Here is a 60,948-nt window from a genome sequence, read left to right as displayed (position 1 = left end):
AGAGAAAGTGGCTCGGTGCAGCAATACAGATCAATCCTGCGAGCATGGGGGTCAGCCCTAGGTCCAAAGTAAGTAGCTGAGAGGGAAAGGCGATGGGGGAAAGGGGCAAAGTGGAGACTGGGAATCTGAGGAGAGCATGGGAGACTGGTTGGTAGCCACTGGGGATCCAGTGAAGAATGAAGTTGGAATAGTAAGTGTATACTTTCGGGACGTGTTCTGGAGGGGGGATGGTGTGCCGAACAAATCTAAATAGGGCAGAACAAGTAACAGGAAGATTGCAATTTGATGGATGGGTGGGTGGAGGGCAGCCTTGGGTCCTAGCAAGAATGGAGAAGGGGAGGAAATGACAGCATTAGAGGAGGCCGAAGCGGCAACGAGGCTGCCTAAGAGATCACGTGAGACTGGTTGGCCACATCGCACAGCAGAGGGTAGAGCTTGGCTGCTCAGAGTACGGGCAAAGGGAAGTGGGAGGAGGAGCATGAAGACATGTCACATGTCACACAAGCCCACAGATCCAAAATTATCAGAGCTTAGATTATGTTTCACAAGCAGCTGTAAGGAAAAAGCCACAGTGAGAGTGCAGCTACAGATCATTATTTTCTGTATTATTAAGTGTTTTTGCCTTTTTTGGGGTGGCACCTCATGAAGGATGACTGCATGAAAGAGACACTGCAGTGCACAGATGCTCTACAGTTACATTTATATGTATGTATGTATGTATGCATTTATTTGTTTATTTTCAAAGATATGACAGTCATGACTAATTATACTGCATGTATTAAAACAATACCAAGTCATTAAAAGTTTAGTCCTCTATAACCCTAGGCAAGAACATCTGTTTGTTAGTTTCAAGTGGCTGATACAGAACACTTTAGAGCCCTCTTCATTCAAATAGCCTTGCAGACCACATTTATTTAAAGGAATGGGGAGAAAGAGGAACAATAACTTCCTGTTACTTAATCTTTAATGAGATTTGGGGGAAACTCCACTGCTTCCTCGACACAGAATTACTGAATATACACTTTGACAACCGCACCAGTGAGAGGCAAACAGAACTGTGGGGTCTACAAGCAGACTGAAGCAAAGGCCTTAGAGTGGAAAACATCAGGGGTCTCCTACTAACGGCACTGTGAGATAAACATATTAGAGATGAGAAACAACATGCTAACACCTCAGAGGATGAGGCTCATCTGTCTGCCTGTGCTACTCTTCATATTAAAAACAGGTACTGTGACTTCCAGCTTTCTTTTCTAGAAGTGTAACATTATCAAGGGCGTCGTACTTGCAGTTTTAATTTTATTTAGCACGTTCATTATATTTTATAATAAACAGTCCAGTATGTAAATTGACTTCTAATTCTGTATTGTAATACGTTGTGGTGTACGCAATATCATCTCTATGTGGTTTCAGTTTTCCCCATTCAGCCCATGGGTATTTGGTGTTACGTTGTATGGGTACTTGCTGTTCTTCCCCAGGAAATATTAACTTTTTGTTTAACTAACTGACAGCATAAGAACTGAAATAAATTCAATTGGGCATGTTGCTGGAAATAGCCAGCAACACATGAATGCAATGAAGCTAGACAGGTGATTCTTTTATGTGTCTCTAAATTCCATGTTGTCAGATAGGATGAATCAGACAAAACCAGGAAAAATTGCACCATTTTGCGATTCTGAAAATGAAAGAGACTCAAGCATGTCTTTTTCACTCATCTCTACCCTAATTTACAGCACCATGGCCACCGAGCAACTGCCAGACAGTTGTGGTTAACTGGTTAACTGTTTTGTTGGTGCTTTTGTTCTTCTTTGTGCTTTGGTGCTTCTTTCAGATAATTGCATATTTGTTAAGAAGTTGAACTGCTATCTCTCAGTGTACACGCATGATGTACTTGATGAACAGATGTAACTCAATTACAAAATGTCGATGACATTTTTCTTGCCGTAGCATTATTATGTTGCCTTGCTTCCCTCGGGACTTTGTGATGTCAGACGTTCCACACAAGTGAATAAGCTTCACACAAGACATCTGTGTCTGCTTTGTTTTGGCAATTTGAAGAAAAAAAATAATCTACAATTGTTTTCTTGGTTTGATTTAAAGAAAGTGGAAGGGGAGGTGGGGGAATTTTGTTTTACTTCAGTAGGGGGGGACATATTATTTGCACATAGACCCAGAAAAACCGAGACATAGGCCTTGAACCAAATCAAGATGTTGTGTACACTTTGAAGTAATCACCAGAAAAAATCCCCTCTGAATTGATCGTCAGAAGTCAGTTTCCAATACATAACGTCATAAGAGCCAGGTGGTAATTTACGATTCGCACGTTTTGACCAGGGGCAGGATTAAATTAAAAATATTGGAGCTGCGAGTCGCTCGCAGAAGCATTAGCGCATGGAAATGTGTGTTCAGTGGAAATTACAGCTTATTGCTACAGTAACTGCAATACGGTGTACAGTGCGGGTCACAAATTACATGTTGCGCCCAACATCCATACAAACGATATGTTGCTTATTGTTCGTGCACAGAAAGAAAATATGTTGTTATTGAATGTCATTTTATTTTGTGTTTTGTTCAGCAATGTGTCAGTGTTCGTTTCGATTATGTTTTTTACGTATTTCTTCATGACTTATTTGTTTAATTCACTAGTTAATTTATTCTGCTGTTGATTTGTTTGTTGTTCTGATAACTATTTGATGTCTTACACATGGTTTCCTTCTTACATCTTTCGTGGGAGTAGTGCCTATCGAGTAAACATTAAACCTCACTCGTACTCAACAAAGTTATGTATATTCAGCCTATATCCTATATAAGGGGGATGTTTCCATGCATGACACATTTGGCATTAGTTTAAAGTTTTACACGTAATAGAAAGGTGGGCTGTGTTCTTTTCCATTTTAAAATGAGAAAATGCATTCACATTGACCACCATGTCAATTCACTGCAACACCTGCCGTTGACCCCAGCAATGGACTGGCGTCCCATCCTGGGTGTATTCCTGCCTTGCACCCTATGCCTGCCGGGATCGGCTCCGGCTTCCCCGCCAGGATAAGTGGTTTTGAAAATGGAAAATGGTTAGGTACAGCATATACAATACAATATAGACTGGAATGGCAGGATGGACTAGCTTACACTAGACTAGACAAGTGTAGACTAGAATGAGCTGTAGTCTAATGAAACATCATTGTATCTGTGATGCTGCATTATCCTGGAGGTCAAAGCTATAACACTCTCTAATTGTATAGTACAGGTTTTTGTTTTGTGTGTGTAGTAGCCTGTTATCACACGCATATGAGACACACTTAACCTTAGATTCATTCCGCAAAACTATGTTGTCCCAGAGATGATGTCACTGAAATCTTGAGATTAGTTTTGGGGGCAGAAGTCATTCATTTATGAGCATACTCATTTGTGCACAGGCTTTTTTAAATTGTGTGCACGATCATTATAGTTTCTAAATTATGGTTTCCACAGGGCACGGTTGATCTAATATCTTTGTGAAATGCTTGTGGGGGGTGTTTGTACTACGCTTGGTCTTTCTCAGTAGGTTTGGTGCAATTGTGTTTTATTCTTACCAGGCACTGTGTCTAAACGTGAATGTTCTGCACAGGAAGTGCACACAGCTAGCCCACACATGGCCGCGCTGTCTCCTGTACACGTTACCACCAGTCCTCCTTCTCCCGGTGGTCTTGGAGAAGGTCAGGAGAGAACGAGCAACAGTTCTGCTTATAGCGCCTTGGTGGCCTTGCAGATTCTGGTTCGCAGACCTGATCCCCCTCCTCCACAGAGAGCCTTGCCAGCTCCCAGTGAGAGCGGACTTGTTATCCCAGGTGCAGGGCATGCTTTGGCACCCCAATCTGGGCCTCCTCCAGCTCTGGGCCTGGCCCCTGAGCGGGAGCGACTGATTGCCTGTGGTCTGTCAGACACAGTAGTAGCCACTATTCAGTTGGCGAGAGCTCCCTCTACGAGGTCACAGTATTCCTACAGCTGGCAGATGTTTAGTACCTGGTGCCAAGACGGCAGTCAAGACCCAATTAATTGCCCCATTGGGGTCATATTACAATTTCTACAGGAGCTGTTGGACCAGAGCAAGTCCCCGTCCATGCTCAAAGTGTATCTGGCAGCCATCTCACATGTCATGTCCGGATTGATGGCGAGCCTCCTGGGTCTCATTTCCTGGCTGTGCAGTTTTTAAAGGGAGCTCGATGGCTGCGGCCTCCTCGAACCCTTTCACTGCCCGCATGGCACCTGGATGTAGTGCTGGAAACACTTTCCCAAGCCCCATTTGAGTCACTGAAGCTACTGTCACTTAAGACTACAGGTTGGACGTGACGGGACCGGTCCCTTCCATTGGGAACCCGGTGTTGGCTACAATCGAGCCCCAGTAGCCTACTGGCTCTGGCTCCTGCCTCTCCTCTCCCAGTCTGCCCCTGTTAAGCGCATCCTGATGGAGCTATTGAACCGTGTCTTCCCTTCCGCCAGACTACTGTATGCCTTTCAGTTGAGCACCAATGTGAGCCTTGATTTGCTGACAGCCCTGTCGATATGTTCCCAGGGTCTGTCATGCTGCCTCCAGGTACGTTGCCTAATGAGGCCACCCTGTATATAGTTCATTCATTATGCATTGTGTTGCGGAGGTGCATGCGTCTGGCCTGTACTCCGCTCTGTATATACATAATGTGTTAAACAGCAGAACTGTGGCTCCGTTCTGAAAATGTGTAGAAAGGAGTTCACTGCCGCTGTTCCCAGCTGATGGCGCTCGAGTTTCACTGCCTCACTAGGTATATAGTTCCTTGGTCAGCAGGTCTGTGGCCCGCTCTGGCTGTGTGCCATAGACCAAGAGTCCGCTGCTGCTGTCCTCAGTGGTAAGTACGTGAGCAGGCTCTCGTGTTCTGCTGTGTATATAGTTAATTTGTCAGCACAGTAGAGCTAATGTTACCCTGCATTAGCTTGTCTAACGAGCAGGTGTCAACTGCTCCTGTGTTCCATGGGTGGTGCATGAGTTATTTCCTGTGCCCCGTGGTGTATATAGTTTGATTGTACGAAATCTAAGTTGTCAGCACAGTGGAGCTCTTCCACTCTGTATTATTCAGTTGAGTTGGATGCTCCTCTGCTGCACGCCAACAGCATGAAGGTCTTGCTGTCACGCGATATGTATATATTGTATATTGTTATTCAGCTTGGCTACTCTGTTGACTAGCCGGCTATGTATTATGTTGTCTTTTTCACAATGCATGATAATGCACAAAGGCCGTACAAGTTGCTTGATTCCCAGATATTGTGCAACAAGTTATAGCCTCGCTCCTAGTTGCACTAGTAGAGCAGCCGGCCTTGCTACTGTGAGCGGAGGGCATAAGAGTTGACCTCTGTAGCCCTGCTTTGTATATGTTGATTCTAGACAGTTCCCGGTAAGAGTGCGACTACGGTCCTCGCTCCTGGGCGGTTTGGTGCGGCCCTATGGGGCCCCTGAGATTACTGTCTGGAGTTGTGTTGCCAAGGCCCCTAGCGGTGCACCTCGGGGCAGGCTCCCTTATCAGCTTGCTGCCTCCTTCCTTGTGATGGTTTTGTTAAACAGTAACCCCTCCCCTTTGGGCAGTGCTTCCGACTAGAAAGATAACGATAGGTTGCATATACAACCCTGGTTATCTGAAAAAGGAAGCACTGCCCAAGGGTTGCAAGGTCGCGTGGGAGTCCTGGCTCCTGGCAAAAGAGGACGAACCTGCACTGATGTCACGTTTTATAGAACAGGCAGTGGGAAGGGGTCTCTTTTGAGTGCAGGGGCCAATGGCAGCTTTGATAGAGTGACTTTTTTTAGGGGTTCCTAAGGAAGTGTGCAGGAACCTTCCTCTTTTGCAGTGCTTCCTTTTTCAGATAATTGGGGTTGCATAATGTTTACAGTATGCGAACCAGCTGTACAAATATACATGGTGATCTACAAGGTATGCAGCTATTTGTAAAAATTGCAGACTTAATGTGTACAACTCCCCAAAGGTGATGTATACGTTTGTGAACCTGAAGTTTACGCCTTACATTATTCTGTAAACTGAGTGTAAACCAGCTGTGCAAAAATACATGGTGAGATACTAGGTAAGCAGATCTCTGGAAACTGAGTAAACCTAATGTAACCCCCTGGTCAAGCCAGGCTCAGGGGTTTATGTAATTCTTTAATACAGGGAGACAATGGGGTTTTGTTCATTCTTTATTTTCTACTGGCCATGGAAATTAAGGGGTTATAATCGCCAGGTATTCATCATCTAAACCCATGTAAAGAGCTACCTAAAAGTAAAGGTATTTGTGTTATTAGTCCAGAACCTGCCAGTTTGTTTTTGTTGTTGGAGGGGACAGAAAAGAGTGAGCAAAACGACATTGTGGGGAGCACATTGGGGGGGGGGGTGGACTGAGCTTTTCCGAGGGTGAAAGGGAGTGACTGGGGAGTCGAGAGAGAGGACGAGCTGGAGGAAAATCAGCGGCCTGGAAAAGACCACGAAAGCACAACAAAGTCTCCAGAAGCGGAGACGGAGAAGGAAAAGGGGGAGGTCGTGAGTACAAGTCATTCACCTGGAAACCAAAGTTACACAAGTTCCCTTCATTTTGAAGAAAGATTAAGATTTCATTTTGGTACTTGAACTGTGTAAATAGATCGGGACTGTAAATATAGTTTTCACTGAAGTGAAGAAACATTTTCCTCCTCACGGTTCACATGTAAAATCGAGGGGCTGCATTTCTGATTAAAAGACGTTTGATTTCAAAACAAACTTTTTTTTGTAATCTAGAAAAAAAAGGGAACATTATTTTCTGGACTTGGACGGTTATTTTTTCAAAAGACACATTTTCTTTATTTTTGAAAAACGCAACCAGGACTTGTACCTTATTATTATTATAATTATTTTGAGTTAGGATCCCTAGTTTAACATCGAGCTCTTAAAAGGTGGTACCACATATATCCGAAAAAAGATTTGTGTTTGTGAAAGAATGTATTTTATTATTTTCTATATCGTGTGCATGTAAAATTGAAAAAAGGGTCAATTGAAAGAAAAGTCTGGTTTGGCAAATTGTCTGCAAAATACGCAATTCTAACCATTTCCTTCTCAAATTCAGCTTTAGTAAATACATGTAATATTTGTTTTGCCATAATTATTGTTGTTTATTTTAAGTGAAAATTAGAGGTTGGGGGGTTATAATAATTTACACTGCTTACCTGTTTCTGATCCACATTTTTCTAGTATGGTAATTAACTGTGCCCATGTCGTTAACCCATGCTAGTGGAGGCACCACACTATGTTTTTTTCACACCCTAATAATCCCTTTTTCTCTATGCAATTGTGTTGATTCCTTTAATGCCACTATCTCAACGGCTTTCACCAGCCAACACATCTAAAAGGACCCAGGTCCCATATCTCTCCCCTAGTACGGTGTGGCACCTATTAAAAGTACCGTGTGGAGAAGTGGGGTTACAAGAATATTTACAGAGAGTTTGCAATATTTGTAAACCTTTAATTTCATGCAGTGCTGATCATGTATTTCTAGCCTTACATTTCAGTATTATCTTGTATAAGTTCATCATGTTCAAAATATGGCATAGGGATGGTTGCTAATTCTGAACTAAGCACTGGTCACCAGTATCCTTTTGCCTAAACCAGGAAATTTGTTTCACATGTGCCCCTTTTTCTCTTTTTTTATGGCAGTGCTCTCAGATGAAACAGTTACATTTTACAGACAGAAAGGATCCTTCATAGACCTGGAGTTGCTTGGCAGCTCAGAAGTCCACAGTAATGGCAGTGACATCGAATGGAAATTCTACAATGGTAACACATTTTCTCTAAAGTTTCTCCACAATCAAACTCCAGGAAAACTTCAGAGAAAAGGTCTATCACTGATGCTTGAAAACCTGGATTACACAGACACAGGCTTCTATTACAGGACAGAAATAAATAAAGATGGGCAGCTAAAACATGTCTCCTTCCATCTGATAATTGAAGGTAAGATAATCCTTGCGCAGGATCATCCCTGCCTAGCCACTGATGGCATTCCCAATTGCATCTTGGTTTTGATTTCTGATCCAGGGAGATGTTGTCTATTTGTTTGGTAACACTTTACTACAATGGGCACCAATTGTTAATGAATAAATGTATGCCACCATGATTCACATATGAATCCCTCATGCACTTCCAACCAAGCTCTGCGGTTGATCACATGTTTAAGCCCTAACCACTAAACCTAGACTGTCCCTATATCCCTAACCCTGACCTTCATCTGGTTCTCCATGTGATTAACAGCAGAGCCCAGATGACATGTCTAAGGTATCATGTGCTATTCCTGTTGGGTTCACACATCAGCTCATTATGAATTGTTGCCCATTATTAAAAAGTGTGGTCTTATAAAATGTTAAGAGTTTTAAACTGGACAGGTAGAAGACAACTCCCATTTGTTCATCTGTCTTCCCCCTACATACAACTAATCAGGTGCTCCCTCATGTAAATACATATGTATCAGTGTGACTAAATGCTTATTTGTTTATTTAAAAAAATTAACCTCCTATCTTAGTTTTAATGCTTGTGGCTGCCCTTGGCCACCCTGACAGCAGGACAACCAAACACAAATAACCCATAATCATGTTCTTTTCACACGGCACAGCAGACACCGAAACATCAGAGCTGAGGTGTTAGAAGGACGACTGATTATACTCTCGCTCACAGACGTGTGGCCTGTCTTAGGTGTGGCCTGTGTAAATGGGGTGCCGCCCCATTTGGGAAATCAGTGTCACAATTCACAAAAGCAGGGACCTCATTACTGTGGGCCCACTCTGGGCTACAGACAGAAGAAAACTAAAGAAATGGTCCTAGAGTTTCATAGGAGGTCTTCATCCCTTGATTTATGATTTAATTTGTAAGAAGGGTAACAAAAGACTTATTTTTAAGGAAATTAAGAAGTTTTAGTGCAGACAAGAGTGTCATGAAATTGTTTTATTCTTCCTTTATTGAGTCTATTATGACCTTTTCAATGATTTGCTGGTTTGGCAACTTAAGTGTCAAGAACATAAATAAACTTGAGAATATTGTGAAGCTGGGTCACAAGATTACTGGTCTCTTTCTGAAGTCTTACATATTTGTATCAAGCAAGGGTCACTCAGAAGGCACAGACTATTTTATCAGACCACCGGCACCCTCTCCATGAAGAGTTTCTGCTGCTCCCATCAGGACACAGGTTTAGCTTTCCTAAGTGTGGAAAAAATAGGTTTAGGAAATCATTTGTCCCTTCATCTATTGAGTTTATTAATAAACATACCTGGATTACACGTATTGGGTGTCTTTGGTTACATGTATCAATTTGATTGTGGATTACGGTATTATTTATATCATTATCTGATTGTATTTATATTAATGATTATGATGGACATGCTGCTTGTGATGTTATTTGTTATTTATTGATTTGATTGTTGTATTGTTCAGTGATGTTTTTATGTGTCTGAATATGCATGGTGTTTTAAAGTTTTTAATGCTTTTTTTTGCTAACTGTTTGCTTTTCCTGCTTGATGGATTCAGGAGCCCTAGGCCTGATTTCTCTACCCGTCATCCTCTATTTATTTTCTCATGATAACCTGGACTAACAATGCTTACCTTTGTGTAAATGTAGACTCGTACAAAATGATAGAAATGGAAATGACTGGGGAATAGGAAGACATTGTTTACATCTTGTTCATCTGTGATTGAAATCAGTTATTGTGTTTTTCTACTGTACTTTTTCTGTAGTTCCATAAGTAAAGCAAAGACCTCAGTTAAGCAGTCCAAAGATGGTGACACAATAGAACTCTCTGACTGAGAACTTTGCCAGTCAAGTATTTGAGAAAGTATATGGGTCCGAGAACACTTCTCTCCTGAGTTGGTACTGCATTTAGCCTCAAGTTGGTCCCTTTATATAAGCTATTGACACTGTCTTTTTTTCCATTCCTGACAGAACAAGTCTCCCAGCTGAAAATAGATCATTCCAGCTTTGTAAGGAACGGGAACTGCTATTTTACTTTACACTGCTCTGTACTAAATGAAACAAATGTCTCAATCCACTGGACACAGTCTTCAATGGGTATCATACACAATGGAAGCACATTGCATGGATCCATCCACCCAGAAAATGCGGAGACAGATGTGTACATGTGTTTAGCGTACAATCATGTCAGCAACAGCTCAGCAACTTTTTCGAAAGAGAAGCTGCAATGTTCTCAGGATTCCACAGGTAAGCCGAACACTAGACTCCAAGCAAGGCGGGAGCTTTTCCTTTTAAGAAACCTGCCACCAAAATCTAATTCAGGACCCTTCAAAAGGAAAACAAACAGAAGTAGAGCAAAGGGACAATATAAAATCCCAAACCACCCTGCTAAAACCATTGTTTCCTTTGGGTCAGTGCTGGGGGAAATGCAGGTGTCTAACATAGACAGGGAAAGTTATGACTTCATGATATTCTCAGAAGTACATTTTTTCTTCTACCACACCATTCATTTGGTTTTACAAAAATGATTCAATTATATTTGGCATTTACTCATTTTAAGGCAGTAAAGGCAAGTTTCAATCGTCATACAAGCCACTGGGGGAGTTTATGAAAAGTCTCATGGTTGTTACTGTATACCTCTTGGTTGTGTTTCCTTTTCAGATCTCGGATATCTTGCCATACTTTGTATACTACTTTTGGTAATCATTGGATGTATCATTTTTGTAAAAATTGAGAAAACAAGGTATGTTGCTATTTATTTAAATATTATTATTTTTATTATAATTCTTCTTCTTCTTAATAATAATAATAATAAAACTACTCTCACTGTGGGTTTGTCTAAGATATACTCCCCCTCAAAGCAGTAATACCAGATAATCAATGTTAACAAACGTTAACTAAGAGGGCCAATGCTATGTTAATGATATATCGGTAACAACGTGTGGGGGAGTGTAGTACAGTATTTCTTTGAGCCTCTGTTCATGGTTCTTTAAGCTACAAGACCCATTACCATGATGGTCTGTAGGTTGGTGTGGAAGCAGCACAGCTGTGTTACTGTACCATGCAAAGTGCCATCCATTGGCAGAGGAAGGAAATTAGTAAGATTGGGGTTTATGTGCTTGATTTTCATCAGTACTCATGGGAGAAAGATGTTAGCTTTGGGACCCGTTTACTAATTTCAAAAGTGACTTGTTTACTCAATCAGACTCTTTCTCATACCTAAGTGATAGCTGAATGAGTTTAACATATTTGAATACAACCTGTTCTTATCTTGCTATTCACACCCCAGTCATCTGCAGACAATGTGGTCACAGTTCTTCAGAAAACTCAGGTCTCATAGTTTTGAAAAACAGTAAAGAAAAACATTCATATCAAAGAAGTTATACATTTGAACTGCTGATACAAACTGTTTGTTTCGGAGGTTTCTAGAGGTGTTACATTGTTAAGCTTTTCACATTCCCTGAAAAAAGCAAGTCAACAAAACAGAACGGTCTTAAGCAGAAATTGACTAAATTATTAACTAATAGACCAAAACATCCAGAGAATTGTAATCCATCCATACTTCCCTACAATAAGTCATAACTAAATCTCATCTGTCATTGTTTTCAGCCAGCTGTGTTAACACAGCACACTGTCTGATCTGATTTCTATGTTTTGGAATATAAATAATCTCACATAAAGGCAGATGATGAATTAATATGTAAATACATCAACACAAAGGTGCACAACGACAAACAGAAAATGACTTAACGAGCACAAGCCAAGGCTGATCTCGAAGCAGAAATCTCACTTAAGAACATGCTAGATCAAATCATCCTGCACTTGCTCTTGCTTCCTGTTTCAACAGATGTATTTTTTGCTTTTCATCACTCCTAGCTCAATCAAGTTATGATTTTACAAGTAACCATTCAAGATCTATGGAGTTTCAACATGTCGTCAATGGGAATGCTACAAACAATGGAAGGACTGCCTCAGACATCAACGGTGGACTTCTATCAGCGGTGACATCAGAAAGGAGTTAGTGTGCCTGGAGTTTATAATCATCATCTCAGGCTCAGTCAGACAATGTTTAGCTCAACCTTAGTCAGATCTAGGCATGTGCCCTCAGCTCTAAACTGTAGCTCAAATACATTTGGCAGCAATTTTGCTAAGTCCTATGAGTGATATTTACAAATTCTGTGAAATGGAGGCCACTAACCAAGTCTGGACTGACAAACAGATAAAGAGACAATCAGACAAGGTGTAGAGATGAAGGGGCCAGGGGGGAGAAAGATATATGGAACTACCAGAGGAAGTCAGATGATTCTGGGACAGGCAAGAGCTTCACTTGAGCTTGCCCCAGCGTTGACACCCAGAGGCAGGTTTCAGACTGGGTTACAAGTTACCCGGAGATGAACTAATATGAAGGCTCTGATTTGCACTAGACTTTCTTTGCTTGCAAAGAAGCTGCTATGATTAGGTGAAGTCAACTGACAAGTTGCTGTAACCAATGAGAGTAGGTTGCTGGTCAGAAACCAGTGGAAGCCATGTTGTTTTATGGAATAAATTGTGTTTAATCTGCACAAGTAGACTTTGCTGCATTTAATATTCATGTTCAGACACTGTATAGAGTTACCAAAGAACATTCCAAAGGTGTCCAAAAGAAAAGCTCTCAGTGGAATGAGAGAGAGATTAAAATCTGTCTATGTGTTATTTTGTACATAAATAAAATATGATGTTTCTGACCTAATCCCCTGTGTCAGAATTTTGTTCATCCCTGTCCCTGTCCTGTTTGTCACTCATACAAAAAAATAGTTGCCTTTAAGACTTTGTAGGAGTACAGCAATGGAGGCGAAGTGAAGAAGATGTTGTAGGAGTGATTACACCAATGGGATAACATTGTATCTGAAACCTTAAATCCTTTGTTAAATCCAGACTTACTGTAGGTCAAATCCAAACTTTGCTCCACCCAAGCATCATAAATTACAATAACGAAACTTGTATCCTGTTGAATTTTATATATATATATATATATATATATATATATATATATATATATATATATATATATATGCACACACCAATTTAGTCATAACATTATGACCACCTAATGTCTCCCTTTTGCCGCCAAAACAGCCCTGACCCGTCGAGGCATGGACTCCACTAGACCTCTGAAGTTGTGCTGTGGTATCTGTCACTAAGACGATAGCAGCAGATCCTTTAAGTCCTGTAGGTTGTGAGGTGGGGCCTCCATGGTTCGGACTTGTTTGTCCAGCACGTCCCACAGTTGCAAGGTCGCGCGGGAGTCCTGATCCCGGCAAAAGAGGACTAACCTGCACTGACGTCACGTTTTATGGAACAGGAAGTGGGAAGGGACCTGTTCTGAGTGATGAGCACAGGGGCCAATGGCAGCTTTGATAGAGTGACGTTTCGATTGGGTTCCTACAGAAGTGCGCAGAAACCCCCCCCCCTTGGGAAGTGCTTCCTTTTTCCGATAACCGGGGTTGCATACGCAACCTATAATTTTCAATGGCTTTATATGAAAACCATCACTTTTTTGTGATTTAGTGAGACAAATCAGGCTTTAAACATTACTTTGTGACCAACTTATTTCATCAGTTTTGAAAATTATGCTGTATAGGTTCAGAATACAAATGAATAATTTCACTTTTCTTATGGGTAACTAAGATGTAATTACTGAGTGCCTACTATGTAACTGGGGAGACCTATTGTAAAGTGTTACCATATAAGTATATTGTCATGGTCCCATAGCGCTCCCCCTCTATCCCCACTAGGGGCCGCCATTTCCCTGCCTTCTCCCTGCTCTCATCACTCTGTCTATTAACATTGCGGTCACCCATGTGCACTCCTGTTCTATCCCTCTGTTCCTATTCACCCTGCACCTCCCAAGCCTGGTTCATGCTCCCCTTTTAATCCCCTGATCCGCCGGTACCCGACCCACGCCTGTCCGACCATCCTGCGATCCAGCACTGCACTTGGGTCCCCTGTTCCCAAGCTCGCCGAAGCAAACCTGACATATATATATATATATATATATATATATATATATATATATATATATTGTAGTGATCTTGAGCCACCCTAAGAGGTCTGGGCCTTTTAGTGAAGCGGTAAGCTCATGGCATTGTGGCGGGGGTGGGGGGGATCGGGTCACTCATCGTGGCCGGAACCCCCAGTTCATTACTGGTCCAGTAATAACTGCACAACAACTGCAGAAAAGTCCCTGCTGTAGTTCTCTCCACGGTGACCCAGAATAATATAAAGACCGCAGTGAGGTCTCAGAGTTCAATTCTAGTTCTAGAGCAGAATTTTTACAATGGGTGGAGACACTCTACTGCGTAACAGTTTAGGATGGTGTCTTCTGAGCAAAATGAGTCGATGAAGTAAAGAGAAACTAATACCGCTTTTATCATCTTCATCTTCTTTCTTTTAATTTTATCTTCCTCAATTTGTCACCACACTTTTTCTTAACATGTTTCTCAAGTACAGGCATTCTGAGCGCCAGGAGATTCTGCAGTGAACAAGTTTAAGATGAGTCTGCATCATGTAAAGGTCACGCATTGTCACTAAACTCTCACGCATTTGGCCAAAAATTTTCTGTGCACACCCCCTGCCCTGCAAAATCTCAGGCATTGATGTGAAAATTAGAGAGCTGTGTGTGTGTGTGTGTGTGTGTGTCAGTAACAGTAATATGTATTGTTACAGTTCTGTTTACAAAACTGTCCTTTGAGGAGACATCATAAGAAAAGAGGAAAAGTTTGTTTAGTAATACAATTTTAATTTGTAAACAGATAACTGTTTTCTTTAAACGTTTTTGCCATTTTAGGGGCGGCACCTAATGAAGGACTTGAAGACACAGAAGGCACAGATGCTCTCAACTTACATTTACATGTATTTATTTATTTATTTACTTATAAAGATATGATAATCATGACTAACTGTACTGCATATAAACAATATCAAGTCAATCAAAGTTTAGTCCTCTATAACCCTAGGGAACAGCATCAGTTTATCAGTTTCAACTAACTCTCTTCATTCAAATAGCCTCATTTGTAAGAAAGCGGTGGAGAGAAACAGGAAGAATAATTTGTCACTTCACAAGTTTAATGAGATTTGGGGGAAACTCCACTGCTTCCTCGACACAGAATTACTGAATATACACTTTGACAACCGCACCAGTGAGAGGCAAACAGAACTGTGGGGTCTACAAGCAGACTGAAGCAAAGGCCTTTGAGTGGAAAACATCAGGGGTCTCCTACTAACGGCACTGTGAGATAAACATATTAGAGATGAGAAACAACATGCTAACACCTCAGAGGATGAGGCTCATCTGCCTGCCTGTGCTACTCTTCATATTAAAAACAGGTACTGTGACTTCCAGCTTTCTTTTCTAGAAGTGTAACATTATCAAGGGCGTCGTACTTGCAGTTTTAATTTTATTTAGCACGTTCATTATATTTTATAATAAACAGTCCAGTATGTAAATTGACTTCTAATTCTGTATTGTAATACGTTGTGGTGTACGCAATATCATCTCTATGTGGTTTCAGTTTCCCCCATTCAGCCCATGGGTATTTGGTGTTACGTTGTATGGGTACTTGCTGTTCTTCCCCAGGAAATATTAACTTTTTGTTTAACTAACTGACAGCATAAGAACTGAATTAAATTAAATTGGGCATGTTGCTGGAAATAGCCAGCAACACATGAATGCAATGAAGCTAGACAGGTGATTCTTTTATGTGTCTCTAAATTCCATGTTGTCAGATAGGATGAATCAGACAAAACCAGGAAAAATTGCACCATTTTGCGATTCTGAAAACGAAAGAGACTCAAGCATGTCTTTTTCACTCATCTCTACCCTAATTTACAGCACCATGGCCACCGAGCAACTGCCAGACAGTTGTGGTTAACTGGTTAACTGTTTTGTTGGTGCTTTTGTTTCTCCTTCTTTCAGATAAGTGCATATTTGTTAAGAAGTTGAACTGCTATCTCTCAGTGTACACGCATGATGTACTTGATGAACAGATGTAACTCAATTACAAAATGGCGATGACATTTTTCTTGCCGTAGCATTATTATTTTGCCTTGCTTCCCTCGGAACTTTGTGATGTCAGACGTTCCACACAAGTGAATAAGCTTCACACAAGACATCTGTGTCTGCTTTGTTTTGGCAATTTGAAGAAAAAAAATAATCTACAATTGTTTTCTTGGTTTGATTTAAAGAAAGTGGAAGGGGAGGTGGGGGAATTTTGTTTTACTTCAGTAGGGGGGGACATATTATTTGCACATAGACCCAGAAAAACCGAGACATAGGCCTTGAACCAAATCAAGATGTTGTGTACACTTTGAAGTAATCACCAGAAAAAATCCCCTCTGAATTGATCGTCAGAAGTCAGTTTCCCATACTTTACGTCATAGGAGCCAGGTTGGTAATTTACGATTCGCACGTTTTGACTTGGTCTAGGCCACAGAGAAACAGGATGAATTTCATACAGACACCTTGGACACCTCAATTCACAGTACATTTTGAACCTGCATCATAATACCATCCCTCAAACAAAATCTTACTTCAACACATTCCTGATGTGTCACAAAGCCTCAATACAAAATACATATTTTCTTTTGACGGAAGCCCAGAGGATCATGACTGGGCTAATTCTGAACTGTTTATCAGACTAAGCAAAAAGTAATGAACGATTTTGAACATTGACAATAACTGCACTTGTGTTGTCATTTCCTCCTCTTGGTTTGACTGTATATCATCCATCGCAGTAGGAAATAGTCTCAGACCGCTCAGACAGAGCGCAGCAGGAGAACTTTAGATGTTCCTCCTTAAAGATTTCAGGTGCAGATGAGATCACTTCGTACCCCGACCAGCATGTCAATTCACCGCAACAACCGCCGTTGACCCCAGAGATGGACTGGCGTCCTGTCCTGGGTGTATTCCTGCCTGCCGCCAGGATAAGTGGTTTGGAAAATGGATGGATGGATGGAGCCACTGTTGACAGACAAGACATCCACTGGAAAGAAAATCTTTACAGCAGCCGAGCCACTGAAGAGATCTGCAGAACCTCGTGGATACGGTTTGCATGGGGGCTGGACTCAACTGAGAGAGCCACAATGTGCCGCATGGCCACGTATTACATGTCAACTGTACGAAGAAACTTCAACAATCTCCAAAGCGTGGATAGGAGAAGTTGGGGGCTTCACTCAGATGTCCTCAACACTGCTGGCTCAGACCTGTGCATCATACAAGACCTCAACAACAGAACCCGGAATAGAGTACTATTATATCCACCTTCTGCTGGGTGCATGGTTATGTACAGCATGTACAATACAATATAGACTGGAAGGGCAAGATGGACCAGCTTAGACTAGACTAGACAAGTGTAGACTAGAATGAGCTGTAGTCTAATGAAACATAATTTTATCCCTGATGTTGCATTATCGTGGAGGTCAAAGCTATAACACTCTCTAATTGTATTGTACAGGTTTTCGATTTGTGAGTTTTGCTTATACCAATGTGTAGTAGCCTGTTATCACACTCACTTGAGATGCACTTAACAGTGGGTGGTCAGAAGACAAAAAGTCAAGTTTCAAGGAAGGGGAGATTCATTATGTAATATGCAATCAATATGGGGAAGACAGAATTGTTTCAGTATCAGTATTTCACGGGGAAACAGTCAAAATATGATGTGTACATATATATCCTCCGCCTGCTTCTCTATTGGCACCTGTTTAAACCAGATGACTTGGTGCCAACAAATAAACAAAACAAAACAAACCAATAAAAACCCCACAGAATTATTAAGTTAAAGCAAAACGATGTTGCCCCAGAGATGAAATCTTGAGATTAGTTTTAGGGGCAGGAGTCTATTTATGAACATACTCAATTATGCACAGGCTTTTTTAATTTGTGCGCATGATCATTATGGTTTCATTATGGAGGTTGAATTAATTTCTTTGTGAAATGCTTTTAGGGGGGTGTTTGCACTGCACCTGGCCTTTCATTGTAGGTTTGGAGCAATTGTGTTTTATCTTTTACCAGGCACTGTCTAATCATGAATGTTCTGCACAGGAAGAGGCTGTGGGGCTGTGCATTGTTTTTGGTTTGTAGACTGTGTGTGTGAAAGAGCATTAAGCATGTGTTTTTTGTAGTAATTTACCTTGCAGTGAAATAGAGGACCTGATCATGTATTTCTGTTATGTTTATCCATACATTCCAGTATTTTCTTGTATAAGTTCATCAGGTTCAAAATATGACACAGACACAGTTGCTAATTCCTAGCAGAAGACTCATTTGTCGGGAAAAGCCTAAAACAGGCAAATTGTTTCACGTGCCCCTATTTCTCTTTTTTATGGCAGTGCTCTCAGATGAAACATTTTACAGACAGAAAGGATCCTTCATAGACCTGGAGTTGCTTGGCAGCTCAGAAGTCCACAGTAATGGCAGTGACATCGAATGGAAATTCTACAATGGTAACACATTTTCTCTAAAGTTTCTCCACAATCAAACTCCAGGAAAACTTCAGAGAAAAGGTCTATCACTGATGCTTGAAAACCTGGATTACACAGACACAGGCTTCTATTACAGGACAGAAATAAATAAAGATGGGCAGCTAAAACATGTCTCCTCCTTCCATCTGATAATTGAAGGTAAGATAATCCTTGCGCAGGATCATCCCTGCCTAGCCACTGATGGCATTCCCAATTGCATCTTGGTTTTGATTTCTGATCCAGGGAGATGTTGTCTATTTGTTTGGTAACACTTTACTACAATGGGCACCAATTGTTAATGAATAAATGTATGCCACCATGATTCACATATGAATCCCTCATGCACTTCCAACCAAGCTCTGCGGTTGATCACATGTTTAAGCCCTAACCACTAAACCTAGACTGTCCCTATATCCCTAACCCTGACCTTCATCTGGTTCTCCATGTGATTAACAGCAGAGCCCAGATGACATGTCTAAGGTATCATGTGCTATTCCTGTTGGGTTCACACATCAGCTCATTATGAATTGGTGCCCATTATTAAAAAGTGTGGTCTTATAAAATGTTAAGAGTTTTAAACTGGACAGGTAGAAGACAACTCCCATTTGTTCATCTTTCTACCCCCTACATACAACTAATCAGGTGCTCCCTCATGTAAATACATATGTATCAGTGTGACTAAATGTTTATTTGTTTATTTAAAAAAAATAACCTCCTATCTTAGTTTTAATGCTTGTGGCTGCCCTTGGCCACCCTGACAGCAGGACAACCAAACACAAATAACCCATAATCATGTTCTTTTCACACGGCACAGCAGACACCGAAACATCAGAGCTGAGGTGTTAGAAGGACAACTGATTATACTCTCGCTCACAGACGTGTGGCCTGTCTTAGGTGTGGCCTGTGTAAATGGGGTGCCGCCCCATTTGGGAAATCAGTGTCACAATTCACAAAAGCAGGGACCTCATTACTGTGGGCCCACTCTGGGCTACAGACAGAAGAAAACTAAAGAAATGGTCCTAGAGTTTCATAGGAGGTCTTCATCCCTTGATTTATGATTTAATTTGTAAGAAGGGTAACAAAAGACTTATTTTTAAGGAAATTAAGAAGTTTTAGTGCAGACAAGAGTGTCATGAAATTGTTTTATTCTTCCTTTATTGAGTCTATTATGACCTTTTCAATGATTTGCTGGTTTGGCAACTTAAGTGTCAAGAACATAAATAAACTTGAGAATATTGTGAAGCTGGGTCACAAGATTACTGGTCTCTTTCTGAAGTCTTACATATTTGTATCAAGCAAGGGTCACTCAGAAGGCACAGACTATTTTATCAGACCACCGGCACCCTCTCCATGAAGAGTTTCTGCTGCTCCCATCAGGACACAGGTTTAGCTTTCCTAAGTGTGGAAAAATTGGTTTAGGAAATCATTTGTCCCTTCAGCTATTGAATTTATTAATAAACATACTTGAATTACACGTATTGGGTGTCTTTGGTTACATGTATCAATTTGATTGTGGATTACGGTATTATTTATATCATTATCTGATTGTATTTATATTAATGATTATGATGGACATGCTGCTTGTGATGTTATTTGTTATTTATTGATTTGATTGTTGTATTGTTCAGTGATGTTTTTATGTGTCTGAATATGCATGGTGTTTTAATGTTTTTAATGCTTTTTTTTGCTAACTGTTTGCAAAACAAATTGCCCTTTTGGGATTTTGGATTGGATTTGGATTGGAGAGGCTTTTCTTGCTTGATGGATTCAGGAGCCCTAGGCCTGATTTCTCTACCCGGCATCCTCTATTTATTTTCTCATGATAACCTGGACTAACAATGCTTACCTTTGTGTAAATGTAGACTCGTACAAAATGCCATTGTTTACGAGATGACATTGTTTACATCTCGTTCATCTGTGATTGAAACCAGTTATTGTGTTTTTCTACTGTACTTTTTCTGTAGTTCCATAAGTAAAGCAAAGACCTCAGTTAAGCAGTCCAAAGATGGTGACACAATAGAACTCTCTGACTGAGAACTTTGCCAGTCAAGTATTTGAGAAAGTATATGGGTCCGAGAACACTTCTCTCCTGAGAAACTGGGGCTAAGTGGGTTCTGCATTTTGCCTCAAGTTGGTCTCTTTATATAAGCTATTGACACTGACTTTTTTCTCTTCCTGACAGAAAAAGTCTCCCAGCTGAAAATAGATCATTCCAACTTCATAAGGAATGGGAGCTGCTATTTTACTTTACACTGCTCTGTACTAAATGGAACGGATGTCTCAATCCACTGGACACAGTCTTCGATGGGTATCATACACAATGGAAGCACATTGCATGGATCCATCCACCCTGAAGATGCGGAGACAGATGTGTACACATGTTTTGCACACAATCATGTCAGCAATAGTTCGGCAACTTTGTCGAAAGAGGTGCTATGTTCTCAAGATTCCACAAGTAAGCCAAACACTAGACTCCCAAGAATGGCGGGAGCTTTTCCTTGTTAGAAACCTGCCACCGAAATCTAATTAAAAAAGACAACGAACAGAAGTAGAGCAAAGGCACAATTTAAATTCCCTCAAATGCCAATGTTTCCCAAACCGCCCTGCTAAAACCATTGGACCTGGACATAAACATGGAAAGGGAAAGTTATGACTTTATGATATTCCCAGAAGTATATTTTATTATCTTCTACCTCACCATTCATTTGGTTTCACAAGAATGATTCAATTATATTTGGCGTTTACTCATTTCAAGGCATTAAAGGCAAGTTTCAATTTGAAATACAATCCACAGATCAAACCCAAGTGATGCACAAAAGTCACTGGGGAAGTTTATGTAAAGTCTCATGGTTGTTATACTTCTTTAAATGTTATAAATTCTGTGACCAAGATAAGTATTAAATATGTCTGCTGTGCTGTTCAACAACAGAAAAATAATACATTTGTAATGTTATTTTCCTCTTGGTTGTGTTTCCTTTTCAGATCTTGGATATCTTGCCATACTTTGTATACCACTTTTGGTAATCATTGGATGTATCATTTTTTTAACAATTAAGAGAAAACGAGGTATGTTGCTATTTATTTAAATATTATTATTATTTTTACAATAATAATAATAATAATAATAATAATTATTATTATTATTATTATTATTATTAGTATTATTATTATTATTATTATTATTATTCATCTTCTTCTTCTTAATAATAATAATAATAATAATAATAATAATAATAATAATAATAATAATAATAAAACTACTCTCACTGTGGGTTTGTCTAAGATATACTCCACCTCAAAGCAGTAATACCAGATAATCAATGTTAACAAACATTAACTAAGAGGGCCAATGCTATGTTAATGATATATCGGTAACAACGTGTGGGGGAGTGTAGTACAGTATTTCTTTGAGCCTCTGTTCATGGTTCTTTAAGCTACAAGACCCATTACCATGATGGTCTGTAGGTTGGTGTGGAAGCAGCACAGCTGTGTTACTGTACCATGCAAAGTGCCATGCATTGGCAGAGGAAGGAAATTAGTAAGATTGGGGTTTATGTGCTTGATTTTCATCAGTACTCATGGGAGAAAGATGGCAGCTTTGGGACCCGTTTACTAATTTCAAAAGTAACTTGTTTACTCAACCAGACTCTTTCTCAAACATAAATGATAGCTGAATGAGTTGAACATATTTGAATACAACCTGTTCTTATCTTGCTATTCACACCCCAGTCATCTGCAGACAATGTGGTCACAGTTCTTCAGAAAACTCAGGTCTCATAGTTTTGAAAAACAGTAAAGAAAAACAAATTGCTGATACAAACTGTTTGTTTCAGAGGTTTCTAGAGGTGTTACATTGTTAAGCATTGTTAAGTTTACATTCCCTGCAAAAAGCAAACAAAACAGAATGACTAAAATATTAACTAATAGACCAAAACATCCAGAGAATTGTAATCCATCCATACTTCCCTACAATAAGCCAGAACTAAATCTCATCTGTCATTATTTTCAGCCAGCAGTGTTAACACAGTACACTGTCTGATCTGATTTCTATGGTTTGGAATATGAATAATCTCACATAAAGGCAGATGATGAATTAATATGTAAATACATCAACACAAAGGTGCACAACGACAAACAGAAAATGACTTAACGAGCACAAGCCAAGGCTGATCTCGAAGCAGAAATCTCACTTAAGAACATGCTAGATCAAATCATCCTGCACTTGCTCTTGCTTCCTGTTTCAACAGATGTATTTTTTGCTTTTCATCACTCCTAGCTCAATCAAGTTATGATTTTACAAGTAACCATTCAAGATCTATGGAGTTTCAACATGTCGTCAATGGGAATGCTACAAACAATGGAAGGACTACCTCAGACATCAACGGTGGACTTCTATCAGCGGTGACATCAGAAAGGAGTTAGTGTGCCTGGAGTTTATAATCATCATCTCAGGCTCAGTCAGACAATGTTTAGCTCAACCTTAGTCAGATCTAGGCATGTGCCCTCAGCTCTAAACTGTAGCTCAAATACATTTGGCAGCAATTTTGCTAAGTCCTATGTGTGATATTTACAAATTCTGTGAAATGGAGGGGGGAGAAAGATATATGGAACTACCAGAGGAAGTCAGATGATTCTGGGACAGGCAAGAGCTTCACTTGAGCTTGCCCCAGCGTTGACACCCAGAGGCAGGTTTCAGACTGGGTTACAAGTTACCCGGAGATGAACTAATATGAAGGCTCTGATTTGCACTAGACTTTCTTTGCTTGCAAAGAAGCTGCTATGATTAGGTGAAGTCAACTGACAAGTTGCTGTAACCAATGAGAGTAGGTTGCTGGTCGGAAACCAGTGGAAGCCATGTTGTTTTATGGAATAAATTGTGTTTAATCTGCACAGGTAGACTTTGCTGCATTTAATATTTGTGTTGAGACACTGTATAGAGTTACCAAAGAACATTCCAAAGGTGTCCAAATCTGTCTATGTGTTATTTTGTACATAAATAAAATTTTAGTTTTCTAACCTAATCCCCTGTGTCAGAATTGTGTTCATCCCTGTCCCTGTCCTGTTTGCCACTCATACAAAAAACTAGTTCCCTTCAAGACTTTGTAGGAGTACAGCAATGGGATAACATTGTAGCTGAAACCTTAAATCCTTTGGTAGATCCAGACTTAGGTCAAATCCAAACTTTGCTCCACCCATGCATCATACATTTAAATCAATAAACTTGTACCCTTTGGAATTTAGATCAAAGTTTGGATTTGGTCAAGGCTGGGGTCTTTTTGCTTGTCTTATATTTTTGCACACACCTAATTTGGAAATAAAGCTGAATTCTTATAAACTATAATCTTTATCTCACAGCTGAGGGGATTCAGTTGTGAACACGTGGCCACCTCAATTTGTAAGCAAGAGAGGAAGTCGTAACACCCCTGAAAGACCTGAGGTCTTGTCAAATTTAAATACAAAAAATGACATATCAGCTCTGCATAAATATTCAAATGTACCACACACAGGGCACGAAGGCTGTGCTAGGGTGCTTATATAAAAGACACACCAAAAGAAAAGACTGGGAGAATGTGAGAAAACTATACTAAATAAAACCTAGTCTAAAACCCGCCTTTAATATTCTGGCGAATAAAACATTAAAATCCCCTAACCAAAACACTAAAAAAATAACTAAACTCTCGAATAAAAGCTATAAACATAAAAACGACGTTTCCCTTTACTGTAAACAAATACATGCAGCAGTAAACAGACTTCAAAGACTTACAGTTAGGTCCATAAATATTCAGACAGTGACACAATTGTCATCATTTTGACTCTGTATGCCACCACAGTGGATTTGAAAGGAAACAATCTAGCTGTTTTTAGTTCCTGCTTTCTCTTGGGGAATTTTGCATTCAGATTTGCCTTTGAAATCAATACAAACCAATCAGAGAGATAGCAAAAACATTAGGTGTGGCCAAATCAACTATTTGGTACATTCTTAAAAATAAAGAACGCACTGGTGAGCTCAGGAACACCAAAAGGCCCGGAAGACCACGAACAACAACTGTGGTGGATGACAGAATAATTATTTCCTTGGTGAAGAAAAACCCCTTCACCATAGTTGGCCAGATCAAGAACACCCTCCAGGAGGTAGGCGTATCTGTGTCAAAGTCAACAATCAAGAGAAGACCACCAGAGTAAATACAGAGGGTTTACCACAAGATGTAAACCATTGGTAATCCCCCAAAACAGGAAGACCAGATTAGAGTTTGCCAAACAACATCTAAAGAACCCTGTGGACAGATGAGACAAAGATCAACTTGATGAGTAGAGATGGGTAGAGATGAGTATGGAGAAGGGAAGGAACTGCTCATGATCAGAAGCATACCACCCCATGTGTGAAGCATGTTATGGCATGGGCATGTATGGCTGCCAAGTGAACTGGTTCCCTTGTATTTATTGATGATGTGACTGCTGACAAAAGCAGCAGGATTAATTCTAAAGTGTTTAGGGCTATATTATCTGCTCAGATTCAGCCAAATGCTTCAAAAACTCATTGGATGGTGCTTCACAGTGCAGATGGACAATGACCCGAATCATTCTGCGAAAGCAACCCAATACTTTTTTGAGGCAAAGAAGTGGAATGTTCTGCAATGGCCAAGTCAATCACCTGAATCCAACTGAGCATGCATTTCACTTGTTGAAGGCAAAACGCCCCAAGAACATGCAGGAACTAAAGACAGCTGCAGGAACTAAAAACCCAGCAGCTGGTGATGTCTATGGGTTCCAGACTTCAGGCAGTCATTGACTGCAAAGGATTTGCAACCAAGTATTGAAACTCACAGTTTATTTCATGATTATGTTTGTTTGGCCAATTACTTTTGAGCACCTAAAATTGGGGGGACCACGTATAAACTTCCCCACTCCCCAACCTCTCCTCACAGGTGTACCCTAAGGCTTCGTCCTGGGCCCGCTCCTGTTCTCTCTGTACACTCGCTCCCTGGGCCCCCCTCATCGCATCCCATGGCTTCTCCTACCACTTCTACGCTGATGATGCCCAGATCTTCCTGTCTTTTCCCTCTTCTGACCCTCTCATCCCCTTGCATCTCTTCCTACTTGTCTGCTATCTCCGCCTGGATGCACTCGCACCACCTCAAGCTCAACCTCTCCAAATCGGATCTCCTGTTTTTCCCCCACTCTTCCTCACCTTCTGCTGACCTCCCCATCTCGTTCCCCTTGGAATCCATCACACTCTCTCCCTCTTCTTCTGCTAAAAATCTAGGAGTCACCCTCGATCCTGCGCTCTCCTACACCCAGCACATCACCACGCTGATGCGCATGTGCAGATTCTTCCGTTAACAATTGTGTCACTGTCCAAATATTTATGGACCTTTTGTTCGATGCTCTTTCAGTGTCTCTCTCCTTTTTGTAGCAGGAGATGGGAAATAGGGAGGTGATGCGGGGAAGTCCATGTGGGACTGTGACCGGGCAGCATGCTCTTGCCAATTAACTAATACAACACACGTGAAAATCATAAACCAATCCTAAAATGATTAAGGAAATAATAGTGAAAGAAACCAAAAACAAGCTTAATAAATAAGTGAAAATAAAAATGAGAAACTGTGAAATATAATAATAAAGTGCACACATTCATTCACTGTGAAAAGAACCCAACAAATCAATAATTTAATAATAAGGTGATGCCAGTCACGCCCCGCTCATGACACTTTAGGCGGAGGACAGTGCCAATCTTCCACCTTTCCCAGCATAATATCAAGCTCCAAATGCACTTTCCCAGCATCCTTTGCTCTACATCCCTCTTCCACCCCAAATGCCACATATGCAGAAGCTCCTTGACTCATTCCACCAGGTCACCCTTCACCCCTCAAGGGAGCCTTCTACTACATTTGTCTATTGGGTTTTCTTGAGCTCCTGAATTGCTTTGGGACATTACTCATAATACAGAGAGTTCTCAGAGAGTTTTGCATGCTTCAAAGTCTTCAAAGACAGGAAGAGATGACGCTCAGTGCTTTTTGCACCACTGAACTCTGAGACTGGATTCCTGTACAACTTATTCTGACGTGAAACATACTACATGTATCTACATAAACGGGGCTGATTTTTTATTTAATTCCTCCCCTCCCCCCCTCAAATCACCATTATGACCTTTCTGCCAGTGCTGCCCCTGCTGATGTCTCTTTTGGTGACAGGTATGTGTATTTTACCCGTCTATAGTTGCGCAGATACTGGATTTTGTGGTTAACTATGTGCTTCGCTTCAGTCATATTTGTTTCATAAACAGGCACAAGTGGCTCCCCACTTACTTTACCGTTACAACAGGAAACGCCAGTGGTATTTAATCCTATAAATGTCAACAAGCAGGGCATTTCAATATTTTAAAGCAAGAAGAAGTCAAATTGTGACCAAATTCAAGTCTTCACAAGCGTTGTCTTTTGTTTGGGCTATTTTGAATGGCTTTAGTTGAAACAAAGATCAAGTTAACAACAATATTTAGATTTGTGGGCTTTCTGTGCTTTCAGAGGGTAATGATGTATTGCATTGTTGTATTATATGAATGTGTTCTCATTTGTACTACTTGTTTACAGCAGTTCTTATGTGTATGATTGCACCACAGGGTTACCGGCTGTCAGTAGAACTATAGAACACATTTTAAACTCAATGGAACTGTAGGACACATTATGGAATTCATAAAACAGTGAAATATCCTGGACATTATTGTGTGTTCACTTTATTTACGTATAACCATAATGTCTGAAGCTGATCACAACTTCATCATTATTAAAAGTTGATTGTGAGAAATTATCAGTTACTCTTATTACTTTTGTTTGTGTATTTACTTTTATATCATGCTGTATAGGTTCAAACACCAAAATACATGTTCTACCTGATGTCAATCACATATAAACAATTTGCTGTGACAGTTTCCCCCCCCCCCGCTTAAAAATGTAACAGCAATCATCAGACAAAGAGATACAAAAAGATACCATTCATATACAGGTGATTTGTATTTGATAATTTGTATATCATACTTACAAGGTTATCAGAAAATGAGTTACTATTTATTTGATCCAAGGTTATTCTTACTGGAAGCCACCTTCCTGCTGTAAACAACTAGTTAATGCAAAACTTTACAAGGAAATTAGTTTTACTCTTAAAACAAGTGCTCACTCTTAAATATTCACAAATTAAAATAAATTCATTCTTATTATACTATTATTATTATTATTATTATTATTATTATTATTATTATTATTATTATTATTATTATTATTATTATGTTAGTATTGATGACTGTTTCATGTACCCTTGTGGTATTATGAATACAATAACATATAATTGAAGAGAAAAGCACAACTTTCTTTCAGATCAGACAGAAATTAATGCAGACAGAGGTACAGTTGTGTATTTTCCAAAAATAGACTAAGTATAACTATAAATTAAAAAACCTACAGAGGTTTAATACACAGTCTAATTTACTGATTATTTCATTAACCATTTTGATGCATTTTTTATTGACAGTATTGGCCAGTATTATTATAATTTTGCATAAACCTCAAACCACCTGTTTGTTTAGTTCCAGCCTTTCTTATACTGGCCACATTTCTATCTTCCCCATGTTGGAAAAAAATAGGTCGATGCAAACAAAATAATGTGCAACATTAAAAACATTGCTGCAATAAAAAAAGTGTCTGCGAACTTAAAAAATATCCTGCAATCAAACAAGATGTGCAGACACAAGCAATTATTTATTTATTTATTTATTTATTTATTTATTTGCCAGGGTGACTTACAAAACATAAGAACATTATAAAAGTCTAAATGCAGTCTAAAATTACAGATCAACCATAGTACAAATTACAAGTTCAAAATTATATCAGTGCATAAGAGAAAAGTCCTACATCCTAGATTTGTGAGCTAATAATTGCAGACAAGATATGTGAAGTCATACTTCACATCAAGGGAAAGGGACATTGGGGTAAACAATATAAACAACATGAGTACTAGCAATGCAAAAGCAAGTTGTACAATGAAAACTAGATATAAAGTGCAATTTAACAGAATAAAAGCTAAAGGTAAAGTCTGAATAGGTGTGTCTTGAGTAAGCGCCGGAATGAGGTCAGGGACTCTGCTGTCTTGACTTCGGTGGGCAGGTCGTTCCACCACTTAGGGTCCAGGGATGAGGAGGAAGGAGAGTGGAGAGGAGGCAGAGTTAGTCTTCTAGTACCAGAACACCAGAGAGGGATATATATATATATATATATATATATATATATACACACAGATGTGCTAAAAATTGTTGGTACCCTTACAGCGCATTGAAATAATGCTTCATTCCTCCTGATGAAATTGAAAGCTATTGCATCATGTATACTTGCATGCCTTTGGTATGTCATAGAATAAAGCAAAGCAGCTGTGAAAAGAGATACATTTTTGCTCATTCTACAACGATATTCTAAAATGGCCTGGACACATTTGTTGGTACCCCTTAGAAAAGATAATAAATAATTGGATTATAGTGATATTCCAAACTAATTCGTTTCTTTAATTAGTATCACACATGTCTCCAATCTTGTAATCAGTCATTCAGCCTATTTAAATGGAGGAAAGTAGTCACTGTGCCGTTTGGTATCATTGTGTGCACCACACTGAACATGGACCAGAGAAAGCAAAGGAGAGAGTTGTCTGAGGAGATCAGAAAGAAAATAGACAAGCATGGTAAAGGTAAAGGCTACAAGACCATCTCCAAGCAGCTTGATGCTCCTGTGAAAACAGTTGCAAATATTATTAAGAAGTTCAAGGTGCATGGAACTGTAGCCAACCTCTCTGGGCGCGGCTGCAAGAGGACAATCGACCCCAGACTTAACCAAAGGATAGTGTGAAGGGCAGAAAAAGAACAATGATAACTGCCAAAGAGATACAAGCTGAACTCAATGGTGAAGGTACGTCAATTTCTGATCGCACCATCTGTTGCTTTTTAGAGCGACGGACTTAAGCCCAGGTGTAACTCAAACAAAGAGGTACGTCCAGGTGGTGCACTAGGTGTACATTTTCAGTCAGGCTTATCTATAGTTTTAAGTCGGATGCAGCCTAAAGCCAGGCCTACGTCCAGCTGGTGCACTCCACTCCTCGATCGGAATCCTATCAAACATCTATGGAAAGAGCTGAAACTTGCAGTCTGGAGAAAACACCCATCAAACCTGAGACAGCTGGAGCAGTTTGCTCTGGAAGAGTGGGCCAAACTACTAAATATTAGGTTGAGGGTCCCATAATTTTTGTCCATGCCATTTTCATTTGTTTTATTATTTACAATATTATGCTGAAAAACAAAATCAAAAGCAAAGTCTGAATATGGAATAAACAATGGTGGATGCCAATTATTTTTGTCAGTTTCAAGTTATTTCAGAAGAAATTGTGCATTCTTCGTTTTTTTGTGGAGGGGTACCAACAAATTTGTGTTATATATATATATATATATATATATATATATATATATATATATATAGATATCTATATATATGGATATAGATAGATAGATAGATAGATAGATAGATAGATAGATAGATAGATGTATACAGACGGGTGACAAATTAAAGGAAAAACCTGAATAAATGAATGGAGGAACATAATGAATGCAGATGCCTCCAAACAGGTGTACTGCATGATACAATTAAGCAATTAACCTCCTATCATGCTCTGTGGCTTGTATACAAGCAGCCCAGTTGACCTCGATTTTGGATCAAGATGGCAGTGCAGAAACCCCTCATTACAAAGACAAATGCATATGTGAGAGTTCAGTGGTACAAGAACCATAGACACTGGTCTACAGAGATGTGGAAGAAAGTGATATGGTCAGTTGAATCATCCATCATCATATTCGACAAGTGGGCAAGTGCATGTGTACAGTACAGTACAGTACAGGCCTGACTGCTTGACCCCTACATTGAGGGGGTCCGGAGGCTCGATTATGCTATGGGGGGCATCTTCCTGGCATGGTTTGGGTCCACATGTCCCCTTACAAATTTATTTGGAGTGATCAAGTTTATCCTGTGCTGAAACATTTCTACCCTGATGGGAGTGGTCTCCTGCAGGATGAGAATTATCATATATATGTAACACATCCATCACACTATACATATGAATGTTATGACACACTCTGAGTCTTCCATGTGGGTGAGAACTGGGGGCACAATGCATTCATTTCTGGACCAGATCTTCAACTTACCAGACCTAAAAATAGAAGTTATAAAGTGTTTTTCTCCCCCAGATTTTTTTGTGGGGGATGTTTCCACTTACATGTAAGTAAATCCCCAGATTTCCCCCAAGACAGAAACATTAAATAAATGGCAGTACAGTCACAGAGGGGAAAACAGAAACTTTAGTTGTACATCTGAGAGCGGTGATTCGGAAGGCTAAGTAAATTAAAAACAGGAAACCTCAACACCTGTTTCCACAGCAACACCTACTTACATTTATCTTTCCTGCTGTTGAATTTAACTGACTTAGTATTAAAGTTATTTAGCTGATCCAAGGCAACTTACACACTTTATCAATGTAAGATACCATGTATTGCATTACACATCACAGAGAGCAACATTTAGTCCTACACAGTAGCATTCTATGGCAGAAACATATTGAGCTGATCCACAAAGAAGAGAGTTAAGCAAAACAACAGAAAACAGCGTGGAGTTTAAACAAATAACCTGAGAGGAATTCACACAAGATGATTTTGTTGATGAAATTGATGACGCAAATGCTTGTCAATGAACTGTTTTTCATTTTAGTAAATGAAGACAAAAATCATAATAAAAACATCCAAAATGATGACGAAAGTTAAATGTTTTTCCATTTTCATTTGTGAAAATATGACGTGACGAAATCAGACAGTTCGACTAAAACTCAGAATTCACCATTTGCGATTTTACCGCCTGTCTATCTGTCCAATAGCAGCCAATCCCAGGCAGATTGTTGATGCCATGGAGTGCAGTTTATAATTGTAAACACAACTGGGGCCTACAGCGCCGTCTGGGGAAGGAGGAGCTGGGAAACTGAAGGAGAATCAGAGTTTTGAGAGTGCGGTCATTTCCTGCAAAATGAATACAAACATTTGATCGAAAAGAGAGTGTTCAGTAAAAGCTAGTTATGTTATCTATAATGTTTCTGTTATTATTATCATCATAAGCTCATATATGCAAACTGATTTATTGGTATTATTTCTTAGTAGCTAGGTCACTGAGCACGGCCGATTAAACTGGATAGTTCCTAACTTGCGAGTAACCATTAATTCAGCACTTGGAAGAAAGAAATCTGCAGTTTGGTAGTACTTCAAATATGATGAAAATGTATAATGAAGATATAACTGCGGGAAACAAAACCGAATATGGCTACATGACTTGAGAAAATACAACAATTTTGAAGTGACATATGAAGTGTGAAATACATCAAATTCCATGTGTAAGAATGTGGTGTTTATTTATTTCTTAGACAAACCCATGAAGGCTTTGGAGGTGAAAAAATGATGTTGAACGTATGTTAGTCTGTGATTCCTATATGTTCTTAGAGTAATAATTATCTGTTTTATTAATTTGTTCTTTGCGTAAATAGTTTTGGTAAGTTGCCACAATCATTGTATGGATTTAAATGCTAACTAATTAGAACTGTCTTAATTCTAAAGTTAAAAAAGGTAAATTAATGTAATTTATGTTCCAAAGACTAAAACTGAATTAAATGTATGCAGGTTTTAGATATGATTAATCTGTTGACTAAAACTAACAAAGATTTGAGTCTGTTTTTAGTAGACTAATAATAAAGAGAAGTGCATGACTAAATTGTGACAATATCTCTAAATCATAAACTGATGACCGATTTAACACTGGGTAGCAATAGAAGATATGAGATAGTATCTCAAGGGAGAAGATTAGCAGAAGCAACAGAAAAGTTATTGAAAAAATACTTGAAAAGTACAGAAGCTTATTAGTGCCAAAGAGAAAAAAATTATGATTGCATTAATATGAGAAGATATTCCATTATTTCACAATAATTATTGCTAATTAGAGATAATACACCAGCATCTCAGTATCCGCAAGTTCAGCACTCACATATTTTGGTATTCGCTAGGTACCCATACAATTTGAATGTTTTAAAAAAAAAATCTGTAATATAAAAAAATCTAGTACAAGACAAGTGAATCTACTTCAAATAGATCAGAGAAAGGAATGACTATCACGGAAATATTAAGTATTAGAAGCTGGTCTGCTGGTGGCCGCATGTTTGCTGTGAACAAGTCCACTGTACGTTCCATTAAAAATAAATAAATAATAATCAGTTTGTTGTCTCTTTATATGAAATTTCATTTGTAAATGTTTAAGTACATATAGCTTACTGTGCTTTATACACACAATCTCAAGTATGTACAGTCTGTCAAATGCTCAGTTAAAGTTATAAATACAGCTTTAAGTGATCTGTATTTTTTCATGTTTTTATACATTTTTGTTTTTATTCAAATTTTAATTTGTTTTTACAGTTGTCTGCAGTCTGTCATTAAAAAGAAGGAAAAGAGACCCCACAATAAGATGTTCATGATGTATTTATGTTTAAATTCTATGGTATTCATATTAATTAATGAGAAATAATAGTACCTTATTGTAAAGTGTTACCAATGTTTGGATTTAAATGGTTAAATATGCAAATGTGATTTTTATAATTTTATTTGTAATTCACACTGTATATATACCTACAATCTACGTACCACAAATGTATTATTTAAAAATAATGAAATATTACCTCATGTTAACGCAATATTTATTTAAACATGACATTAACTTTACCAAATTGATTATATCCAACACACAAATATGAAATTCTGATTTAAAATTAATTGTGTTAGGCTAGTCTATCTTTTTGTATTTAATTTAATTTAAGTTTAAAGTTGAACATTGTCAATTTATCAAAACTTTTTTCCCCTGACCAAGACCAAGTTTTTCCACCACAAACCATGCTTTAATTTTTAGCTCTTCTGTGTGGTAACATCCATTTGATATTCCTTCCTACATTGGATGTTAAATGTCATTAAAATAAAATAAAAAATTGACATTGTATAGAATATTGCAGTATACTACACATTGGATGTTTTGTAAAGAAGACATGAAAACCGATCATGTAACTTCAAGCCCTGACATCAGAGGGGCGCTATGAAGGGGGTGTATTTGTACAAAAGTCTAAACAGACGTGTTCGTATTGGAGTTATGTGGGTTTACTTGTGTTAAATTATGTGATCACAGACAAATTACTTTGCATACATGAAAGCCCAATAGGTTTGATTACAAGTTTCAATTATAATCTATGTTTAATATTGATTAGTCATAAATTCAATAGTAATTCAAGAGGCAATGAAAGGTACATAGTGTGGGGGTGGACACAGTGCTGGGCTCTTGATATAGGCAGGTCTAGGAGGCAGGCTCACTCAAAGGCAGTGATAAGGTGAAAAGGACACTATTTACTTTATTTTATTACTGTACAGTGCTAGTGATCAAAATAAACAGACACAAATGTAAATAAACACCCAACTCCTTGTTGAGCCTGATTAAATGGGTCCCTCTGTATAAAAAGAACAAATCACCAAAAAAACAGACAAACAACAAACCATCAAAATCAGTATCCAAATGCTAGTTCATGTACAAAACAGTCAGCAATGAGTTTTCCATCTTGTTTTTTTGTTTATTTGTTTGTTTGTTTGTTCTGCTCTCTCTTCAGCACCTACTCCCCCCAACAAACAAGGTGTACTGGTGTTGTGCTTTTATGCAGGAAACCTGCCTATCAGGAAACTTCTGTAGGTCATTAATCCGCCCTGGGGAACGCAGTGCCATTTCTGGCGGCCATTATGTGCCACACCCAGGACTTCCCCACAATAAATGTGTTATTGATTTGTTTGTCTATTATTTGAGATTGATTTAGGAGATTAAATCATTTAACATTTTGGTACACTTAGTATTTTTGTCAGCCCTGTTCACTGCACTTCCCCTGTTCACCACTTGAGGTCATCATCACCCGAATATTACCCAGTCTCCCTCTCCAAATCACCAATCATCCAATTAATATTCCACATCACCTCTGCACTGATTAGTTCTACCTCTCCCTACCAGCTCCACTGACTTCACTCTGCCCTGCACTTAAACCCCATAATAATAATAACAATAATAATAATAATAATAATAATAATAATAATAATAATAATAATAATAATAATAATAATAATTCCCACATTGCCTGTCTCTTAGTGTTCCTGACCTCTTGCTAAATTATATAATGTATTTCAAAACTTTATTAGATCATTTTTACTGAAATGTTCACGCATAGACTTGGGATAACAATATGAATTGCATTTTGGCCCCAATGGCATGACGCCACTGACAAAGGTCCTAATCATTCTCTTCAAATGAACCTTAAATCAGACAGTGTAAAGGGAACCTTGACACCATTGACAACATCCAGGGTTGCAGTTGAAAGTATTCTCACTCTTCATTTAAACAATATTGTTTGGTAATTTGTTTAGTTTCATAAATAATTATTTATCAATGGTATCTTTTCAGGGTCTGTCAAACATCTAGTTTGCTTTGAGATAACTGGAGATTCCAGTTCACTGACTTGAGTTAGGCCTACACAAACACTAAACTGAGCTCCATTGACTCCTATTTCCAGATTTCAAATCTGAAAACATGTGACAACTGTGTATCTATTTGTTGACCTTATCAATGCTGTTACACCTGAACTACCTTTGCTTCGTAGATATATGTAGGAAGTTAACATTTGTAATGATTGCATTTCTTTCCTAGGAATCAGTACTGAAGAGGGAAGCAAAATGAAGATTCTCAATGAAATCCAAGGCATGATTTTACACCTCACCGTGGACTTACCTATGAAAAATGAGAATGTGGAACAATTTACATGGACTTTTGCAAGAACAGAAAATGGAAAAGTGGAAAATGAGGTTAATGTGGTCAGAAATATTAACACAAAACCAGTGTATCCACACTACATAAACAGAACTTATTTTAATCACGGTGATTGGTCCATTACATTAACAAATCTGACACAGAAAGACACTGGCATTTATAAAGCCACAGCTGAATATCCAAATGGTGGTAAACATGTACTTAGCCACTACTCTGTTACTGTCCATGGTAAGTTCATATTTATGTCTACGCTGTTTATTTGTAGCAAAGTTTTTCAAAAAGGAGTTTAGTAAAAAAAAAAAATTGACTAATAATGAATAGTGTTCATTAAAAATGCATAAGTCTTCAAGAAGGTTACTTGTGTGTTTTCAAGGGGGGCAGTGGTGGCACATAAATTGAACCTCTGAGGTTTATTTTAGAAACTGGAATTTCCAGGTTGAACTGTCTTATTCTTAATTGTAAGTTAAAAGGTCATGTAAAACTAGTGCCTCTTATTGTATAAGAGATGCCATCTCATGCAGTTTGGGTGGGAGGACCGCAAAGCAAAGCCTACTGTGCAAACTGTGCAAAATTATATTTCTGATACAATAAGAGACACCCTTTCCACATCGTATTAACTTAACATGAATCACATATATAGGGATTAGACACACAAATATCTTTACAGTGGGAAAAAAAAGATTAGGTCCAGGATCTGCTATAACTGACCTAGAGTAGCTGATTTGTATTGTGCTTACATGCTGGTTAAAGTAACAAAACTGATTATTTTTGAAAATGCACATCCTGGGAAACTTGCACCACTAGCATTTAAGTGTCCTGAAATGTCATTGGTAACAGATGAACTTTTGAATACCGCTAATTTTCTGCATGGGATGACTGGTTTCTCCTATGTAATTTATAATAGCAGTAGGAAATCATATTCCTTAATTCAGAAAAACAACAATTATAGTACTTGAGTAAAAGCATGAACTTTGTATGGTGATGAGAAATAAAGTAAGACATTATCTCTAGCCGAGTAAGTCATCAGTCAGTATTTGAAATACCTGTCCCTAATTAAAGTTTACCATCAGATATCATCAGATTTTTGCACTTTTAAAATATTTTTGCACTGTTTTCTTTATGGATCTAACATGTCTACACTGTGCTCCAGCACACTGCACTAGAAGTGATGCAGGGTCTACTATAAACATGCCTTGGAAACATTTAGGATGGCGTATCAAGGTATTCCTCTTGTGCAGTGTAGTAAATCACAATGAAGATATGTGGAATGCAAAGGAAAGATGTGTAAAATTGTGGTCAATTCACAGTACAACAGTACAACATATTAAAAGTACAACAATCCTATGGTAAGTGCACTTTCATAGGATGTGCAATATACAGTCAAACTGGACTTAATCCTGCTCTGTGTTGTCTGCAGAGGCACTGTTGCCCCCACAGCTGGAGGTCACTTCCAATTTCTCAACAAATGCCACCTGCCATCTTACCCTCAACTGTTCGGTGCACTGGGGCGTTTCTGCTGAGCATGACTGTGAACTGAACCTGCACAGTGCTCGACAGTGGTGCTCTGCCAGCCACAACAGATCATCACAGGAGGAAAACATTCAGTTCTCCTTGTACTTCAGTCACAACCTCAGTGAGATTGTGTGCAACGTCAGCAACCAGGTCAGCTCAAAAACCGGTTCCATTCTGGTCGAAAAAGTCTGTCCAGTCACTAAGCGAGGTAAGTGTGGTAAACTGTGGTATTGTAGTATAGTACAATCTATCAAGTACTAGTGCTGGTGGATTAGCCTATCATTATAACTTAGGCTATATGTTATTATTATTAATATAACCTTATTTGTCTGACAGTTTTAATCAAAGCCAACTGTTATAGGTTCCAATGTTTTCATTTAGAAGAAGAAAGGGATTTCTGACAATAAGGGTATAGCTGTGTACTTTGCTGTTTGCAGGTAGGTCTAAGTTTTGATTTGGTATAGCTTTTAGTCACATTAAACATGTCCTTATTTTGTGTGCATGTTCAAAAAAACAAAACAAAGGTATGACTTGTGAAAATTGGGTTGAACATTCAGTTTTGCCTGCACATATAAATCTCCCTCAAACACTTTTCTTGCAGGAAATCCTAAAGACAAAGAAAACCAAGCTAAGTCCACCATCTTCCTGATCCCAGGGATCTTAGTGTTTGTCATCTTTGTAGCAATTTCTATGATTTTAACACACATCTGTTTCAAAAGGAGAAAAAACGGTATGTCATTATTCAAGAGAAAACTCATGTGAATGCAAGAGAGTGGTGATTCTGAGTGTTGTTTCTGTTTGCTATATCTTTTGGACAGCATCAACATCTGGCAAATGAGAAATAGTAAATTGAGATTTATATATTACACCAGGCAGATTGATTTGTAAATATTTTAAGATCACCAAACATAAACATAAACAGCAACCATATATAATTTCCATACTGTTTGTTACCTTTGGGTATCAGTATTTAAATATACAATTCTAGCAGACCCAATTTTGATTTAACTATCTCCTTCCATTCAGATGAACGGTACTTCACAGTGACACCGCATGATCCACCAGGACAGCAGGTATGTGTTTTAACTCAACACTTGGCAAAGTGGTTCCTTGACTCCAACATAGTACATGAACACAATTATCTTCCTTTTAAAAAACAAGGGTTTGGATTTCTGATTACTTTAAAGGAGACTAGAGAAACCAAATCAAAGCAAAATTATCAATATCATAAAAATACTAAAACTGACAGCCCCTCTAAAACATATCACTTTCTTGTCATTCCTTCACAGACCCCAGAGGAGTCAAGGAGTGGGGTGTGCACTGTCTACGACACAGTGAGACTGGAGAGAATATCTACAGAGTCCCTCTCTCAGGCCTCCACCCAGCCTCCCAGTGCTACAGACACACTGTATTCTGTGGTACGGCGCCCTCAAAAGAGTAACGCTGTTCTGTGATTAACATACTGCACATACCTGGGCTGGATATCTGTAGAAAACCCTTATTCCTTATTGCAATGGGACCCAACAACCAACCACAATAGGACCGAACTATTGTATTGAATGTAAATATCATGACAGTACAAATTCTAAGATGCTCCGAGATCAGAGGTATACGTTCAATGTCTATTATGCCTGCCATCACTGGTTCTCAGTCCTCAAAAGCCAGTGGCTCTTGGACTGACAACAAAAGGACTGTTTTTGGTAACAGGAGAGGGCTACATCAAAGCAGGTTTGTATGAAGGAACTTTAGCAAGGATACTCCTATAAAAGACATGAAGAGTTTGCATAGACGATATTGTTACATAACAGGAGTCCATTACTCTTCTAATTCCAAGCCTGGAGGAGAGGAGGATTGAAACCACGATTTGCAGAGAACACTTCACAGCAGCCAGTCCTCTGTTTGATGTTATTAATGCAACTTCAAATATGTATGGACTATAATACATATTTCAATCCCAATACGCTGGACAAAATGACATCAAATTCAGTTTTCAAATTGTTTTTAAATTTCTGTTATGAAGAAATATTTTTTGCTATGGTTTTTGCTATATATTTCCCCCTTTTTATCTGTCCCCTTTTCATCTAGTATCCCAATTCATAGCTAAAGGGTTATGCTGCTTTATAGAAATAAAACAAAACCGAAACCTAACCTGAGAAAGAGTTCAAACTGTTGGGCAGGAGCCCAGGGGATAACTGACAGAATGGCTGGAGGAGAAGTACTGTATACCATAAATACTGCAATTGGATGACAGACAAGTTAAGGACAGAAAACTTGGGCCCTGATGGTGGACCATTGGTAATTGAGTACAAGTTTCTGTCCTGGATAAAAAAAGAGAGATTTATACCCTTAATGTTGAAAATTAATCAAGATTCTCTGCAAGTGATTTTGACAAAATATTCTCTCCTTAATCACACTGCAACAATATTGTTTTCCAAAAAAATCACACATGAACTTATGGAACCGTATTGCTGCCACCCGAAAAATGTTGGGGGTGTGTTGCTGCCATGAAAATATGAAAAAAGACCATTTGTAGTTCTTATGGGTAAGCTTGTGATAAGATAAACTTACCATATATTGCTCCTGCAAATCATTCTAATAATGTGTCTCTTTAGTTAAAAGAAGCCTGTTATATTTAATTGTGTTGTGTTTTTATGAAAGAAAAACAAAATGCTGCCACAAAATATACTAATTATAAATGAGACGAACTTGTGCTGACGTCACGTTTTATGGAACAGGAAGTGGGAAGGGACCTACCTGTTCTGAGTGACGAGCTGGGGCTCTGGTGCGCTTCGGTTTCAGTTTCGGCCACAGACACTTAATAGCACAAAAATAATAGTTGTGTTTATATAGTGCCTTATATTCCGACTGCTTGCTGTGTTGGTTTTTTGTCCATTGGGATCTATCCTCCACAGCAGGAGCACTAGCAGCGGCAGTAAAATCCGAGGCCGGCCGGCTGCCCGGCTTGAGCCTCAATGTGTCGTAAGAGATAATGACCGTGTGAGGTGCTTCTCTGCCGGCTTGCCCGCAGCCCGCAGCTGTGGCTGTAGGTGATCTCGCTCTCTCAGTTCACTGAGAATGAGCACTGCTAGCCCTCCCGGTCCGTGCGTGCGTGCCTCGGTTTTAGATCCTGCTACGGCCAGTGGTCTACTACCCTCGGCCCCGCCGACCCCGGACTCCGCATCACCCGGTGTCCCCAGAGACCCCGGCACACATGCTGTGGTTAAGCCTACGGGCCTATGTGGTACCAGTATCCTCTCACCCCCGCCACGGTGCCGCATGTGGCCAGTGCACCTTGTAGAACCGTGTCAGAAATAAGTGGAGAGTCGCGGATATAAAGCAAACAGAACTTTAATCAAGCCGGCTCGGAAGCCCCACTGTCAGAAATAACTCCTTCAGTGAGACTTAATGTTTACAGACATGAGTACAACTTTATAGGAAAATGAGGAAACATCTTATGGCTGCTCATCCAATCAGAAGATACAGGTCCGGGTCCGTTTTACGATCTGTCCTCCAGTGAAGAGGTGATGGATCCAAAGCAGATGTCCGTCTTTGATGTGCACTAGGAAGATGCGATCCCAGGTCGTCATTTACCTAGTGTCAATCGCTCAGTAACAGAAACATTCCTGCCTTATCTGGAGCAACGATTAAGCCATAAACAAATTCACAGCAGACATCTGTAGGCTATTTCGGCACTGTGTGATCTTTCATTACTGACAGGAGTTTCTAACAAATCAACCTTGTTGACCCTTTACTTGTCCTGCTAAATCTAATCTGCTCAGTCTGTATACAAAACTATGTGTAATGCTAGTATTAATATAAAACATTATATAATTATGACAAAACACTTTCTTCAATGTCCTATACAGAGTCTTCAACCTTGCCCGCTTGGAGTGGGGATGTCTTATGCCCCGACTGTCTGGCCACCGACAGTGGGCACACTTTGGCCGTGACTTCCGGGTCTGCTATGACAGTGGTTCCCAAACTGTGGGGCGCGCCCTCCTGGGGGGGCGCAAGACCCTTTATGGGGGCGCGGGGAAAGAGCTGAACAGGTAAAAAGTCAAGGCGAGACACAAGAAATCCCCGAGGGGATCTGACAACTGTTGATTGCCACCCCGCTGAAATCGCATTGACCTATCTCTGTGAAACTATGTTTTCTACACTTACACACATTAAAACAAACTGTACTGTCCGACTCACAAGAGTGGAAACTGGGTCTCGGTTATTGGATTCTTCTATCTCCAGTCCTGGCCAATCAGAATAGAGGATTATCAGGTAGCAGTGTCTGTGAAAGTTTAAGACCAAAATACACAGCAGTTTATATGAGGTGATAATTACAGTAAAATAAATGCATAAGAATAACTTGCAGCTCCAAAATGTAATCGAGTGGGAAACGAGCTCGCTAGGACTCTCTGCTGCAATATTTTGGAAACGCATTAACAAAAAATACATTAAAGGCGAAATAATGTAATGTAACAATTTTTGCAATTGCAAATACTCACACAACAACTTTATTAAATAAATTTGGAAACATACCTGTTCGTCCAAGATCCAGTGAAAACAAAATATATAGTAATAGCTGGCTGTGTGTTTTAATAATATTAGTTTGTTGCTCCTCTTTCCTTTTCTGTCATTGCTAGTGTCACAGAAGGGTGTTTGGCTTTTAGGTGGGTTAATAGCAGCTGTAGATTTGTGGTATATTAATAGCACTGCACATATTATAAACTTAACAGTGTTTTAATTTACCTTGTCAAAGTATTTCCACGCAGAAATTCTCTGAGTGGAAGCCATTGGATGTGTTCTTGTAATGCCGCAGATCTGCAGAATTCCACCGATCCCATTGGCGGAGTCGTGCAGATCTGTCATTTTCAGCCAATTACAGACAAGAAATAACAAAACCCACTCTCCCGTCAATCTTCATTACAGCTATAAATAGCCAATCAGCCCATGAGAGAGATGGTGCGCACGCCAAAACCTAGGAGAGTTGAGACCTTAGAGAATTGCTGGGTTACAGTAGGTCGTAACCACAGAAAAGGGCGTGTAGAACCCCTAGAGACACCCCAAGAGCTAGAATTTAAAGAGTTAGGAAAGAAACTATAGAGCAGAACCTCCACGGTAGTTTTCTCTGAAATACTTCTGGTACCACGTGCCACGCCATGGAGACAGGCAGAGATTAGAAAGTTTAACATGTGGTTGAAATCTTAGTGTAGGGAAGAGGGGTTTAGGTTTATGGAGCATTGGTCTTTCTTCTGGGATAGATGGACCTGTACAAACCGAACGGTCTACATCTAAACAGAAGCGGGGCTAATGCATTGGGAGAGCGTATGTGCAGAGAAATTGAGAATCATTTAAACAAGGGACCAGGAGGGCAGGGAGCTCTGACAATGGGAGATGTTCCTCTAAGGAAAGAAAACCAAGGGAAACTGCTAGTAGGAAAGTCCTTCATTGTTTGTACCTCAATGCCAGGAGTATAAGGAACAAGATGTTAGACCTAGAAGCCACAGAGCTAGCATGTGACCACGATGTTGTAGGAGTGACAGAAACAGGGCTTACAGAAAATGATGGGGATGAATACAAGTTGGAAGGATACACACAGTTTAGAAGAGACAGGCAAAATCGAAGAGGGGGTGGGGTAGCATTATATGTGAAAAATGACATTGAGGCAGGAGAACTCAAATTAGATCCCAGTTTCCAAGTCAGTTTGTCAAATTTCTGCCCTGCTAGAGATGCCCTGGTGAGCTGTAAGTGCTGTTATTGTTAAGAGGGAACATCTAGGAGCAACAACATCTCAGCTGCGAACTGGTCGGCCACACAAGCTCACAGAATGGGACTGTTGAGTGCTGAAGTACTGAAGTACGTAGTCTCTCATTGGTTGCAACAATCACTTCTGCCAAACTGCTTCTGTAAGAACGTCAGCAGAAGAACTGTTAGTCAGGAGCTTCATGCCACAGAAGCCTAAGATCTCCATGCGCAATGCATGGGAGCAGTGGAAATGCGATCTCTGGAGTGATGAATCACGCTTCACCATCTGGCAGTCTGACCTAGAAATCTGGGTTTGGCGGATGCCAGGAGAATGCTACCTGCCCGAATGCGTAATGCCAACTGTAAAGATTGGAGGAGGAATAATGGTCTCAGGGCTTGGCCCCTTAGTCCCACTGAAAGGAAATCTTAATGCTACAGCCTACAATGACATTCTGGGTGATTTTGCACTTCCAAATTTGTGGCAACAGTTTGGGGAAGGCCCTTTACTGTTTCAGCATGACAACCCATGCACAAAGTGAGGTCTATATAGAAATAGTTTGTCAAGATCGGTGTGGAAGAACATGACTGGCCTGCACAGAGCCCTGACTTCAAACCCATCCCATGTTTAGGATGAATGGAAAAGCTGAATGTGAACCAGGGCTGATTGCCCAACATTAGAGCCCGACCCCACTAAAATCCCCTCAACAATGTTCCAACATCTAGTTGAAAGCCTTCCCAGACGAGTGGAGGCTGTTATTGCATCAGAGGGGTGACCAACTCCATATTAATGCCCATGATTTTGGAATGAGATGTTTGACAAGCAGGTATCCACACTTTTGACCATGTAGTGTATGTACTTTGACCCCCTGTCCAGTATTTTTGGAAGATGTCTGGTTATTTTAAGTACTGTAATCTATTGAATATGTCGTTCAAAATACAATTTGCCCTCAACCCCCGTCCCCCATTGTTGTCTAATTGCCAGCATCCCCTCTAGGTTGACATTTCTCAAACCCCCCCCAGCAGGGGTCCGGTATTTTCGTATCTCAAAAGTGACAAACAAGGTGTAGGGGGCATGACTCCAGCATGTGACCTTAACTCCCTGGCAACCAACTCTTGGGACAAACTAGTCAGTACACTTCAGCTAACAGATGGCTATAAAATGAGATTAATTTAGGCAGATTTGGTTGGAATAAAATAATTTGGAAATAGAGTTAAAATAGACTTTACTTCTTTTGCAAGTGGTTTATGAGAGATGCCCTGAGATTATAGAATCACATCTAGAAAGTGAGAGGTGTGAGAATGAGAGGTGTGAGAACTGATCTTATTTTATAACCCCCAACATACAACAATACATTTTTGTTAATTTAAGAAAACTGAACTTAAAGGTAGGGTGTGCAATCTTTTCCAGAAACATTTTGTGTTATACTGGTTGAAAGTCTCTTCACATCCTGATAGCAATCAACGGTCTACATGTAAAAATATATATTGTAGTGATCCTGGACTTGTATGGACTGCTGTATTGTTGCCCTGGCGGGCCTGTACATCATTGGCTGTTGAAGTGTGTCTGCAGGGTGGGAGGTCCTGTGGATCCCCGGGTGTTGGGGTAAAATTGCTTTCCAGTAAGATACTAGTTAAAACTTGCTCTTATAAGGGTTACCTTGTTCTTATTAGGATTTCTCTGCTCAGACTTATTTGTGTGGCAGATAGAGATAATTTCTACTGCTGTAGACATTTTTTTGTTAACGAACCAAAACTATATAACATGTTCTTATCAGTATAGTGTGTGCTGTGTCCTTGGTACCAGTGCTTCCATGTCTGGATGAAATATTGTTTCCCCAATTAGAAAGAATACCTTATCAATTATTACTTCCCGTGTCTCAGAACTGCCCCGGGACATATGCCAAGAAAATGTCATCCAGGTTCAGGACGGTCCTGAACCTACTTTGAAATATTGCTTGTAGATGTATAAAAGTCTGTGTGAAATGTTCAATAAACGAAGATAAACGAACAGACATTGTGTTAGTGACTTTACTTCCCGGGCCTGTCTCCTGCTGAGAGTCTACATTGTTACTGGAAGCGCAAACTGGGGTGCCTGATTCACTGGGACCCGAAGGGTTGCTTCAACTGTAGCATTATACCTTAACACCGGGGCTCCCTGTTCCAGAACCCAGGGATCTTGGCGTGTTTTAGTGGGGTCAGGGGTCAGGCCAAGGAGACACAAGGACTGGAGGGAGGGAATCACGTGGGAGGGGTTATAAATAGCGATTACAGGGAGAGGGGCGGGTTGTTGGAGAAGAGGACGCTGTATAGAGAGGGTGTTGTTGGAACCAAAGCTGAACAATAAATTGCCCGAGCAACCAAAGTGGCTGACATTGAGTCACAGAGAAATAGGGAACCTGAAGTCGGTGTGGGTTTATTATTTTGGCGTGGGCTTGGCTAACAAAGCCTGTGGGGTGTAGAGACAGAAAAAATAAAGTCTACCTCCTATTTACCAGATCACCTTGTCGTCATTGTGTTATCCTTCAAGGAAGGTAATTTGTTAGAGCTCTCGAAACGCTACAATATATATAATTTCTGTGGAAGGGACAGGACTAAAAAATGATCGACCAATCATTGCATTCGGTCCGAATGTAATGATAGGATGTCCTTCCTGTCTGTCAATCTATATTTGCATACCGCCACGCAATTTGTTCGTGCAGACAATCACACGTCATCAGCGCGGGAACATTGACGCTGTGCGGAGCGAGCGCGAGAATGGAAGGTGAGCCGCAGCTACCTTATACTTCTTCTTTCTTTTAAAAAAAAACATAATAACTGTAAATAAGTTGTTTAACCTGCGAATAAGACATGAGGTAATCTGAAACCATTGCAATTGATTCTGCCAACACGTCTCTCCTCCTGGCCCTGAGACTCTGCTCTGTGTGTGTGTGCGCATGTGTGATAGAGAGGGCGTGGCTCTGGAGACGCCTCTGAAGCGAGGACGGGCTCTGTGCTTTCAAAACAAGCTTGCTAACGGCTAGCTTCTCTGGATTACACACCCTAGTTTTAATATCTGGGTGAGTTTAATGAAGGGGGGGAAGAGTGGAGCACCTCCATGACCTCAGCTCCGGCTTCAGGCTCCGAAGCGCTCCGATGAGCTCCACTCCGGCTCTAGCAATGCCAGCTCCAGCTCCGCTCTGGCTCTGGAGCACAACTAACAAAAATTGTCCAGCTCCACTCCAGCTTCGGGTCCTGGAGCTGGCTCCGGGCTCCAGACCCGGTGCACGGCCAACCTTAATTGCAAGGTTAACCCATAAAAACTACAAATGGTCTTGGACTACAATTTTTGTTGTGGTAACTTGTATTTTTTATTTTTTTTTTGGTGGCAGCAATACGCTTGCGTATTTTTATTTTGCTAAGGTATTAAAAAATAATAATAATAATATCAACGAAGAGTCTGAATCAGAACTCCCCTCCCACTGGTTTCCTCAAACCTGCAGTTGTATTTTTTTTAATTCTCAAGGACCACATGTGTAAGTGTGTCTGGGCTTTCCTCCAGCTCTTTTATGTCTAGAATCATCTGTCAGTGGTGCTAAAGACACTTCAGTAGCTCAGACAACCCCCTATAGAAGTAGTAATTGAAGCAATGCAGTTTATTTGGCCTTAACCAACTGGGCTGAGGGAATCACAGCATGGATGTGAAGAGGAGACCATCGAGACCCCCACCACAAGGTGTAGCTGTCGTAAAGACAGAGACTGGGAGACGGAAAGATGTTCTTGAGTTTTAATCAACAGGAAGGAAGTGTGGTTGTGTTGTGCCATGTGAAGTGAAACTGATATCACAGAGGGAAGGAAGTTTGTTACATTTCATTCCTCAGAATTGTAAAATGTCTTGCTTTTTCTGTTTTTGCTTCAATCCACATGAGCGTCCATCTTCTGTGAAAGTTACTCACCAAAGTGATTTGGAAACAGCACTGTGAACTATATTTGGCCTGATGTGCCTCCAGCTGTCACTAGTTGAAGATGAAGGCCTACTCTGAAATGATGCAGACTACCTCAATATACCTTGAAATATCAAATAGCTAAATTTTAAATACACATCATCTTGTCAAGACCAACCCTACACGCACCCACATAAATACACAGTCTCACACAGACATTCACAGATATTTTCAAACATGTCTAAAGCATGTTTATTTTTGTTATTTATTTTTACTTGGTGGTTTTGTGTATACTAACTAGCTTCCCATTTCTGTATCTTTTTGTGTCAGTTACAGAGACTTACAAGTGTTATAATACACACCATGTGACAAAAGTAAAACCATCTGAAAACACTAAAACACACAGATAACAACTAAAACACTTAATAAAAATTGGTCCCATCACTTATTTTGAACATAACAGCCCAGCATATCCTCTCAGTCAAGTGTGTCAACACAGATGCAAAATATTTCAATTTTATGTGATCACTGTGCAACTCTAATGAGTAGCCCTGACTCAAGCCACATTGAACAGGAAATTCGAAAACAAAAACATGTTCCCACCCTAACTGCTGCTTCAAAACATGAATACATAAATAGTTTCTTTGGGGAACAAATGAGTAAAAAATGAGTCACATGTATCCACAATGATTGTCACAGGTGGTAGTGACACTTGTTCCCACAATTAAACCCCAACTACGCCACCCTAGGTAGTTATAGAAGATGGGGAGCTCCATTAACAAAATTACACAAACCTCTCCACACAGGTTATTTTAGTTATTTTGAGCAACCACATGACAGACAAAAAAAAAACTTTAACATCTACATGCACACCATAACATTACTACCAGTCGTACTTAAGGAGCAGGGGGCAATCATTACAATTATAAAAACAGAGAAGCAACAAATTACCAAAACAAGAAAGTGCAGTGCATTTTAAAGTCCCGTTTCTCTGTCCAATTAGAGTATGATCATTCAGTCCCAGTGCCACATCTGTGTGCATTTATTATAGGAGAGGAAGGGAATAAAAATTGCCATATCCTGGTCCACACACAGTAGCTCAGCGGAACTCCTGGAGAGGACTGGAACTCCCACTTCACCCGTTCCTGCACCCTCTGTCAGTTGTCAGTGGCTTTCTGTCGCACACACGCTCTTCCACCGTACTGACCCCAGGTGGGGATGCTCCTGCCATCCCTCTTCCACCACTACCACTTCGACCAATGCAGGCCACACTCCCTTCTGATACAGCCATGTCTTTAATTCTCCCTTTCTCTTTCACTCTCACTCTCTCTCTTTCTCTCTACTCCATATCCAAATAAATTTGAGGGTGGATGCAGGAGACAGGAACATGGGGCAACAGCAGCTCCAACTTGGCTCTCTCTAGCCCGCTAGCGCCCCTGAGCCCTGGCTGTTGCCCAGTCATACTGTCTCCCTGTAAGCCCCAACCCTAATTAAAACTAAAAAACTGTCCTCTGATCTTTCTCTCTCCGATGCTCACTTGTTGCTCTCCTATTGTTCTGTCTCTCGTCTCTTTCCTTCCTGCGGCTTTTAACTCCATCATCTACCCGAATGATGGACAGGTGTGGCATTATAGGACAAGGGAATCCTATTGCAGCTGCATCCTCAAATGGCAACAAGTGCACTCAAGGGGGGAATCAGGGCTTCTGTAAGCATTTTTTTTTCAATTAATTCAAACATAATGGGAAAATATCTATTAATTTGCCCCCTGTCAGCTCCCAAGACATAAGGAACATGAAACAACATGCCAGAAAGCAATCACTCATAGAAGCTGTACTGTTTTAGGGAAGGCTAAAATGATGCCTTACATCAGACATAATCCTAACCTGTTCTAAAATGTTAGACTGAAATGGAGAATCTGTGCCTTATGCTACAAGCATAAGCAGAATACTTATGCAATTTACAAATATGGTTTCAAAATCAGTAATGGCCCCACCCTATAAGTAATTTCATGATCCTCATATTAGATATTTAATATCCCTATCTGAGTGCAGGATGAACAAAAAATTAAGCCACCTGTTTTAAAAGCCAGATAAATTCATTAAAACTAACATATACCACTTTACATAAAATAGATAATAATTCACATATCTCGGTTTCTGTGTTTGTCCTCATATCCTGTGTGGCTTGTGCACCCCTTCATGTTCTTTAGTTTTATGTTGCTTGTTTTCTTGTTGGTCTTATTGATTCTTTAAACAGATCTGCACAATCAGAGTTCAGCTCACTTCCAGTCTTTGTGCTAGCAAAGCAAAATACACCCCATGAAGAACCTTTGACTGGGAACGCACAAATCTAAACCTTCGGAAAGTATTGTGTGTTTTTCTTTGGGCCTCTAGCATGTTCTAAATGACATTCTACCTCTTCAAGTTTATCTTCAGGGTAACACTTTAAAGTAAGTCCCCTTATAAATGCTTTATGAAGCCTTAACAGATGATGAAGAAATAATTTATAAAGAATGATCAAATAAGTTACAAACATGAACAAATACTTTATTATTGCCATTATTTCTATTTTATAAAGCACATTACTAAGGATTTAATTATCACTTATCACTATAACCATTAATAAATGCTGTTTTTAATGTTACCAAAACCATTAATAAATTTGTATATTAATAAAACAAATTAATGCGATTGTGCAAGCAAGTTATAGCTGTAATAATTAACCATTCTTTATAAATTAGATATTCATCATCTGCTAAGGCTTCATAAAGCATTTATACGGGGACCTTATTATAAAGTGTTACCTCATTGTTCCTACTTGATACTGAACCACTGAACAACAGCTTAAGTCCATTAAAAAAATATATACAATTTGTATAAATAAATGGCAATATTCTTACCCTAATCAAAGGGGTTATAATCAGCACCTGATTAAAAATAAATACATTAAGTCAATACCTAATAGTCTCATGTTAACGCAGATAATCTGCTGCTTTTCTATGTTCTGAATTCATACTTCTTTGGCCATAATTTCCTGTTCACTTCCTGTGACAGCACAGTTGGACCAATCAGGTTGTGTGTGGTTTTAACCTAATGCTTTTGCTCAATCTTGCTCAAGTTGTATATGCCTTTGACAGAAAACTTTGACAGAAAAAACTAAAAACTGTATATAGAAGAGTACAAGAGAGAAGAATCTGACTAACAATAAGCTTTCACAGAGTGCAGGGTTATAGTTTTCTAATAACTTACTGCTCAAAACTAGTTTCATGTCCTGTGAAGAAAATTATGAACTGTCAAAATTAGTTTAGTTCTTGTGCTACATATATGCATGAACGGAAGTGTGACATGCTATGAAAATACTTTAGAACTAAGAGCTATATCTGAATAAGGAAGTAACTCAGACTGTCTTCTTTCCAAAATGGCAATACGGCTATACATTTTCTTGCTCCTTTCTTATCCACTGAAAAGTAAGTTTCTCTATTTTTATAGTTTTTATTACTATGGTTTAGTTTAGGATTCTGTATTTAGTATAGCAACCTAGATATATCATTCTAGTATGTTTGGGGACAGAATATGTTATTTTTTTTCATTGCCTTTAGATGCCTTTTCAATTTCAGTGAATTTTTTGTATAATTATTATTATTATTATTTTATTTTTTATTTTTTATTTTTCTTGGCAGACGCCCTTATCGAGGGCAACTTACAACATAAGTGCAAAACAAAGTGCAAAAATACAGTTTGGTAAAGGCATCAAAAAATACAAATTCAATTTACATAAAACATAGCAATTCAAAATATAATACATTTTACAACTTCCAATTTACAATTTACACAGGCAAGTACAGTAAGTGAGGTCCTATATCCTGGATGGTAAAAGCTAAGTGCTGTCAAGATGTAGGGTCACAGTCAACGGCTACAGGAAAAGGAGCAAGGAGGAAAACTAATCGAAAACACAAGAAGCATAATAAAACTGTGAAGTGCTATCTAGCAGGGATAGAGGACTAATATTACAAGTGCTGTCGGAAGAGATGCGTCTTGATAAGCGCCGGAATGAGGTCAGGGACTCTGCTGTTTTGACTTCGGTGGGCAGGTCGTTCCACCACTTAGGGTTCAGGGATGAGAAGGAGCGGCTCTGGAGGAGGAGAGTGGAGAGGAGGCAGAGTTAGTCTTCTGGCACTGGAGGAGCACAGTGGTCTGGAGGGGATGTATGGAGAGATGAGGGACTGAAGGTAGCTTGGTGCAGTGTGGTTGAGACAGCGGTAGGTGAGGGTCAAAGTCTTGAACTGGATGGGTGCCGGTATCGGGAGCCAGTGGAGGGAGCGGAGCAGTGGAGTAGCGTGTGTGAATCGGGGCAGAGAGACACCAGACGAGCCGCAGAGTTCTGGATGAGCTGGAGTGGCGGGTAGTGGACGCGGGCAGGCCGGCCAGGAGGGAGTTGCTGTATCCAGGCGGGAGAGGACCAGTGACTGGACGAGCAGCTGAGTCGAGTAGTCGGTGAGGAAGGGACGGATCCGGCGTATGTTGCTCAGGAAGAATCTGCAGGTGCGTGTTAGTGTGGTGATGTGCTGGGTGTAGGAGAGCGCAGGATCAAGCAAACAGGCCATCATGCACGGTCAGACTCAGATGCACCTAGACAAAGGGGGCAGCACCTTTCACCATGAAGTATGGGTCACCGCCATCCAAGAATCTTTTATTCTAGGGTTAGAATACCTCCGCTCCCTGCACTGGCTCCCGATAGCGGCACGCATCCAGTTCAAGAATTTGACCCTCACCTACCACTGTCTTGACCACACTGCACCAAGATACCTTCAGTCCCTCATCTCTCCATACATCCCCTCCAGACCACTGCGCTCCTCCAGTGCCAGAAGACTAACTCTGCCTCCTCTCCATTAGCAGAGTCCCTGACCTCTTTCCGGCGCTTACTCAAGACGCATCTTCCGACAGCACTTGTAATATTAGTCCTCTATCCCTGCTAGATAGCACTTCAGCTTATTATGCTCCTCTGTTTCTTGATTGTTTTCCTCCTTGCTCCCTTTCCCGTAGCCCTCGTCTGTAACCCTACATCTTGACAGCACGTCCAGGATATAGGAAGTCTTTTACTATACTTGTGTAAATTGGAACTGGAATTTGTAAATTGTATTTTGAATTGCTGTATTTTAGCTAAGTTGAATTTGTAATGATTGATACCTTGTACTTCTCTGTATTTTTGCACTTATGTTGTAAGTCGCCCTGGATAAGGGCGTCTGTCAAAAAAAAAAAAAAAAAAAAAATAATAATAATAATAATAATAGGGTTAGGTTTTCTGCAGCTAGCCGGAGGCCTGCTTGATCTCCAGACTCGCACCATCCGCTTTGGAGAGGGAATGGTCCTCCCTCTACAGGTCCACCAACTACAGAAGCCGGAACAGAGTATGCCCGGAAACTCCAGAACTGGCTGGAGATGGCCCACCAGTTCTCCCGGTATCAGCTGGGAGCTGCAGGAGTTCGTCTATAGAGGGGGTACGACCTCCACTGTAAGGGTCCGCACTTCAGGGACGGGGACCTGTTGTGGGTCTTCAGCCCAAAGCGGGTGAAGAGACACTGCCTGAAGCTAAACAGCTAGTGGCTGGGCCCCTGCCTGGTGGTGGAACGGTTGGGGGAAGTTGTGTATAGGGTTCACCTATCGTGGTCAGCTTCCTGGACCTTCCACCTGCTGCCCCTTGTCCCATACCTGTCCACCTCAACTCTCCATCTGGTGGAGGGGGCCTGGTTCTGCCACCTGTGGACATTCCCCTCTGCCTGTTCACCCTGCCTTGACAGACAGACCTGTGTGTAGTTTATAATATCTTAAGGAAAAAGGGGGTAGTGGATGTACCTCTTAGAAAAGATTAATAAACAACAACTTTGTTTTGGAAACCTCTGTTTCGAGTGCTTTCATATAAAACATGAAAATTATAATATATGCATGCATATACAGTATACTTCGAAAAGTGTGTTAAACTAATACAACACAACAACATAACAAGTAGGAAATGAAGGAATTGAATGCAATATTAAGCAGCATGTTAAAAAAAGACATACAAGCTGGATCTTTGTTAACTTCTGATTATATGTGTGGTGCTACTTAGTGTATGTACTCTGCTTGTCTGGTTTGTCTTGAGAATTACTCCATTATTTGAAGTTTGGGTTTCTTATTGACTTTTAAATCTTTATAGCTAACATGTTCATTACTTTCACTTTCTCTGCCCAGTCTGATAGCTTATGTAATTCTTATTTTTATTAAATTGTGCATGATAATTCATAGACATATATTCATCAACATCAATTGTTACCCAAACAATAATTATCAGCTGGAGATATTTAGGACATTAATGAGGACAACTATACATCTAAAGGAAAAATCTACAGCTCAGTGAGTAGGGTTGATATGAATAATGGATATCTCTTTCCATTTTCAGATACTGGAGCTGAAGAAAACATTGACCTGTACAGATTAGAAGGAAAGTCTGTCTGCCTTGATGTGAAAGGACATGATCAGTCAGCATTCAGAAAGTTTACTTGGTATTTCAACAAGACTAACCTCATTGTGGAATATACAAATAGCAATGGGATGTTTGAAGTTATACCGAAATATGAGGGGAAGGTGGAGTTCCACAAGACTAATTTCTCTTTAGTCATCAGTAACCTACATGTGACAGACAATGGAATCTATACAGCACAAATAAATGATTTAAATGGACAAAATATCGACATTATCACATACAAATTAATCATCCAAGGTAGGTGCTTCTAATTCACAGATGTTTTTTGGGAGTTTTATTGCATTTTAATGGAATTTTGCAAATGCAGGACTAAGATTGTAAAGGAGATTGCAGTCACAGCAGGACTGATTTACCTGGCTTTCAGGCATACAGCCAGAGGATCATCATTGTGACTTTCTGACTTTCAGTGGCATTAGGATCAGTACAGTGTGGGCTGCAGCCTGATGTCTGACACTTGACTGCCCTCCACTGTCTAACCTGGGCTAATGCTTAGCTCAGAATAGTATCTGGGAATTATCCATTCTTTGCAGACCTCTGGGCTTCCCCTTACATCTCTCTTTGCCTCTGTGAGATAAGTCTGCACTCTATGAAGGTTTCATACTGAGGAGGAACCTTACATAATTCTGATGAAGAAAAAAAGCCCAAATGAACCCCTTACTAAGAAAACAATCTCAATAGAACAATCTAAGGAATCACTGACAGACTTTTACTCTGCAACTGCACTAGATTCCACCAAATTCATGTTCCAGAATAACTCACCTCACAATTTGGCCAGTTGTGAATTAGTTTTCTTAAATCGTTTTTTGTTTGTGTTTTCCTTTCAGAGAAGACGTACAAACCACAATTTAATGTTAGTTACAATTTTTCCACAAGTGACACATGCAATGTCAGTGTGACCTGTTCCAAAGACCAAGCCACTTCTGTTACCTTCATCTGCAATATCTCTCAGTGCAGTGAGGACACAGTGAGCTACACCAGGTCACCTGCTCTGCTCATGGACGTCTATACAGATGGCAGCTCTATTGTGTGCAACATGAGTAACCAGGTCAGCTGGAGCAACAGCACAGTGGAAGTGAAAGATGTCTGCCCATTAACAGAAACCAGTACGTAGGCTAGATAAGAATCTTCTTCTTCTTCTTTTTATTATTATTATTATTATTATTATTATTATTATTATTATTATTATTAATTATAAATCACTTTGCTTAATATTTTGGCAGATTTATGCTGTCAGGTCACAGATTTAAATCTTATAAAGGGTGCTGAAGAGTAATTTGAAGATCTAGCTAATTGAACTCCAATCTCACCCAATAATAATAAAAAAGAACACTAAAATGATATCTTAATTTGACTTTTTGCTACCTGTTCCTCTTAATAGGACTCAACACTTAAGCTGAAGAGAGAGGGTTCAGCTATTCTGGCGGAGAACCATATCCATATTAGTGCCATTGTATAAATTCGTGCACACAAGCATTAACACGGGGATGGTTAACTCTGGTCATGGAGAGCTGCAGGTCTTACAGGTTTTTGTTCTAGCCAGATCGTTAACTGGTTAATTGAACCAATTATGGGTCTTAATTAGGCAAAATGTCCCTGTGTTCGAGGTATCCATTGATTAGTAATTTAGAGAGGCCTGGAAAACCTGCAGGATTGCAGGTCTCCAGGAACAGTCTTGGCCACCCCTGCATTAACACAATCTATCTGTTGATGAATTGCTCTCAACATACCTCTTGCAGTGCAGAGTGATTGTGTGCATTTTAGTTTTTATGCATTAGATACTTTTGTCATTTCAGGAGAGAAAAAATATGCACCAGGTGACAATATTGTTGTCTTGTCAGTCCTGATTATCGTCATTGTCATTATCATTATCATTATCATTATCATAATTTGCAAGAATCATCATCATCATTGTCATCATCATCAACAACAGAGAGGTATTTAAAATCTTTTCAATATCTATACAACCTGAAATGTTTCATACAGACAACAGAGCTGAGAAAAATAAGAGGACTTTGTTTTATATAAACACTGAAATTATCCCTTAATGTTGTCATTGCAACACCCAATAATTGTTTAGCACTTATTAGTATTGAACAGACTTGTAGTTGCCATACTCTGTGTCCGAGTCCAAGTCACCATGGCCCGATTCCAGGTTGTGGGTTTGGGGTCCGCAAGGAGGTGCTAGAGTGTCTGCGGCAAAATGCCCCCTTAAACAAAACGAAAATACCACCAGCGCCACCCCCCCTTTGCACATTTTTACCTTCAGCAACACCCCGGTGTCTCGCATGTTTTTACTATCAGCAGTAAGTGGGGGTCCTCAGCCAAAATCTGGATGGCAAAGGGGTCCCTGTCTCAAAAAAGTTTGGGAACCCCTGGATTGGACCACGATATTAAAATCGAACCCTTGTTTCAATAAAGTGCAGTGCAGTTTTCTATGGACACAATCCTGACTGGATCTCTGATTCACATGTCCCTTCACTGCTATGGGATATTATTCTGGGTGTTCTTAAGGGGAAAGATTGCCACCTACTGGTCAACATAGCCCTTCCAAAAGCAACCCAGTTTTTTTTTTTTTTTTCTGAAATGCACATTCAGTATTTTTACTGAAATTGTTACAATATATGTATTGTGTTTAACTTGGTATTTATATCTGTGAATTGAACAGGAACAGTGCAGGAAAATGATATTAACACATTGTATGCTTCTGTTGAAAATACGTCACAGGTATTATTATTATTGTTATTATTATGATTATAATTTAAATGATCACATGCACTCAGTTTGGTGAGAAACCAGATTTTTTTGTTGCTTTGGGACAAGAGTTCTGGAACACTAGAGAGAGAATCAATTGATATAAACTGTATGTGTGATATCTCATCAGTACTACCACTTCAACAAAATGTAATTTTAACCTGGTCATTTACAATTTTGGAAAATAATATTCTCTAATTATTTTGCAATACTATTTTTAAAATGTTGTTAATGATGATAGTGATGATAATATTAATAATAACAACAACAACAACAACAACAACAATAATAATAATAATAATAATAATAATAATAATAATAATAATAATAGTCTATATTAATTATAATGAATGTAGAGTTTTGGTGGATATGTAAGAAACTGAAAATGTGCACTATTGATGAAATTACTCAAATTTTACTTTTTGTTTTACTTTAACAGAGAACCACCTCCCCCAACTCAGTTCAGACTGAATATGCATATGTGGGAGCAAAACAGAGGAAGCACCAAACGGATGCAACAATCTATGCCACCATACAGGCCACTTAACAGCTGTCCTTAAGCAACATCTGTTAAGAAATGTGATGCATCAATTGCAACCGCCTGCTTGCTTCAGAGATGTACAACCCCTATCCAGGGGGTCACAGTCTCTCCAGAGTTTTCTTCCAGCTCAGCCCTTCTCTGTCTAATTCAACTTGGGTTTATATGGACCAATTTGTCAGCATTTACAATTTCAATAATGGATACTTTCCAGAGAGACCTATTGAATGTGCTGGACTTCTGCCCTAAACGACCAGAGATGTGCTGCACTGGGATCTCAATCAGCACCTGTTAGACTGTCACATCAGCCAAAATCCACTCTTTCCACACCTTCTGAATACATGAGACAATCAGCTGAATGAGGTAATCTGATTTACTTCAGTACCATATAAAAGTGACTTCACAATATTATTTTCATCTTACGGATTGTTGGTGATACCGCACCTGCACTGTGAAATGTATGTGTCATATCTGCTCAAACAAGACTGTTGTGTTTCACAGAAGCTTCAGTTTGCTGTCTGTGAAGCTGCTTTTGAAAAATGATATTTGTTACTATATATTTTTAAAACATGTTGCAAACTTTGGGATCAATACAATTACATTAGTAGTGTCTGTGAGACAATTGCCTCAATATAGTGTTATTTAAGGAATTTAAATCTACCTTTCTTCTCCGTTACCTGCATTATTTCAAGCAGGTACTCTGAACCACAGTTTTGGACATTACTTTACACCAATATGAAATAAAAACATAAAGTTTAAAAATGAGAATAGAATTGAATGGTGTAATTTTAGGCTTTGTTGATTGTTTTGAAAATAATAGAGAATGACTCAAGTTGTTTATTATTTGTATTTCTATAATTGTTTGAAAGAATACATGCATGGACTTACCGTTCTTACTGTAAATGCGGGGATTTAGGTTTTTTTATTTATATGACTTGGTTTTATGTATTTTGTTTTTGCAAGGGAGCAAGTAGTATTTTCTGTGCAGTATAATTATATTAGTATTTTAGGATGAATTAATTTTAGAATGAAAAGTGAGATAAATATTTACTTGTCAACCTAAAGTTCAAGTTTATTAATGTTTTTTTTAATTATTATTTCTACATTAGTTATCCTTGAATTAATACTTGCAATAATACTCCAATTAATCTTGGCCTCGTGCAGCAGTTATTTGTGTATATCTATCTATCTATCTATCTATCTATCTATCTATATATATATATATATATATATATATATATATATATACACACTCAGCAATAAAATAAACGTCCTCTCACTTTCAACTGCTTTTATTTTCAGCAAACTTAATGTGTAAATATTTGTATGAACATAAAAAGATAAGACATAAACTGAACAAGTTTCACAGACATGTGACTAATAGAAATGGAATAATGTGTCCCTGACCCTGGGGGGGTCAAAGTCAAAAGTATCAGTCAGTATCTGGTGTGGCCACCAGCTGCATTAAGTCCTGCAGTGCATCTCTTCCTCATGGACTGACACAGATTTGCCAGTTCTTGCTGTGAGATGTTACACCACTCTTCCACCAAGGCACTTGAAAGTTCCCAGACATTTCTGGGGAGATTTCACCCTCTGATCCATCAGGTCTCAGGCATGCTCAATGGGATTGAGATCCGGGCTCTTCGCTGGCCATGGCAGAACACTGATATTCCTGTCTTGCAGGAAATCACGTCCAGCGAAGGTGGGTTTTGTGCCAATAGGTGATGTTGTTGCCGGTGATGTCTGGTAAGGATCTGCCTTACAACAGGCCTACAAGCCCTCAGTCCAGCCTCTCTCAGCCTATTGCAGACAGTCTGAGCACTGATGGAGGGATTGTACATTCCTGGTGTAATTCGGGCATTTGTTGTTGCCATCCTGTACCTGTACCTAGGTGTGATATTTGGATGTACCGATCCTGTGCAGGTGTTGTTACATGTGGTCTGCCACTGCGAGGATGATCAATTGTCCTTCCTGTCTCCCTGTAGCACTGTCTTAGGCATCTCACAGTACAGACATTGCAATTTATTGCCCTGGCCACATCTGCAGTCTTCAAGCCTAAGACACATTCACGCAGGGACCCTGGGAATCTATCTTTTGGTGTTTTTCAGAGTCAGTAGAAAGGTCTCTTTAGTGTCCTAAGTTTCAACTGTGACCTTAACTCTGTAAGCTGTTAGTGTCTTAACGACCGTTCCACAGGTGCATGTTCATGAATTGTTTAAACACTGTTTTAACCCTTTAAAATAAAGATCTGTAAAGTTATTTGGATTTTTACAAAATTGTCCGGATGTGTCCTGAAAAAGGGACGTTTATTTTTTGTTGAATATATACACTCACCTAAAGGATTATTAGGAACACCTGTTCAATTTCTCATTAATGCAATTATCTAACCATCCAATCACATGGCAGTTGCTTCAATGCATTTAGGGGTGTGGTCCTGGTCAAGACAATCTCCTGAACTCCAAACTGAATGTCTGAATGGGAAAAAAAGGTGATTTAAGCAATTTTCACGCACAACCATTTCTAGGGTTTACAAAGAATGGTGTGAAAAGGGAAAACATCCAGTATGCGGCAGTCCTGTGGGCGAAAATGCCTTGTTGATGCTAGAGGTCAGAGGAGAATGGGCCGACTGATTCAAGCTGATAGAAGAGCAACTTTGACTAAATTAACCACTCGTTACAACCGAGGTATGCAGCAAAGCATTTGTGAAGCCACAACACGTACAACCTTGAGGCGGATGGGCTACAACAGCAGAAGACCCCACCGGGTACCACTCATCTCCACTACAAATAGGAAAAAGAGGCTACAATTTGCACAAGCTCACCAAAATTGGACAGTTGAAGACTGGAAAAATGTTGCCTGGTCTCATGAGTCTCGATTTCTGTTGAGACATTCAGATGGTAGAGTCAGAATTTGGCGTAAACAGAATGAGAACATGGATCCATCATGCCTTGTTACCACTGTGCAGGCTGGTGGTGGTGGTGTAATGGTGTGGGGGATGTTTTCTTGGCACACTGTAGGCCCCTTAGTGCCAATTGGGCATCGTTTAAATGCCACGGCCTACCTGAGCATTGTTTCTGACCATGTCCATCCCTTTATGACCACCATGTACCCATCCTCTGATGGCTACTTCCAGCAGGATAATGCACCATGTCACAAAGGTCGAATCATTTCAAATTGGTTTCTTGAACATGACAATGAGTTCACTGTACTAAACTGGCCCCCACAGTCACCAGATCTCAACCCAATAGAGCATCTTTGGGATGTGGTGGAACGGGAGCTTCGTGCCCTGGATGTGCATCCCACAAATCTCCATCAACTGCAAGATGCTATCCTATCAATATGGGCCAACATTTCTAAAGAATGCTTTCAGCACCTTGTTGAATCAATGCCACGTAGAATTAAGGCAGTTCTGAAGGCGAAAGGGGGTCAAACACAGTATTAGTATGGTGTTCCTAATAATCCTTTAGGTGAGTGTATATATATATATATATATATATATATATCCTATCATAATACTTTGTTGTATTTCACACATGAAATAGGTGGGTAGAATAAATCCAAATTCTGCTCACTCCATTAAATTTCAATGTAACTCAAAACATGAGTATATTAATTCATAGTGTTATCTTGTTAGGGTACCAACACAGTTTAAAAAGCAGATGTTTTATTTGTGTATTGTAAATAAATACAAATACACGTCTTTAAATGTACTATTCCAATGTATTTTGTTTAAAAGCATATTAGAGAACCACCAGTTGAAGAAGTGTAAAAACCTGTATTACAAAAGGAAATGGATGGATGTTTAGATAGATGTTTAGATGCTCCAAAAATAAAAATAAAATTGTTTAATCTACCTTTTTTATTATATTAAATATTTAAATGTATAATGATTAATAAGATTATTTTCAGAAACATAATCAGGCTGGGGTGTGAAGGTATTAAAAACCTTACTATGTTTTATTATTATTATCATTCCTGCTAACCCCAGTTTCAGAGACTCTGAATCATCTCATAATAAGCCAAATGATTATTCAATAAATTGTATTAATTATATATCCCATTACAAATAATGAAATGTGAAGTATAGTTTCTTAACCACTAAATGAGATGATTCAGAATATTAAAATAAGATGGTTGTGAAATAGTCAGGGTCAATAACACTACAGCTGCAGATTTAAGCAAGAAATCTACACACACAACAAAAAAAGCTTTCAAAAAGCATACAACAAATACACTATGTAGAATAAGAAACATATCTGGTTCCACATCTGCCTTCAGACTCATTCAAACTGCCTCAGCTGTGTCTTATGGCCTCCCAGACGTTGACCCCAATGACGGTTGATACCATGATGACCAGCCCCACAGAGAACAGGACCGTCTTCCACCTGCACAATGGAGACCCCTCACAGGTACCTGGGGGTGGATACAAGTCAAAGGGAAAGGAAAATACATCAGTTCCATTTGAATCAGGGATATCTAATTTCTTAGGTATTATCCTGAAGTGCTCTGGTCCAACAACACCGGCCCCCTGCCTGAAAACAAG

General features: G+C 39.6%; 2 protein-coding genes and 2 long non-coding RNA genes across 6 annotated transcripts; all 4 read left to right on the top strand.

The window, feature by feature from the left end:
• The first annotated feature begins 547 nt into the window (after positions 1 to 547).
• LOC136768753 (uncharacterized) lies at positions 548 to 12,706 on the top strand. Of its 2 annotated transcripts, XR_010822028.1 has the most exons (6): positions 548 to 705; positions 1,006 to 1,225; positions 7,680 to 7,973; positions 9,949 to 10,224; positions 10,639 to 10,720; positions 11,854 to 12,706. It is a non-coding gene; the product is annotated as an uncharacterized LOC136768753 (long non-coding RNA). The 2 variants fall into 2 exon arrangements; XR_010822027.1 differs by having other exon boundaries at positions 548 to 1,225.
• A 2,202-nt stretch (positions 12,707 to 14,908) lies between these two features.
• Positions 14,909 to 23,495, top strand: LOC136768752 (uncharacterized). Its single transcript, XR_010822026.1, has 5 exons — positions 14,909 to 15,342; positions 18,343 to 18,633; positions 20,657 to 20,929; positions 21,457 to 21,540; positions 22,751 to 23,495. It is a non-coding gene; the product is annotated as an uncharacterized LOC136768752 (long non-coding RNA).
• Positions 23,496 to 26,543: 3,048 nt separating this feature from the next.
• Positions 26,544 to 44,685, top strand: LOC136768751 (SLAM family member 9). The gene is made up of 7 exons (XM_066723110.1): positions 26,544 to 26,666; positions 35,307 to 35,654; positions 36,844 to 37,146; positions 37,540 to 37,668; positions 37,965 to 38,011; positions 38,228 to 38,356; positions 40,805 to 44,685. The coding sequence occupies exons 1-7, from the start codon at positions 26,618 to 26,620 to the stop codon at positions 40,886 to 40,888; spliced, it is 1,089 nt and encodes a 362-aa protein (XP_066579207.1). The 5' UTR covers positions 26,544 to 26,617; the 3' UTR covers positions 40,889 to 44,685.
• A 5,025-nt stretch (positions 44,686 to 49,710) lies between these two features.
• LOC136768748 (SLAM family member 9) lies at positions 49,711 to 58,681 on the top strand. 2 transcript variants are annotated; one of them, XM_066723107.1, is made up of 6 exons: positions 49,711 to 50,063; positions 53,033 to 53,353; positions 53,941 to 54,219; positions 54,910 to 55,050; positions 55,782 to 55,840; positions 56,307 to 58,681. In XM_066723107.1, the coding sequence occupies exons 1-6, from the start codon at positions 50,015 to 50,017 to the stop codon at positions 56,412 to 56,414; spliced, it is 957 nt and encodes a 318-aa protein (XP_066579204.1). In that variant the 5' UTR covers positions 49,711 to 50,014; the 3' UTR covers positions 56,415 to 58,681. The 2 variants fall into 2 exon arrangements, 1 of the variants encoding a protein (XP_066579204.1); XR_010822024.1 differs by lacking the exon at positions 55,782 to 55,840.
• Positions 58,682 to 60,948: the final 2,267 nt, after the last annotated feature.

This window comes from Amia ocellicauda, chromosome 14, assembly GCF_036373705.1.
Source record: "Amia ocellicauda isolate fAmiCal2 chromosome 14, fAmiCal2.hap1, whole genome shotgun sequence".
NCBI classification, from domain to species: domain Eukaryota; kingdom Metazoa; phylum Chordata; class Actinopteri; order Amiiformes; family Amiidae; genus Amia; species Amia ocellicauda.
The sequence above is the reverse complement of the archived record's forward strand: the minus strand, read 5'-3'. Positions and strand labels throughout refer to the sequence as shown.

Excerpts from the sequence above, each read along its gene's own strand:
- LOC136768751 (XM_066723110.1), top strand. The coding sequence starts at position 26,618 with ATGACCTTTCTGCCAGTGCTGCCCCTGCTGATGTCTCTTTTGGTGACA. Across the intron at positions 26,667-35,306 it reads GATGTCTCTTTTGGTGACAG|GAATCAGTACTGAAGAGGGA; the intron begins GTATGTGTATTT and ends TTTCTTTCCTAG. Across the intron at positions 37,147-37,539 it reads CTGTCCAGTCACTAAGCGAG|GAAATCCTAAAGACAAAGAA; the intron begins GTAAGTGTGGTA and ends CTTTTCTTGCAG.
- LOC136768748 (XM_066723107.1), top strand. The coding sequence starts at position 50,015 with ATGGCAATACGGCTATACATTTTCTTGCTCCTTTCTTATCCACTGAAA. Across the intron at positions 50,064-53,032 it reads CCTTTCTTATCCACTGAAAA|ATACTGGAGCTGAAGAAAAC; the intron begins GTAAGTTTCTCT and ends TTCCATTTTCAG. Across the intron at positions 54,220-54,909 it reads CTGCCCATTAACAGAAACCA|GAGAGAAAAAATATGCACCA; the intron begins GTACGTAGGCTA and ends TTGTCATTTCAG.